Source organism: Hemitrygon akajei, unplaced genomic scaffold (assembly GCF_048418815.1).
Source record: "Hemitrygon akajei unplaced genomic scaffold, sHemAka1.3 Scf000188, whole genome shotgun sequence".
Classification (NCBI taxonomy): Eukaryota; Metazoa; Chordata; class Chondrichthyes; order Myliobatiformes; family Dasyatidae; genus Hemitrygon; species Hemitrygon akajei.
The window spans coordinates 122,545-190,079 of NW_027332074.1; the positions used below are offsets into that span (position 1 = coordinate 122,545).

At 44.2% G+C, this 67,535-nt stretch overlaps 1 protein-coding gene and 1 non-coding gene across 4 annotated transcripts; one reads left to right on the forward strand and one right to left on the reverse strand.

Moving 5' to 3' along the window:
- Positions 1-4,067: 4,067 nt before the first annotated feature.
- Positions 4,068-4,140, forward strand: trnav-uac (transfer RNA valine (anticodon UAC)). Its single transcript has one exon. It is a non-coding gene; the product is annotated as a tRNA-Val (tRNA).
- Positions 4,141-22,487: 18,347 nt separating this feature from the next.
- On the reverse strand, positions 22,488-59,404 carry LOC140724325 (NLR family member X1-like). 3 transcript variants are annotated; one of them, XM_073038773.1, is made up of 10 exons: positions 59,314-59,404; positions 44,036-44,204; positions 41,663-41,745; positions 36,785-36,951; positions 26,763-26,934; positions 26,599-26,664; positions 24,994-25,258; positions 23,688-23,774; positions 23,365-23,532; positions 22,488-23,200 (listed from the first exon to the last, which is right to left on the reverse strand). In XM_073038773.1, exons 3-10 carry the CDS (start codon positions 41,670-41,672, stop codon positions 23,113-23,115), a joined length of 1,023 nt encoding a protein of 340 aa, XP_072894874.1. In that variant the 5' UTR covers positions 41,673-41,745; positions 44,036-44,204; positions 59,314-59,404; the 3' UTR covers positions 22,488-23,112. The 3 variants fall into 3 exon arrangements, with proteins under 3 accessions (XP_072894874.1, XP_072894873.1, XP_072894875.1); XM_073038772.1 differs by having other exon boundaries at positions 41,663-41,748; XM_073038774.1 differs by having other exon boundaries at positions 41,663-41,748; positions 59,261-59,373.
- Between the last annotated feature and the right edge of the window lie 8,131 nt (positions 59,405-67,535).

The window sequence follows — 67,535 nt, forward strand, 5'->3', positions numbered from 1 at the left end:
TTGAGGTCCTGCTTTTCAACTTCCTTCCGAAATCCCTGTAGTCGTCTTTCAGGACCCTTTCCCTTTTCCTACCTATGTTATTGGTACCAATATGTTCCACGATCTCTTTGTGTTCTCCCTCCCACCGCAGGATATCTTGGACGCGATCAGAAACATCCCGGACCCTGGCACCTGGGAGGCAAACTACCTTCCGAGTTTCTTTCCTGTGTCCACAGAATCGCCTGTCTGAACTCCTGACTATAGAGTCTCCTATTACTACTGCCTTCCTGCCTTCCTCTTCCTTTCCCTATCCTTCTGAGCCACAGGGCCGGTCGGCATAACTGTCTGTGTGCTTTTATCTATCTATCTATCTATCTACCTATCTATCTATCTATCTATCTATCTATCTATCTATCTATCTATCTATCTATCTATCTATCTATCTATCTATCTATCTATCTATCTACTCGTCTGTCTTGCTGCCTGACGTCTGCTGTCTGTTTTTGTCTGGTTGTGCTGTATCAGATATTGCGAATTTGATGGAGCGGAATTGACAAGGCGATTATCAATGAGAAGCACTGTGGAGTTTGAGAAATGATTACTTTCTCAGTATTACTGGACAGATTTACAAAGGCTGACTGAATGTCGCGATCCAATAGCTAGCGGGTCGGTAACTAGCTGTCTCTCACTTGGTGCCCCAGATTTAGCGGCATTGGTGATATATTATTGGAGGGACCTCAAGTGCGAAAGGTAAGTGAACGTTCACATGATCTGGCTGAGAAAATGTAGCACTGCGAGCGGATAATCAACTAAAATGAAAGTTAAAATTTTCAGCCATAATGTGGCGTCTGGACACACAGAGTAACAACGTACGAAGAAAGATTCAGGAGAAGATGAAGATTAACATCAAGTAATCTGTTCCCAACCAGGGAAGAGTTCCAGCGTTATTATTCCAACATATCAAAGGATGCCTGTCATTGACCCCTCTGGCACCAGGCTCAGAAATTGTGCCTTAATCATCTCGTTTAGTTCTCAATCGTTCCCAGGTTCCACTAACTACAAACACCTGCTTTCCATCAGCAAAAGCAGTGTAAAAATCCTGTGACCACAACTAGGAGCTGGCAGTTTGTTAGTCGACGCGTGTATGAGTAACCTCGTTCCATGGTTCTTAGGACTATCAGTTCTAAGTTTAGCATCGTTCTTGAATTCTCTACTAAAACCAAGACTCCGGGTAAAGACTCCTTTGGCACCCATTCCACGGTCGCTACGACGGTAAAGCCTCCCGACTCAGCCTCCACGCCCGTGTTCAGCACCTGGGTTCGTTCCACCGCCACGTCCTTGCGACACTGCCATCCAAGTCTCGACACTGTTCTCCGCCGGAGAATGGTGAGATGCCGCTGTTTCTTTAAGAATCAGACTGCAAGTGTCGCCTGCTACCTTCGCTCATGGAAAGTCTGTACTTAAGGTTCACCGACTGAGTACTGAGTGCTCACTTGTTCTCCCCATCCATAGCTCTCTGCTTACATCCGCATGATCATATAGTTCCCCATCTCCCCATCCCCCCTTCTTCCCATCTCCCCTTCCGGTACAGTAGCAACACCTCCCCCACCCGCCCCCACCCCATACCAGACAGTGATGCGTCCTGTCAGAATGCTCTCCAGAAGTTGTTTGAGTTTATTCATTAATCTCCTAATGAAGTATTGGATAGCCGCTGTCTTGCCTTCCTCATAACTGCATCGATATGTCGGGACCAGGTTAAGTCCTCAGAGATCTTAACACCCAGGAACCTGAAACTGCTCACTCTCTCCACTTCTGGTCCCTCTATGAGGATTGGTACCTCTCTCCTTTCTGAAGTCCACAATAAGCTTTTTCGTCTTACTGACGTTCAGTGCAAGGTTGTTGTTGCGACACCACTCAACTAGTTGACATATCTCGCCCCTGTTCGCCCTCTCGTCTCCATCTGAGATTCGACCAACAATGCTTGCATTATCAGTAAACTTTATAGGTGGTATTTGATCTGCTGACTCGATATGCCCATGGATGTAAGGAAGATCGAGGGATATGGACATGGTAGGGAGGAGGGATTAGGGTTTGAGTGCCTTTGATTTGATTTTTAGCTGGTATGACAAAGCATTGTGGGCCGAACGGCCTTTTCACGCGCTGTATATTTTTAGGCTCTATGCTCTATGATATCTGTAAATTTCTTCTAAATTTTCTTTCCATATGTAAAAACACGCGTTTGCAGCTCTGGGCTCTAGTGGCGCAATCGGTTAGAGAGCGGTGCTTATATGGCAGTACGCGGCGGAGAAATGCCGAGGCTGTGAGTTCGAGCCTCACCTAGAGCACTCGTGATTTTTAATGCTTGCAGTGCCCGGGTGACTCAGCGTCTGTCAAGCTGAGCATTCCACTAAAATGTTACATTTGATTATGTGCTTCTGGGATAGCCTACGTTATTTGTATTTCACTGCGAATCGATGCACCTTTGAGTGTGATCTGAGCAGGAGAGTGTAAGTTTACAAACGTTGCAGGAGATCCTCCCTCATTCACTAAAAGGCATGTGCCCGCAGGGCTACAAACAATCTCCCTGCTTGGTTCTTTAGTTCAACACGCGTAGCCTCACTTCCCGTTGTTGAAAGTGTCTGAGCAGATGGTTTCTTTGCTGAATCAAGGCAGAATTGTCCCCCACATTCCTGTCTTCTTAGTTCAATTAACCAAATGGTGAAGCAAAGGTCTCTACCTTTCCTGAAGGCATGCTTCAGAAACCCTCTAATTACACCTCATCTTGGTTCGTTGTGTTGTCGATTAAACTCAATATTTACTTGCATCGGCGAATTGTTTCAGGCACCTGCGGAAAAAAAGAGATATTAATCGTAGCCTCAATAGGCACAAATGGTATGGAGATGCTGACATCTCTCTCCCCCTCTCACAACATGAATCTGCATTCGTCTGTACCGAATTATAAAATAATTCTCACATATTCGGAGTTCACCAAGCCTCTGTTAAAAAGACGACAGCTCCGTCATTTCTGCTACGTCCTTCCGGCTGGAGAGTGATCACTCCACTGCGACATCAGAGCTGATCGACGCCGCTCCGTTCCTGAAGGCTGTTGTTACCAATAGAATTTTCCTTCACAATAGGCCGTTGATGTTTTGGTCTGGTTGCGATCCGACGGAACAGATTGGACGGTGATCATTAATGAAATATCAGTGTGACGGTATGTCTGGTGTTCGTGCGGACTCGGTGGGATGATTAGCCGTGATTCTTTACTGTACAGCCGGCATCATCTCACAAGTAACCCTGGCTTGTAATGCGTCCTGTTGCATATTAACGTATCGGCACGTGGTTCACTCACTTCCTTCAATTAACTTGTAATCTGAGGTGAAGAGAACGGACGAGGCAGACAGGGTGAGAAAGCTTAAAGGCATTGTTCTAGAGTACAGAAGGTGTTTTAATTCCTTGCCTATTAATACAACACAGTTCAGTTGACTGTTAATGCATATTGTTAATGCATATCTCTGTAAATGGCGCATAACCATAGAACCATCGAACATTACAGCACATAATCAGGCCTTTTGACCCTTCTTGGCCGTGCCTAACCATTTTTCTGCCTTGTCCCACTGACCTTCACCTGGCCCATATCCCTCCATACACCTCGCATCCATGTACCTATCCAAGGTTTAACTAAATGTTCAAAGTGAGCCCGTATTTGTTACTTCATCTGGCAGCTCATTCCACACTCCCACCACTCTTTGTGTGAAGAACACCCCCCCCCCAATGTTCCCTTTAAACTGTCGCCCTTCACCCTTAACCGATGTCCTCTGATTTTTTTTCTCCCCTGGCCTCAGTGTAAAAAGCCTGCTTGCATTCACTCTATCTATACCCAGCATAATTTTATATACCTCTATCAAGTCTCCCTTCAGTCTTCTACGCTCAATAAAATAAAGTCCTAACCTATTTAATACGTGTTACTGAAAACGGAAAGGAACAGTGGGCAATGTTTTGTACTTATTGCTGTGCTTCAGAGCAGGGCGGGGAGGGGGAGCCTCGGGTCATTGCTCAAGAGCGCAAAGCATTGAGCGCTTTGCACGGTTTCTGTGGTGTAGTGGTTATCACATTCGCTTTACACGCGAAAGGTCGCCAGTTCAATCCCGGGCAGAAACATTCTTTGGGCTTCAGTGCTTCAAATGAGACTCAACTTTTCAGTTTGTGTTCAAGTTTACTGTCATGGGCATCCAGGTGTAAATATAATGAACATTCGCTTTTCTAGCAGTAGCGCATTGTATTTCAAACCTGGCAAAGGTAAATTAAAGAAAGAAGAATTAATAGAAATTATATATAATTTCCAGGAGAACATAAACGGATTTAAACCTAAGGAGGTTCGTAGATAACGTACATTGCAACGAACACGGGAGAATTAGCCTTCAAACCTATTGCCAAGTATTGTCGCATGAGGATGCATTGTGGTTTCAACGGCGCTCGCATCTCAAATGTTCCCATTCAGACAAACATCCGGAAGAATAACCGTGTGCTGCAAAATTTCAAAACTACTTTAAAATGTTAAATCGCTTTCTTTTTCCTCCTCCTGTATTCCACTCCTTCCTAGTCCCATCATACAGTCTCTCTGTTCAAATTCTCCACCACAGTCTTCTAGGTTCCACCTTTCCGTCTGCCTCTCCGCCCCCCCCCTCTCTCTCTCTCTCTCTCTCTCTCTCTCTCTCTCTCTCTCTCTCTCTCTCTCTCTCTCTCTCTCTCTCTCTCTCTCTCTCTCTCTCCCTCTCTCTCTCTCTCTCTCACACACACACACACACGCATTCAATCTCTCTGCTTCTCTTTGTTTTCTCTGTCGCGATCAGCACCACAGCCACCCCACGTCAGCCGCGCAAATATGTGTGCTTCGTACAGTTTAAACGCTGGTGGAAACAGTTGGTAACATCAACACCTAATATTTTCTGGTCTCGAACCAGCGATCTTCCGATGATATTGCTGCGCAGACAGAAACCAACTATCTTACCATTGGTGTCGCACATTCCATTCCAGTTAAAGGACCAGGGAGAAAGGACTGATCACAACGCTGACATCGTGGTTCTGCAGGAATGTGGAAAAGTATGGTTAAAACCTTCCTGTGTAATGACGGTAATGTAGAACAGGAAAACTGGGTACTGTTTAGTTTTGAAACGAGGTGACGGTGGGAGATCGCATATCGCTATAGAGTTGGGATCACGGTCCTTTTCAATATATCGAATTTGTTGTGACTCCATGTAAAATTAAAATTTGGGCGAAATATCCCGCGCCTGCATAAGGGTCAGTAACTGGCCGTGGAGCTTCTTCCGCAATGTGAACATCAGCAATTAATACTTATCTCGGAATACGCTCTGCCCCTGATTCAACGTTTAGAATTACACCGAAATAACTCCCGATCTTTCCCCGGTTACACTCTTAACTCTATCACCTTATTAAAACCTTACGGCCGGTCATTCTGATCAAACCGGCCACAATTATATTGTTTAACTTTTCGGCAATGTAATGACCAGTGATGCTTTACTCCAGGATCCCCACAGTGGATGTGAAATGTTTGAAATGTATGCCACTGAAAAGTGATCAATGAAAATGTATCCAGGGATATCAGTGGAGTACAGTTGAAAAATAACACCTCGCCATTGGACATTAAGGAACAGATGGATGGTATATTGACAGTGGTAATTTGCCCTGCTCAGCAGTCGCGAGTTTGCATGTAAACTTCCATGGCAACATTTGGCGTTTTGTGCTTCTTCGGTCCGGATCTTGTGCCGCTTTTCCACCGCCTCATGTACAGTGACACGCAAATGTTCGGGCAGCCCTGGACAAAGATTCTGTTACTGTGAATAGTTCAGTGAGTAGAAGCTGAACTCATCTCCAAAGTCATAAAGTGAAAGATGAAACATTCTTTTTCTGCATTTTAAGCAAGATTAGTGTATTATTTTTGTTTTGAACAATTTTAGAGTGAAAGAAAATAAAACGAGCACCAAGCAAAAGCTTGGGCACCCCAAGAGAATTGTCTCAGATAACCTTTACCAGTGTCTCAGACCTTTATGAGCTTGTGAGGGCTCTGGCGTGTTTACTGTCGTCGTTAGGAAAGGCCAGGGGATGCACATTTCAAAGCTTCATAAATACCCTGACTCCTCAAACCTTGTCCCAACAATCAGCAACCATGGGCTCCTCCTGGCAGCTGATAAGAAAATAAATAAATGATGCCCCAAAACAAGAGAAGGCTATAAGAAGATAGCAAAGAGTTTTCAGGTAGCCGTTTCCTCAGTTCGTAATGTAATTAATAAATGTCAGTTAACAGGAGCGGTCTGGAAGACCAAGAAAACTTTCCGAGAGAACTGCTCGTAGGATTGCTACAAAGGCAAAACAAAACCCCCGTTTGACTACAAGAGACCTTCAGGAAGATGGAGCAGCCTCTGGAGTGGTGGTGTACTGTTCTACTCTGCAGCGACACCTGCACAAATATAACCGTCATGGAAGAATCATCAGAAGAAAACTTTTCCTGCGTCCTCACCACAAAATTCAGCGTCAGACGTTTCAAAAGGAACATCTAAACAAGCCTGATGCATTTTGGAATCAAGTCCTACGGACTGATGAATTTAAAATAGAACATTTCTTAGGTGTTCTATATGCATAGAAAGGTAAAATATGTATTATATACTAAAACAAACGTTTGACTAACTGACGCTAAATAAACCGATATGCCTGTTCCGACTTCAAATCCGTTTTAAAAACGGTCTCAAGAACGGAACTCCCTCATAACCCAGGAACTGCCTGTACTTTGAAATCCTCTCTAGATTACTTTTCATACCTAATACAATGTAAATAGTTGGTATACTGCATTGCTTAGGGAATAATGACAAGAAAAATAGTCTGTACATGCTGAAACAACGAGTGCTGGAGAGAGAACTTCAGGGTTTTCTTGATCCACGGTTGGTTGAATCCGCGCATGCGGAATCCGCGGATAAGAAGGTCCGACTGTACACTTTGTTGAAGGCGTAGACAAGATTCTAAATGGGAAATAAATTCAAATATCGAAGATGCAAAGACAATTGGGAGACCCTGTGCAGGATTGCCGAAAGGGTAAATGCAGGCTGAGTTGGTAGTAAGGACGACAAATGCAATGCCAACATTCATTTGGAGAGAACCAGAGTACAAGAGTGAGGCTGTAATGTTGAGTCTCTATAATGCATTGGTCAGACCGCGCCGGGAACAAGATGAACAGTCTGTGTCCCTTATTTAAGAACTGATGCCCTGATCATTGGAAAGGGTCCAGAGGACGGTGACGAGAATGATCCCGGAACGAAAGCTTTAATGTATGAGGATCGTTTTATGACTCTGTCCCTGTACTCGTTGGAGATTAGAAGAAGGAGTTAGGGTTTTCTTTGAAAAATATCAAATACTGAAAGGCCCAGGTAGACTGGACATGGAAAGGACGATTCCAATTGTGGGTGAGTTTAGAGTCAACAGAGCTCAACCTCAGAATATTGAGACGCCCTTTAGGACAGGGATGAGGAGGAAGTTGTGTCACCAGAAGGCTATCGATATGTGGATTTCATTGCGGGGATATCTGTGGAGTCAACTCAGCTGGTAATATTTTAGAAACATAGAAATCCTACAGCATTATACAGGCCCATCGGCCCACACAATTGAGCCGAACATGTGTATAATTTAGAAATTACCTGTGGCTATATATTGCCCTCTATTTTTCTAAGCTTCAAGTACCTGTCCAGGAGGCTGTTAAAATATCCTTTTATATCCACCCCCACCATCGTCGCCGGCAACCCATTCCACGTACTCACCACTCTCTGCGAAAAAAAAAACCCTAAACCTGACATCTCCTCTGTCCCTACTCCCAAGCACCTGAAAACTGTGCCCTGTCGTGCTCGCCATTTCAGCCCTGGAAAAGAGGCTCTGACTATCCATATGATCAATGCCTCTCATCCTCTTATACACCTCTATCAGGTCACCTGTCATGCTCCATCGCTCCAAGGAGAAATTGCCGAGTTCACTCAACCTATTCTCATAAGGCATACACTCCCATTCAGGCAACGTCCTTCTAAATCTCCTCTGCACCCTTTCAATAGTTTCAGCATCCTTCGTGTAGTGAGGTGACCAGAACTGTGTACAGAACTCCAAGTGGGGTCAGACCAGGGTCTTATAAAGCTGTAACATTACCTCTCGAATCCTATTCTTAAGCGGAGATAGACAAGTATTTGATTATGAGGCGTGTCAGAGGTGACGGCGAGAAGGCAGGAGAATGGCATTGAGAGAAAATATATCAGCCATGATGGAACGGACGGAATGGCTGAATTCTGCATCTATATCGTCTGGTATTATGGCCAAATTATTAACAAACGTTAATAGAAAAACGTTGATTTTCATGATTCCCAGCCAAACACTCTATGTGACAAAAGGTGAAGGCTCGGAATTCTAATAAGTGATAACTTCAATATTTCATCCCCCAGATAAACCTGCCTCGACTAGGATTGGATTCGAACCCACGCGTGCAAAACACAACGGATTAGCAGTTCATCGCCTTAACTTTGCGGCCACCTCGTCAGCTCTTCAGCCATTTGTGTTTTATTGCTATGAGTTTCTTTCCGATCACTTGCAACCCCTGCTTATGATTCACACGTTTGTTTTCATATTCCAGTTCTAATTTCCTTGGCTGGCATGGTTACCAGAATTCCTGGGCATGGGTAAGGAAGGCCTCGGGCGATATGCCCCAACCACAGGAGAATGGAACTATCTTTTGTAGGGAACTCAGACACTCTGATCGTGCTGAGTTAAAAGTATTGATCCCGTGCAGTTTAAACCCGAGAACTTGTGAGTATTTTCAGTTGTGCAATGAGCGGTGGGCAGGTGTGCAAATCTCCTGGTCCAGTTGTAACTACTTTATATCCAAACACAACTACATTGTAAAATATGACAAATTTCCCATGAATCAAGCATTTTAAAACGGAGGTATGAAATTAAATATTCTTTATTAGACTGACTTAACTTTATTACACTCTTCACATACACAAGGAGCAAAAATCCTGACGTTATATCTCGGTCTAAATGTACAATGCGCAACCTTATAGTAAGTTATAATAAATATATGTACAACTCTATAGTTAATATAACATAGATATACTGTTGTGTTAGCGTAAACTAACAGTCAGATGTCCTGGTGGAAGAAGCTGTCCTGGAGCCCGTTCGTCCTGGCTTTTATGCTGCTGTACCGTTTCCCGGATGGTAGAAGCTGGATCAGTTTGTGATTGGGTTGACACGGGTCTGGAATGGTCTTTCGGACGCTTTATACACACTTGTCTCTGTAAGTGTCCTGAATAGTGAGAAGTACACATCTACAGCTGTGCTGGACTTTCCGCAGAGCTCTCTGCAGCGTCCTGCGATTGAGAGAAGTAGAGTTCCCAAAAGTGCCAGTGATGCAGCCAGTCAGGATGCTCCCAAATGTGCCTCTAATGAAAGTTCTTAGGATCTGGGGCCCACGCCAAATTTCTCCAACCGTCTGAGGTGAAAGAGGCGCACAGCCGGTATGTACAGACCACGTGAGTTCCCCGGTGATGTTTATGCCGAGCAACTTAAAGCCGTTCAACCCCTCAACCCAGGTACATTGATGTCAATAGGGAAGAGCCTGTCATTTGCTTAGTACAGCTGAAAATACATTTATTGACGTGTTTCGTTTTAGTTCAGTTGTGGCATGTTAGTAAATTAATTCAACCGAAACATTTAAAATTCCCCTGATTGCAAAAACGTGTCTTCGCACTTAATACAGCGTAATTGCAGCTAATAATAATAATAATAATAATAATAATAATAATAATAATAATAATAATAATAATAATAATAATAATAATAATAATTTAGTGATCCCGCGTGGCCTAGTGGACAAGGCATCGGACTAGCAACCTGAAGGTCACTGGTTCGAGCCTCAGCTGAGGCAGCATGTTTGTGTCCTTGAGCAAGGCACTTAACAACACATAGCTCTGTGACGACACCGGTGCCAAGCTGCTTGCGTCCTAGTGCCCTTCGTTTGGACAACATCTGTGGCGTGGAGAATGGAAGGCTTGCAGCCTGGGTAACTTGCAGCGCCGGGTGGAATGCAGCCAAAATATTGTGATCTAGGTCTAAGTTCAAAGTCAAGCAATGTTCTTGTTAAGTGTTTTTAGTTACATACTCTGTGTCTATATAATGAAGCGTGTCTACAAGCTAAGCAGAGCCCCTACACACCGCTCTCAGGTGCAGAGGCTCTCTGTGATATCATGTATAATAAAGTCCTTTAGTCTGAAACATTTCTCTGAGTCTGCCTGATTTGTTCTGTCTGCTGCTCCAGAGATTTATCTGCAACAGATTGGCGACGTTGGTGGGATCCTCAATTTAGTCTCCTGGCTGAAAGGGGGAGGCTGGAAGAGCGGGATCCAGAAAAGGAACCCTAAGCAGAAAAGGAAAAGCAAGACTAAAAGGGGCCGACCAAGTTGGGAAGGGAAATCAGTCTTCTAGCTGAAAGGGGGAGACTGGTGCCCTGAGTCATAGCCGAAAGGGGGACGGCAAGGGGTGCTCGTATTGGTACCAAGGTAGCTACCGACCCGTGGAAAGACAGAGGAAACACACTGGTGAGCGCTCTCGGTAAGATTCCGTGTGGCATAATACGAACGCTCGGTATAGCTACTCTCTTTTGCATAAAACTGGAAGTGCCAGCAGTCGAGCGACTTCTGCTGCTCCTGCGGCGAAACCTCGACGGCTGGGAATGCAAGGAAAGACCTTGAAAGCAAGAAAGAAGACCGAAAATGAAGACTGTGAAAAAGACCCGGCAGAAGGTAATAAACCTCTGGTGCCCCCATGGTCGCCAGCGGACACCGTAGTAAGAGGAACTGGGGATAACCGGTAGGCTGTAACCTTTAGCAGTGATCTCTACGGGTGGTCTCAAGGAGGCTGGCCCTATGGGGCAGATTTAAGATCCCCCTGATTCAGACTTGGTGGGACGTAGTAGCTAACGGGAATGGGGACCCTAAATGGGATTTTGAGCATGATAGGATGTTTTAAAAAATGGATGGAGGTGGCCAAGAAGCACCAACTCACCCAAACTCAAAGAGAAGGAGGAGCAGGGGCAGGAGCTGTAGGGGGACGGGACTTTTTGCTTGCTTCACTCTTAGTTATACTTCATGGGCTGACTCGAAACTACAAAAATGTTTGCAGTGTCAGAACTTCCGGTTCCTCCTTGAACTTACTTCCCTCTTCCGGATTCATGAGTTCATAATTTTTTTAACCTTATGTGTTAATTGTAATACATATTGGCAATATGGATAAGATTATTAATTTTGTTTCTGGGAATACTAATGGTTTAAATCATCCGATCAAACGGAAAAAATATTCAAAGTATTCTACAGAATGAATGCTAATATTGTCTTTGTACAAGAGACTCATGTGAGGAAGGTGGATCGTGAACTTTTTTTTAGGTTTTGGAAGGGTAAACAGTATCACTCGAATTCCCAAGCCAAAGTAAGAGGCGTTTCCATTTTTATAGATTCTTCAACCTCCATTATACACTATGAAACAATTTCGGACCCACAAGGTAGATTTTTGCTTATTACTGGTTTACTTTTTAATCAAAAAGTTGTTCTAGTTAATGTTAATGCTCCAAACACTGATTGTCCTGAATTTTTAAGTGTCTATTTACATCCTTTCCTAATTTGAATCAGTACATGCTGATGATGGGTGGGGATTTTAACTGCTGCTTAAACACTTCGATAGATAGATCTAAGCCCACCCAACCTCTTCCGAATAAATCGGCCTCTCTTATTAATTCCTTTATAATTGATTCTGCAATTTCCGAAATTTGGCGTTTTTTACACCCCAATGACAAAGGATTTTCATACTTTTCTCATGTTTATTATAATTATTCAAGAATTGACTACTTCTTTATTGATCATCGTTTACTTACAGATGTTATTGATTGTAAAAATGATTCGATTACCATTTCTGACCATGCCCCTTTGAAGCTATCTATTAAGACAATGGATTCATCTTCTAACGCTAGATCTTGGATGTTCAACTCCATTTTATCGCACGACTCAGACTTTCTTAATTTTATTAAACAACAAATTGATTTGTGTTTCTCAACAAATTCTACTGCAGAGATCTCTAGTGGAACTTTATGGGACACTTTTAATGCATTTATTCGTGGACAGATCATTTCATACTCTGCTGGAGTTAGAAAACGAACTAATCTTGAAATATCAACATTGGTTGATAAAATTAAAGCAATTGATAAGATTTATTCAGTGACCCCCAGCAAAGAACTTTATAAAGAAAGAGTGGAGCTTTAAATGGAGCATAGTTAGTTATTATCCTCTTCGATTGAAAATCTGTTAATTAAATCTAGAAACCAGTTTTATGTACACGGAGATAAGTCTGGCAAATTATTGGCTAATCAATTGAAAACTGCTTCGGTTAAACGACAGATTAATAGGATTCGTAAACAAGATGGCACTCTGACGATCGACCATAAAGAGATAAATAGAGCCTTTCAAGATTTTTATATTTATTTATATAAATCAGAATTTGTTGAGGATTCTTCCATAATAGATGAATTTTTAAGAAAATTGAATATCCCAAAATTAACAACAGAGGATAGTGTATTCCTAGATGCACCTATTACGGAAACTGAAATAAAAATGACTACTTTTTCAATGAATTCCGGTAAAGCTCCTGGTCCGGATGGTTATAATGTAGAATTTTTAAAATCCTTTTCCTCTATACTTTCTCCTTGGCTTTGTAAAACTTTTAAAGATGCGTTAACTATGGTAAGTTGCCACAATCTTTTTATGAAGCCACTATTTCTTTAATTCATAAAAAAGATAAAGACCCCACTGAATGTGCATCCTATCGGCCTATATCCTTGCTGAATACGGATTTTAAGATTTTTAGTAAAATTTTGGCCACTAGATTAGAAAATATATTACCTCGAATTATTTCAGAAGATCAGACTGGATTTATTAAAAACCGTTACTCATCTTTTAACTTTAGAAAATTAATTAATATTATTTATACTCCTTCACCCAAAATACCAGAATGTGTCATTTCTTTAGATGCTGAAAAAGCATTTGATAGAGTTGAATGGCCATATTTATTTAATACGTTGCAGCATTTTAATTTTAGTTCGAAATTTATATCATGGATTAAATTAATATACTACAAACCCTTGGCTTCGGTCTTTACCAATAATCAAAGATCTCCTTTTTTTCAGCTATTCCGTGGTACAAGGCAAGGCTGTCCTTTAAGTCCTTGACTATTTGACATTGTTTTGGAACCTTTAGCTATAGACATTCGTGAATCACCTAATATTTTGGGTATTACTTGTGGGGAAGGGACGTATAAGTTATCATTATATGCTGATGATTTGTTACTTACATATCCGACCCTGAGAGATCTATTCCTGCTATTTCGTTCTTGCTTGCTCAGTTTAGTAACTTTTCTGGTTACAAATTGAATTTTAATAAGAGCGAATTATTTCCATTAAATATGCAAGTTCCAATTTATAAACATTTACCATTTAAAGTTGTCACAGATTATTTTACTTATTTGGGTATTAAAATTACCAAAAAACATAAAGATTTATTTAATTTTAATTTCTTACCTTTAATTGACCAAATTAACCAACTTGTTACCAGGTGGTCTCCATTATCTTTGTCATTGGTTGGTCGAATTAATTCTATTAAGATGATGGTATTACCCAATTTCTTATATTTATTTCAAGCATTACCAATTTTTATTCCGAAATCTTTTTTTGATATTATTGTCTCCAAAATATCTTCTTATCTGTGGCAGAATAAAAATCCTAGACTAAGCAAAACATATTTACAAAAGCCTAAGAAGGAGGATGGTTTGGCTTTGCGAAACTTGAGATTTTGCTATTGGGCAGTTAATATACGGTATTTAATATTTTGGACACAAGAATCGACTATAGCAGCTTGTCCACAATGGGTAAATTTGGAATGTAAATCTGTACAAGACTTTTCATTGTTTTCAATTTTAGGATTTTCACTTCCTTTTTCTTTATATAAATTGAATAAACAAATAACTAATCCTATAGTTAAACATACATTGCGAATATGGTTTCAATTTCGAAAATGTTTTCGCTTGAATATGTTCATCTTATCAAGCCCTATAATATCTAACTTTCTTTTTCGGCCCTCTTTTATGGACCAAGCCTTTGTTTCATGGAAAACAAAAGGCATAACATGTTTTTGTGATCTATTTTTAGATATTAATTTTGTCCTTTGAACTGTTATCTAATAAAAATAATTTACCTAAAACTCATTTTTTTTAGATATTTGTAAGTTAGAAATTGTTTGAATAATGAGTTACAGTCTTTTCCGAAACTATGCCCATCGGATATTACGGAAAATATTTTAACTCTGAATCCTTGTCAGAAGGGTTTAGTAGCTATCACTTATAATATGATCATGAAAATACAGCCAGAAGTATCAGAAAAAATTAAGAAGGAATGGGAAAAAGAAATTCATTGTATTATACCCACTGAGCAGTGGGAGAAAATTTTACAATTACTCAATTCTTCTTCTATTTGTGCTAAACATGCCCTAATGCAATTTAAGGTTGTACATAGAGCTCATATGTCTAAGGATAATATTGCTCGATTTTATTCTTATGTTAATCCAACCTGTGACAGATGTCATTCTGAAGTTGCTTCATTGACCCACATGTTTTGGTCTTGCCCTTGTTTGCAAAGTTACTGGAAAGATATTTTCGCTATTATTTCAACAGTTCCGAATATCAATTTCCAACTGCATCCTATTACTGCAATTTTCGTTTTACCAATGGTGGATAATAGTCGTTTATCCCCCTTATCTCGACGGATGATTGCATTTGTTACATTAATGGCTAGAAGATCTATTTTATTGGATTGGAAAGAAATTAATCCTCCAACTATACGTCAGTGGTTTTCTTAAACTATCTCTTGTTTGAGCTTAGAAAAAATTAGAAGTGTTGTCTTTGATCCTTCAGTTAAATTTGAAGAAACTTGGAGACCATTTATTCAACATTTTCATATGAGTTAATTTGTCTTTTCCTAAAGCTCACTTTTATTATCCTTAATTATTTGGATGGAGGTACGGAGTTATTGGCACTACTGTACATATATGACGTAATTCTTTTCTCTCTTTTTTTGTTTTTTTTTTACTTCCTTTGTTCGCAATTACCATGAGTTTGGGAGTTTATTGTATATTGATTATCATCTATTTGAATGTTTATTTAAACAATTAACTATATACTCTCAAACTCTCTGTATTCATGTTTCATTTATGTTTGTTTAAAAATTAATAAAAAAAATTAAAAAGAAAGAAAGATTGTGTTTACAGTCACTGGGTGTCTGACTCTGAACATTAATGTGATCAGTAATTGTGTTATTGATATACTCTGGGGATTTGTACCGTCTCCTGTCTCTCTGTATCCTTCACCCTCACTCTCCCTCATCTCCAGGCTGAGGGGCGTCGGTCTCAAAGATTCTGGTGCCGCGGATTTCGTCTCCCCTCTCAGTACAAACCGATCACTGACGGAGCTGGACTTGAATGTTAATGAACTAGGAGATTCCGGAGTGAAACTGGTGTCCGCTGCTCTGAGGAATGCTAGGTGTAAAATACAGAAACTGGAGTAAGTACCAGACTGTGGGAGATTGTGTTTACAGTCACTGGGTGTCTGACACTGAACGTTAATGTGATCAGTAATTGTGTTACTGATAAACACTGGGGATTTGTACCGTCTCCTGTCTCTCTGTGTCCTTCACCCTCACTCTCTCTCATCTCCAGGCTGATGTAGGTTGGTCTCACAGATTCTGGTGTTGAGGATCTCGTCTCCGCTCTCAGTACAAACCCATCACTGACAGAGCTGGACCTGGGATACAACTCGCTGACAGACCGATCTGTCCCCGCTCTCCGCCGCCTCCCGCGTCTGGAGCTGATCGGGTGAGTGTTTGTGCTAATGTTTAATGTTATAAAATGTCAGCTTATCCGCGGATTTCCTGATGGTATATGTCTGTGAGTGTTGTTGAAGCATTAACCACAGTCCCCTGTTACTGACACTGTTGTGTAATCTGTTTATTTCATCTTTATTTTTCCATCTGTGTAGCCTGTGGAACAATCAGTTCAGTGAGACCGGGAGGAAGGAACTGAGATCTCTGCAGGAACCCAGACACGGATTGGCAGTGAAAGTGTGAACATCTGAATGTGTGAACATCCCCGCCCGGCATTTTGCCCGATTCCCCCGCCCTGCCCTTCAAGCTCCGGGCTTAACTCCCAACGGTATTACCGGACCCCGGCTTCCCTCGAACGTCCTGTGATGTCAAAAGCGGCACCGCAGAGACGTATATTTGACTCCTATCCAGCGGCGCTGCATATTCGGATTCCCCCAAATGGAACACCGGGGAATTATACGGAAAGGCCCGGGTAGCGGTGTGGAGTCGGGACTCGGCGGAGCTTACGAGAGTTAATGGCTCCTAACGACGACTCCTTTGCTTGCATCTTCGGAAACAGCTCGATTTCCACCTTTAATATCTTTATTATTCCCTTTCAGGGCTCTTTCGAAGACCCTGACCTGGAGTTACATACGGACTACGGTTTTCGGCGTTCCAGGACGGGCCGTTATTCGACATGCCATGGGTTTTTGGCCTGAGAGTCTCGTTCGTCTTTGGAAGCCTAAGATCGCGGGGCTCTGGAGCGGGCGGATCGAGGGTCGGTGTCATATGTATTGATATGTCTCCCGCTCGCTGTGAAAATCGGGGACACCTCCCTCTCCCTTATTAGGAAGAGAGAGAACCTGTGGTTTGTCGAAAGTCCGACGAAAATGCAAAGCCTTTTGGGAAACTTTGGTCTGTGGCTTTACTATTGCTTAGCACACGGTTGGGCTCGGTGACTCTACCGATGCGCTATTTTTGCTCGGGGGGGGGCGGGGTTGAGAGGGCGATCGTTGTTCGCTGCCACTTACGCGAGGCAGGAGACTTTGGGGTTCTCACATTTAACTGTCGTTCATTCATTGGGACACTTTTCTGTTTTCGTGGATGTTTGCGAAGAAAAAGCATTTCAGGATGTTTATTCTATACAGTTCTCTGACACTAAACTGTCAAAGGGGACGGGACTTAGTCTGGGACACAGGTGTTCTGGGTGGGATTATCCCGGGAGGGAATCCTTTTGCTCCCTTTGCTGAGGACAGTGCATTCTCCAGTCTGGCCGATATAATGATGTTAAATTGACAAATCCCTCGGCAGTGACCCTGGATCTGCAGCGATCTCGGACACGGCCCTGAAGTGTGTTTTTATAATCATCGGTTCCCCGATGCAGAGTGACGGTGAGAAACGGGACTGATTATTCAACCGGTCACTCGTTGTCGCCGGTCAGTTAATTGTGTGTGACTGTGAGTGAGTCGGGAGCAGCTTATTTATTCCCGCACGTCAGCAGCTCACACATTGTTTAATTTACATTTGTCATGATGAAATCAATAAACCGCTGTAACTTCCTGTCCTGGTGTCGGAATCGAGTCTCATTAGAGGAGAATAAGTGACCTGGGGTTACTGCTGCTCCCCCCCCTCCCCCCGCACCCGGTGAACTGCAATAACGGGTCGGAGCTCCTCACACTGGTACAGCAGTGTCTCAGCTCCAGGTTGAGGGATGTCAGCCTGATAGTGTCTGGTTCCCAGGACCTCTTCACTAACCATCCCCATGCAGGCTGACCACCGCTTCATCGCGCCCCAGATACGCGTATTAAACTGACCCCAACTTTCCTGTGCGCTCTCCTGCTTCCGAGACATTGGAAGCTCATATATTGTATAAAATCTGAACTGCATCCACAAAGGTCACGAACAACAGAATGGAAGCAAACAAAATGGGATGTCAGGTATAGAGTTAATCTCTCTCCACAACGTCACATCGCACATTAACATTGACTGAATCTCCCAGCACAAGACCTTACCTCACAGTCACCGGATCAGACACAGAGTGAAGCTCCCTCCACACAGTCCCATCACATACAACCCCGCTCAGACGCAGAGTGAAGCTCCCTCCACACAGTCCCATCACAACCTCCCAGGTGAGACACACAGTGGAAGCTCCATCGACGGAGACTTATCACACACTCCCAGATCAGCCACAGAGTGAAGCACCCTGAAAACCGTCCCGTCACACATATCCTGAATCAGACACAGAGTGAAGCACCCTGAAAACCGTTGCTTCGCTCAATCACAGGGCGAGAGACAGAGAATACCCTCCACACCATCCCCAATACAGTCCCAGCGTCAGACCGTGAGAAAATCCCACTCCGCGCCGTCCCGTTACAAATTACTTGTGTCAGACGCTGAGTTTGGATCTCTCCACAGCGTCACATCACACACTCACAGGGTCAATCATTGAGATAATTTCCCTCCGCACCATCCCATCCCGTGTGGTCTGCTCCTGTTCCTCTTTGTGTGTTTTAAGAGAAGGAATAATCAGACCCTTCTTGGGTCTGCAGGATGTCCCAGTGCGTGTTGTAGGGACCGGTGGTTGGAGCCCAGTTGTTCCTAAAACTATGTCAACCATTTAGCTGAGGGACCAAATTCAACATTTCCAAGTCTGTTATTGACACAAAATGTATATCGATATCTTGTTAATAACAGAAAATAAATATTTATATATTATGCATAAATGTTTATTTATATATTGACAATGATATAAAACTTATATTTCTATATTATTACTGACAGAGATTTGTATAATTTATGTTCCGTATGTTATCTGAATGTACTTGCCTGTGATGCTGCTGCAAGTCAGTGTTTCTCTGTACCTTTACCATGTAACCATATAACAATTACAGCACGGAAACAGGCCATCTCGGCCATTCTAGTCCGTGCCAAACGCTTACTCTCACTTAAACCCACCGACCTGCACTCAGCCCATAACCCCCCATTCATTTCCTGTCCATATACCTATCCAATTTTACTTTAAATGACAATATCAAACCTGCCTCTACCACTTCTACTGGAAGCTCGTTCCACACAGCTACCACTCTCTGAGAAAAGAAGCTCCCCCTCGTGTTACCCCTAAACTGAGGGGAACTGAGATCTCTGCAAGGATTCAGACCTGGACTGAATGTCAGTCTGTGAACATCTGAATGTGCGGAATGGCGATATTTTGGCCGATATCTCCCCCTCCCCTTTAATGGTCGCGCTCCAAGTTTAATTCCCAACGGCTTGAACGAAATTGGAACCAGTCTCGCGCTCTGTTACGTCCGAAGCGGTCCAGTAGTGATGTCATTCCACCTCATGTCCCCCCACTACTTTCAAATCTCTTACTATCTTTCCTTTCAGTTAGTCCTGACGAAGGGTCTCGGCCCGAAACGTCGACAGTGCTTCTCCTTATAGATGCTGCCTGGCCTGCTGTGTTCCACCAGCATTTTGTGTGTGTTCGCTGTAACTCCTGTTTATTTCTGCCTCTGCCTCATGAATGGTCCCGAGTTCATCCAGCTCCAGCTCCAGTTCCCTAACACGGTTTGTCAGGAGCTGCAGCTGGATGCACCTTTTGCAGGTGTAGTCATCAGTGACAGCTGTGCTCGCCCTGACTTCCCACATACTGCAAACGGAGCACTCAACTGCCCTAACTGCTGCCTGCATTACCTACTCCTAAGCTAATTAAATTAATTAAAGGAGCTTACCCGGCCTTACCTCACTTGGAGTGAAGCTCGAACTCAGCCTCTGCTCGCTTTTTAATTTTCCCCGTTGATCTCAGAGGCCGACATTCACGTGCTTGCGCAGTCGTGCCCTGTTCAAACCTCGCCTCTGCCTGATTGAGCCAAAGCCGTCCCACTCTGCCTTAGTCCGCTCCGACGATGCCCGCTGTATATGGCGGTCTTTCTTTTAAACCTTTGGCGCGCTACGTCACGCGCCTGCGCAGTCCAGCCTCTTTGCCCCGATCAGTTAAAGAAAACTTCTCTAAAAGCTGCTTTTCTTCTTCCCTCTCTGCCTCATGCTTCGATTTAAAAGACCGTTGAAAAATCCCTTTCCTGTTTTAAACCTTTGGCGCGCTACGTCACACGCCTGCTCAGTCCAGCCTCTTTGTCCCAATCAGTTAAAAAAAAACGGCTTCTCTCTGAGTTGTTTTTCTTCTTCCCTGTCCTCCTCCTGCTTTGATTTAAAAAAGCTGGTTGGGGATGGAAGTCTGGTCGCGACCGAGAACGATTCGTTGCATGGGAGCTGTGACTAGCTCCATCTGTAAAAGGATCTCTTCGACCGTGATCCCCCCACTGCGAGCCCGGTGCAATAACTCATCATTCCCCGGATAAAACACTGCCTTCCGGAACTCCTTCTTGGTGGTCAAAATACCGCCTTTCGCAACCAAATGCTCCATGCCCTCCACTCATTGTTCCATACTGATACCAGAATGCAAAATACATTGCACCCCGCGTTCATCTAAAGGCTGATTTATACTTGTGCGAACTGGCCACGCCGCAGCCTACGCCATGGCCCTGATTTTCACTGCTGCGTAGCTCTACGCCGTAGCCAGCATGCGTTGGTGTGCGCCAAAACGCTAGATGGCGGTGGGGTTTCTATGCCACTGTGCTGAGTTTCGTCATGAGAGACTTGGACGAGGAAATGCATTTCAGACATTTTCTCATGTCGGCAGGTAGATTTGACGATTTGGTTCATCTATTTCGTATCGGTGTACGCACAGCCTACAAACATGGCGGAAGAGTAGCAACCCGAAATGCGATGATACCAAGCTGACCAATCACAGTTCTTGCGCTCTGCGTATCCACGACGCGTGAGTAGCTTTTCTGGAGAGGTGTCGCCACCCTACTGCGTAGGGTACGTGACGCCTACGGCGTTGTTGCGACGCACAATTATAAAGAGCCTTTAAACCGATCAAAACAGGGCATCGGCCAAGGTTGGAAAGACAGCCGCCTTTGCATAACTCCACAGAGGCCTGCGACTCCCTGGAGCGGTCCGGCATGCTGGCACTATGTCCAGGAGCGAGTAGAGCAAGGACGGAAAAGGTTGTACTCGACACTACCCAGAAATTCCAAAGCCAGGTAAGGCTCCGTCCGTCCTGAAGATCTCAGGCCGTGAGAGTTTGAGACGTCTCAGAAATATGCTCTGACTCCTTACCGAACGAGAATCAAGACGGCAAAGGAAGAGGGAAGTTGTCCCTCTGTTAGTGGGGGAACAACGGTGTTCGTCTCCCTTTCTTTTTTGAGAAAAAAATGGCTCCCTGGCTTCCTTGCCAGTGGCCACAGCTGGGAGATACGCAATTTGCACCCAGCAACAAAACCAGACCAAACTGGCAGAAAAAATCCAAACGAAGCTTTCACATTAAAACAGCCATTCACTCAGATGTCCAAGGGATATTTTGAACTATCTGCAAAGTATATCACGAAATTAATACAGCAGTTTTTCCTCGGTTTCTCCCAGCTGCGCGCTGTGTCTGAACCGGAGAGTGCGTGATGGGATGGTGTGGGTCAGAGCTTCACTGCGGGTTGGAATCCGGGTGTGTGCGGAGTGAGCAGCTGCGTGTGTCTGTCCCCGGGATTTTGTGATGGGACGCCGTGGAGTGACCTTCACTCTGTGTCTGACCCTGTCAGCATGTGATTGATTGGTGCGGAGGGAGTTTCACTCAGAACCAGATTGTGGGTGTGTGTGATGGAACGTTGTGGAGTGACCTTCACTCTGTGTCTGACCCTGTCAGCATGTGATTGATTGGTGCGGAGGGAGTTTCACTCAGAACCAGATTGTGGGTGTGTGTGATGGAAAGTTATGGAGGGAGCTTCACTCTGTGCCTGACCCGGTAAGTGTTTGATGGGATGGTGCAGAGGGAGCTTCACTGTGTGTCTGACGCAGGAATTTTGAAATGGGACAGCCTGGGGGGATATTCTCACAGTGTGTGACACTAGGATTGTGTGATGGGATCGAGTGGAGGGAACATCACTCTGTGCCTGGCCCCAGGATTGTGGGTTGGGAAAATGCATACGGATCTTTAGTCTTTTCATGACCTCGGGATTGTCTGATGGGATGGTGCGGAGTGAGCTTCACTGTGTCTGACGCTGGCATTGCGTGAATGAACTCTGTGGCTGGAGTCCCCATCCCTCTCCTGTTCGCGGCCTTCGAGGACACAGCTTAGATATGTCACGGTGCATGGGCTTCCAATCTCTTTTGTCATTTATATCTGCGGAAGCAAGGAGAGCAAGCAGGAAGGTGGGAGTCCGGATAGTGCGTCTATCTGGGGTGCGAGGAAGCGGTGGTCAGCGTGGATGTGGGATGGGGTGTGAGGAGTTCCTGGGAACCAAACACTATCAGATTGACGTCCCTCAGCCTGGAGCTGAGACGCTGCTGTACCAGTGTGAGTACCTCAAACCCATTATTGCAGTTCACTAGGTGCAGGGAGCAGAAGTAACCCCAGGTCACTGATTCTCCTCTAATGAGACTCGAGACCGACACCAAGACAGGAAGTTACAGCGGTTTATTGATTTCGTCATGACAAATGCAAATGAAACAATGTGTGAGCTGCTGACGCGCGGGGATAAATAAGCTGCTCCTGACTCATTCACAGTCGCACACAATTAACTAACCGGCGAGAACCAGTGACAGTATGAATTCCGTTTCTCACCGTCACTCTGAATCGGGGAACCGATAATTACAAAATCACACTTCAGCGGCGTAAAGATCGCTGCAGATGCAGGTACAGGGACGAGGCGTTTGTTAACATCACTATATATCGGCCAGACTGCGGAATGACCCGTCCTCAGTAAAGCGAGGAGAAGGATTCTCTTCTCGGATAATCCCACCCCGGGACACTCTTGTCCCTGACTGAACCCCGGCTCCAGGGCTGTTTCTGTGTGTGTAATTTTCCGGGGTCTCACGTGGGTGAGCTCTCGAACTCGGACACCTCCGCAAGCAGCGGCGCTGGACATGAGGAGGAATGACGTCACTACGGGACCTCTTCGGACGTAACAGTGCGCGAGACTGGAGCCAATTTCGTTAAAGCCTTTGGAAATTAAACTTGGAGCGTGGCCATTAAAGGGGAGGGCGAGGAATCAGCCAAAGTATCGCCATTCCGCACATTCAGATGTTCACAGACTGATATTCAGTCCAGGCCTGAATCCTTCCAGAGATCTCAGTTCCATCTCGTTGAACTTACTGAAATCATTGTACCACAGGCTGAAACAGATAGAAGAATAACGATGAAATAAACAGATTACACAACAGTGTCAGTAACAGGGGACTTGGGTTAATATTTCAACAACACTCACAGACAAATATCACCAGAAAGCCCACGGATCCGCTGATAATTTATCACATTGAACATTAACACAAACACTCACTGGATCCACTCCAGACTCGGATGCGTCCGTATGAGGTGATGCAGAGCGGGGACAGATTGGTCTGTCAGCGAGTTTGCTTGCAGGTCCAGCTCCTTCAGTGATCGGTTTGGACCGAGAGAGGAGACGAGATTCTTGGCACCAGAATCCGTGAGACCGACATTGATCAGCCTGGAGATGAGAGAGAGTGAGTGTGAAGGACACAGAGAGACAGGAGACGGTACAAATCCCCAATGTTTATCAGTAACACAATTACTGATCACATTATTGTTCAGTTGCAGACACCCAGTGACTGTAAACACAATCTCCCACAGTCTGGTACTTACAAAAGTTGCTGTATTTTACACTCCGGGTTCCTCAGAGCCGCAGACACCAGTTTCACTCCTGAATCTCCCAGTTTATTCTCCCCAAGTCTAAACACAAACAGACAGATTGAGGAACAAAGTGATTCAAACCGTGTGTTTGAGCGCATTTCTGTCACTCGGATATTTCAGGAAACATTAAACTCTTCAGTAAATCACTGATCGGAGTTCCCATCACTGTCAATGTCCCTCACTGCCCAGCTCCAGGGTATTTGCCGAATATCAGTAATTTAGTCTGTGTGACCCTGAAACCGCCACATATTGTGTCTTATTACCCAACTGATAAGTGCTCCTGACGTCAGGGTCGGATGGGGCGGGGCCGAAGGGTGGCAGAAAGCGAAAGTGAGGAAGATTTGTGAATCAGAAAGTGTCGATGGGAGATGGTAGAAGTGAAGCCACCTGAGGAAAGGGGATGGGGAAGAGAGAAACTGCAGTAGGAAGAGAGATGTCACGGGTGGAAGGGGATCAGGAAGAGAGTTCCCACGGGAGGATGGGGGATGGGGAAGAGAGATCCCACGTGACGGAGGGGCATCAGCATGAGAGATCCCACAGGAGGAAGGCGATGGGAAAAAGGGATCCCACGGGCGGAAGGGGTTTGGGATGAGAGATCCCACGGGAGGAAGGTGGATGAGGATGACAGGTCCCACTGGAGGATACCGATGCGAAGGGATATCCCCCCAAGATGAGGTGATCCAGAAATAGATTGTACGGGAAGGGTGTGGCTGATCTGACGCCCACAATCGGAGGAGGAGATGCGCCCAAAGGGTCTGTGTATCTGGTAGTGAGCACAAGTCACACGGAAGAATTGATGGTGATAGTCACACATCGGGAAGGGCAGGCGAGGACAATCTCACAATGGTATTTCTTTGCGTCTCACTGGGACAGTCTGCTGACGGTCTCTTGTCCTTCACCGGGAAGGGGGTGTGAATCTCTGACCCACCTGCTGCAGTCAGTGTCGGTCTGGGTGTCAGTAGCAGTGAGAAGGAACATTGACAATGGACGTGTCACAGGCAGCGAGAAACACGGCCATTCCTGTGATTTACTACCTTTAAAGCAATGGCCGTTGTTCACTGATCTGATGAAGTCTCCAACATCCCTTCACAAGGAACTACAGAACCCTCCCTTCCATGGGGAGTTACTGACTGATCCCCTGGGCATATGTCACAGTTCTCCACAATCTGATTTACAACAGTTTTACCCAAATTCCTTTTCATTGAAACAACACAATTGAACAGTTTCACAGTTCAGAGTGAGAGATAAATCAAGTTACTGCAACTCCTGGCACTTGTGCAGCACGGGATCCAGCCACTGGATTCCTTTACACTGAATGTCGCAGGCAGTAACGTCGAGGTGTTTTATTGTATCACAGAGTCCGATGACACGAGATAGGACCGCGCAGTCAGTCGGGGTCAGTGTCATTCCACTGAATGAAAGTTTTTCCACAGATTCCAGTGCGGCCTGAGCCAGTCCACGATTCTGAGACTCAGACAGGTAGCGCAATGCTTTCAGGAGTCTCCTTTTCTCATCTTCAACATCTGTGGTAAAGAGGGCAAATGCAATGTTGGCATTTATTTCAAGGGGAATCGAATGTAAAATCAAGGAAGTAATACTGAGCCTTTACAAGACATTCGTCAGGTCGCAGTTGGAGAATTGTCAACAGTTTTGGGTCCCATATTTAAAAACATAGAACATAGAACAGTACAGCTCATTACAGGCCCTTCGGCCCACAATGTTGTGCCGACCTTCAAACCCTGCCTCCCATATAACCCCCCACCTTAAATTCATCCATATATCTGTCTAGTAGTCTCTTAAACGTCACTAGTGTATCTGCCTCCACCACTGACTCCGGCAGTGCATTCCACGCACCAACCACTCTCTGAGTGAAAAAACCTCCCTCTAATATCCCCCTTGAACTTCCCTCCTCTTACCTTAAAGTCATGTCCTCTTGTACTGAGCAGTGGTGCCCTGCGGAAGAGGCGCTGGCTGTCCACTCTGTCTATTCCTCTTAATATCTTGTACACCTCTATCATGTCTCCTATCATCCTCCTTCTCTTAGAAAGGAAGTGTTGCCATTGGAGAGTGTCCAGAGAAGGTTCACGTGGATGATTCCGGGTGTGAAGAGGTTAACATATGAGGAGCGTTCAGCAGCTTTGGGCCTGTACTCAGTGGAATTTAAAAGAATGCATGGGGATCTCCATGAAACCTACCGAATGTTGAAAGGACAAGATAGGGTAGATGTGGAGAGGACGTTTTCTATGCTGGGGGTATCCAGAATTAGAGGGCACAGCCGCAAAATTGTTGGGCGACCCTTTAGAACAGAGGAAGGAAGGAATTGTTTTAGCCAGCGAGTAGTAATTCCGTAAAGATGGCGGCGGAGGCCAAGTCCGTGAATGTATTTAAGGCGGAACGTGATCAGTCATGGCATCAAAGGGTAGGCGAGAAGGCTAGTGGATGGGGTTGAGTGGGATCCAATTCAGCCATGATGGAATGGCGGAAGAAACTCGGAGGGCTGAATGGCCTGATTCTGAATCCGAGCTGTGTGAGACTTCCTTTGCTGGGGCTCGATATTCGAAATGTAAAGGCTTGCTTTCAGTTTTGTCAACTCTCCAGATATTCGGCGCGAGGGAAATATTCGGCTTTCTCTCTGACCGACGGGAGTGTTTGTTTATAAATCTCATAGAGGCCTCTAGGTGCACACCCCGTGGCCCGGAAGGGGCCAGGTGTTGTGCAAAATGCAAATTGATTCCTGTCCTCCAGCTACAGCAACAAAACCCTGTCTCCCAGACTCTAACAGTCTCTAAACAGGCCTCTAATCACACGTATTCAGACTCTTAAAGTGAAATAAAGACTTTGAGGTTTCCGTTCCATCGCTTACCTTTCAGATGCGCGGGCACTTCAGATAAACCCCGCTCAGCGTCCATGTAGGCGAACTGGCCGTCACCTGTTCAAACAGATTAACCTGCATGAAGTCTGTTCTGTGTAATACTGTAAATTCATCTGTATTTACATCTGTAACACACAATGTATTGTTCACCGTACCACGTTCCCGTATTTCATTCAATATTCTGCTCAGCTCCGGTAAATGATGATGCAGTTTCACAAAGGATTGCCACATCATTCTCTGGGCCCCGGAGCCCTTCTCCATCACCAGATCCAGGAGGAGTCTGGAAGCACCCGCTCGGTTTCCCTTCTCCGCGAGCTCAGTCACCCTCTGTAATGAACAATGGGGAATATATTGAGGAGCGGAAGGATGGGTACAAATCTACCCTGGACATGGACTGACCCAACACGTTCTGCTCGCCACAGATCACTAACAGCCATTGAAGAGTTCATAGTGTGAGAAAATTTTTAAAAGAAGCAAGAGGGGGCAGTGGGGAGTTCCTATACGCCATAGATTGCGGGGTAATTATCTACGGCAAGTTTTAAGTGGAGCACACATAGCATGAATGAGCCAGAAATAGATTGGGGAGTTTAAACATTGTGCCAGAGATGGTTCAGTGAGGAGAGGTGGAGGTTTTAGGTAGATTTTGAGTAGTATTTTACCTCTCCATTTCACGGTTAGATCAGTGGGAAAGCCTGGCAGAACAGTGGAATGCTCTTCCTACATAATGTGGCAAGACACGGAGACCTCTAGTGTCCCTGACAACTGAACCTTCAGGAACTGCGCTGAGGAAATGGAGCTGCAGCTGGATGAACCCAGGATCACTCGGGAGGCTGAGAGGTTGACTGACAGTTTATACAGATAGTGAACGAAATACAAAGGGCAGGACACGGGTAACTGGGTGACAGTCAGAGAGGGGAAAGAGGATGGAGAGACACTGCAGGAAACTCCTCTATACAGGTGTACAGCGATCTGTTTCGGGGTGTGACCAGCAGGAGAAAGCCACAGCAATTATGCCTCCGGCACTGAGATTGGTATTGTGACTCATAAGGATTGAGAAGAGTGAGCTGCATTAATAGGGGAATTCAATGGTTAGAAGAAGAGGACGGATATTCTGTTGACGAGAACACGATTTCTGGATGGCGTGTTACCAAGGTCAGTATATCTAACATCAAGTCTGAAACTTTTTTAAGTGCAGGGTGAGCAGCCGCCGGTCGTGGTTCACATTGGTAACAATGACAAGAGCAGGAAGTGTGAAGAGGTCCTGCAAAGTCAGTTCATGGAGTTAAATGCTGTGCTAAAGGGCAGGACCCCCAGGGTTGAGTTCTCAGACCGCTACCCGTACCGCGTGCTAGTGAGGCCTGAAATAGGACGATGATAGAGTCTGAGTGTGACTGATGAGATGGTGCATGACCGAGGGCTTCTAAAGTTTGAATGATTGGGATCTCATCCAAGCAAGGCGGGACCTGGACAGAGAGGGTTGATTTGCACCCGAACTAAAGGGAGACTGATATTTTTGAAGGAAGGTTTGTTAGCGCTGAGGGTTGCGGGGTTGGGATGGTGCGGGGTGTTAAGCTTGATTTGCAGGATTTGAAGAAACAGAACGGATAGTGGAGTGGTTGTGTGGGAAATACGTTGTTAAGCCGATATACAAAGTCAGGAAATTAAATGTTGAACATAGTGAAACTAATGTTCGGAAATATATATTATTTGAATGCAGGGAGTATTGTAGGAAAGGCAAATCCGCTTGGAGCATTGATCAGCACATTGAATTACAGGACCGAAACCATCAAGGAGGTGGCGTGGGACTAGCAGCTCAGCATTCGTGGATCCATTTGAGTAAGACACGATTCAATAGAGTGAGAGGGATGAAAGAAGGCGGGGGGACATAACTAGTCATGAAAAATGAAACTCAGACAGGGCAAACTAGAGAGCTTGTCTACTGAGGCTACACGGCAGAAACTGAGCAGTAAGAGACGGACGGGATTATGTTAAAGAGCACCCAATAGCCAGTGGGATATCTGAGAAGATCAAATGTGCAGAGAAGTCGCGAGACAGTTCCAAGAAACACAATATAATTCAAACTTTCCATTTAGTAATTGGACACTCATAATTCAAAGATCTAGATAGTATGGTGTTGGTCAAATATGTCCAGGGAAGTTTATGTAATCAATATTTTGAGGTCATAACTATAGACGGTGCCTACTGGAATTCTATTCGGGAACAGGACAGGGCAGTTGACAGAGGTCACTTTGCATCTGGTGATCACAGTCCTATTAGTTTGAAGATCATTATGAAAAGGGTAGGTCTGGTCCTCAGGTTAAGATTCTATATTGGAGAAAAGCCAGTTTTAAGGGTATCAGAAAGGATCTGAGGAAAGTACATGGTGACCGGATGTTTCCTGGTACAGATATGTTTGATAAACGTGAGGCCTCTGAAACTGAAATTCTGAGAACAATGATTTCGAAAGTATAAATGACCATAAGTAGAGTCTGAATGCCCCTGACAAAATAAAAGGCAAGTGTAAGATGTTTAGGGAAACTTGTTTTTTGGCATATACTGAGGCCCTGGTGAAAAGGAAGGAGCCCATTGCAATTATAGGCAGGAAGAAACAAATGAGGTACTTGATGAGTATAATAAATGCAAGAGTTATGGAAGGAGGAAATCAGGAGGACTAAGGTACGGCATGAGTTTCCTCTAGCAGACAAGGAAAAAACAGAATCTCAAACTCTTCATCAAACAAATTCTGAAGAGAAGTAGACCAACGAACGAAATTGGACCTCTTGAAGTTCATAGTGCTGAAAAATGTGGGGGAGGCTTTAAATCGGTTTTTTGTTGCATTTATATTTTCTCAGGGAGCATGCAGAGTACAGTATTTGGAGTGAGGCGAAACAACAGTGAGATCATGGACTCTATAGTGATTACAGAGAAGGAGGTGTTTGCTGTCTTGAGACAGATTAGGAAGGTTAAATCCCCAGGGTTTTCCTTAATAACTTGTTTGAGGCTAGTGCAGAAATTACAGGAGCTATATACGGAAGATAACTATTCTTCTTCTTCTTCTGTTTGAAAAGGCTTCAAGAATAAGCCAGTGATTTACAGGTTGGTGAGCATAACAGGTTGGTAAAGCTATTGACAGGTATTCTAAGGAAATGGATATGAGTATTTGGATAGACAAGGATTGATGAGGGGTAGTCAACACTAATTTGTACCTGGTAAATCCTGTCTAACCAGTCTGATAGTTTCTCGAGGAAGTTAACAAGAAGGTACTGAAGGCCAGGCAGTGGATGTTTTTTACATGGACTTCAGCAAGTCCCACATGGGACCTTGGTCAAAAAGATTCATTCGCGTGGCATTCATGACACGGTAAGTAGATAGTTTTTACACTGAATTCATGACAGAACCTCGGAGAGGTAGTGGATGTTTTACTATCTGACTGGACGCCTATGACGGGTTGTGTGCTGCAGGTATGACGTTGCTTGGCATATATATAAACCCTCTGGATGATAATGCGGTAAACTCGTCCAGCAAATTTATGGATGACACCAAGTGCATAACGAGGAAAGTTATCAACGCTTGCAGTGAGACCTGTACCAGTAGGGGAAAAAATGGACTGAAAAAGTGACAGGTAGAAGTTAATGAAGATGAAGTGTTCTATTTTGGAGGACAAATCAGAAAAAGGCAGATGGTGAGTGGTAGGGCATCGAACAGTACGATAAAACTAAAATATTGGGGCGTACAGATACATTATTTATTGAAAGTGTTGAAGGTACTACTACTACATCGACTCAAGCCTAGGGGGTCGGCGTCGGGCAGATTGCCGGACTCTCCACTCCTCCCTCTCCCTCATCAGTGTGTTCAGTTCATCTACAAGAAGCGCTGCTGTCTTCTACGAGTGTATTTACCATAGTCTTGGGAGGGCGCCCAGGGCTCATCCTCCCATGCTTGGGCTCCCATGTGATGACTAGGCTGGCACGTAGCTCGGATGGCGAAAACAGTGCCCGGCTAGTTGCCGTCTTCTCGCCACGATTTTAGTAGTGAACATCGGTAGTTCGTCATAGAACTCGACGTTCGTCATTGGCTGTTGCCGACTCACGTCAAGAGCCATCCGGAGCATTCGTGTATAGCAACCATCCAGTGACTTTCGCATGGTCTTGGTGAGTGCCCACGTCTCGCATCAGTACGTGAGAATGGACTCTGTGACTGCTATGAAGATCCTCTTTTCAAGCCCTCTGGTCAGGTTCGACTTCCAGATTTCCTTCATGTTGTTCACAGCCCTCCACGCCAGCGCCTTCCATATCTTTCCGAGTTCTTCTCCGAACACATCATTCTTGACCCGAGCAACCTGAAGCCACAGACTTTCTTAATGGTATCATTCCTTACGGTCTTGAGAGTACCTTCAGCACAGTTAAACGCCATGTACTGTGCCTTTTTAGCTTTTAGGTGAAGTCCAACTTTACTGCACTCAATTTCCACTTCTGTCAGTAGCTGCTGTGTTTTCTCCATCTGGTCAGAGAACAGGACTATGTCATCTGAAAAATCGAGATCTGTGAGCGTAACTGGTCTGACCCTTTTGGTTCGTCCTGTTTTACGGTAAAACGAAGCTTGTCATGATCTTTGGTAGCTTGACGTAGAGCAACGAGCCGGGCACTGTTTTCGCCACCCAAGCTACCTGCCAGCCTAGTCAAAGGACAATTATAAAGATGTAGGGTGCCAGAGAGTCTCCTTGCAGCACACCAGCTAGTAGCTCGCACTCTGCTGTTTCTCCGTCTGCTGATACAACTTTCGCCATGTTTTTGGTATAGCTGGACTCTATTACTCTTAGTAGACGGTGTGGCACTCCGTAAGCTTTCAGGATCTTCATCATTTTACCTCGGTGAATGGAGTCAAAAGAGTTGTGAAAATCGATGAAAGTATGCACGTCTGGTAGGCTGTGCCTCTTGACTTCCTCGATGATTCGACGGAGAGCAAGTTGTGCACTTCTGCCGAAAACCATTCTTATTGAATCTTAGCTTAGGGCCAATGGCGGTGCGAATCCTGTTCAAGATCATCCGATTGTACAGCTTTGCAGGTCAAGCTGACACCGCGATATTTATCTGTCTTCTTGAGGGATCCAGACTTGGGGACTGGGATAATGTTTGACCGTGACCACTGTTGTTGTTTATCGCCTTTCAAAAGTGCCGTATTACATATGTCCAGCAAGATGTCACCCAGGTCGCAGTTCTTCAGGACATCTGGTGGTATCCCGTCTGGTCCAGCGCACCTGCCCTGTGTCAGTGTACAATATACTTTGCTTTCTTCAGTTGCTCAATGGTGAATGGGCCGTCATCGATGTCAACTTGCGTTAGTATCGTGGGTATGTCCTCTTCTTCTTCCGTGATCGTTTGAGGGCTTCCCAGCAGGTTCTTAAAGTGGGTGAACCATGTCTGGACACCTAGCACTGCTGTTTTACCATTTATTTGACATGATGGGGACTTCTTCCGTCTGCTGATCTCGTTGACTAATCGCCATGCTTCTCCATGCTGCTTGTCTTCATCAGCAGCCTTTACCTCTCTAACTCTCTCAGCTAGTTCCTCTTCCTTCAGTTGGTCGTAGGTGGCAAAGGTAGATTGGGCTGTATGGAGAGATGTTAGGACAAAGGACTTCATATATAAAAGTACTGAATGCAGAAATTGGGATATTATGTTGAAATTGAATAAAGTGTTGCTGTGGTCTATCTCGGAGTACTGTGTGCACAGACCTATACAGTAGATAAGATTGAAAGAGTGCAGAACCCTATGCTCTACACACTCTTCACACATGACTACACCCGCATCTACACCTCCAACTCCATAATTAAATTTGCGGACGATACCACAGTGGTTGGCCTGATCTCAAACGGGGATGAAACAGCGTACAGACTCGAGGTGGATCATCTGACGGAGTGGAGTAAGGACAACGACCTGGTCCTTAACAGTTCTAAAACAAAAGAGATGATCATTGACTTCAAGAGATCAAAGGACAGAGTACACACCCCGCTCCATATACATGTAGAGGTAGTAGAAAGTGTGGAAAACCTAAAGTTCCTTGAAGTTATTTTGTCAAAACAGCCGACATGGAGCACCAACACTTCGCTGCTTGTAAAAAAAAGTGGCACAACAAAGGCTCTTCTTCCTCAGAAAGCTGAGACAGGCCAAACACCCAGAAAATTTGTTGCTTAACTTCTACAGAAGCACAATTGAAACCACCCTGAACGACAGCGCCACAGTGTGGTATGCCAGCTGCACAGCTGCTGAGCAACAAGACCTGCATCACGTGGCGAAGGCGGCCCAGCGAATTGTCAGGATGAAGCACTCAGGACTGGACACCATCTGTTCCAACAGACTCAGGAGGAAAGCTTACCCCGGCCACTCCATGATTGACCCACTGCCGTCCAGCAAAAGGTTCAGGACACTAAAAGCCAGAACAAATAGATTGAGGAACAGCTTCTACCCCAGAGCAGTGGCCTCCATCACACCACTCCCACAGAACAATGACTGAAACTGTGAGCACGCACAAGGACTCAAATACTTGCACTAATGGCACTTTGTGCATTACTGTCATATTCTGGTGCTGCCGCAAATTATTTTCTGCTTCTTATCTATTTAATACTGTTTTTCAATTACAGTCTTGTTTTTATCTACCGCTTTGTCTGATTGCCTGAGAGGAAGCCAAACAGAGTTTCATTGTACCTATGTATAATGACAATAAAGATCATTCAATTCAATTCAATTCAATTCAAATCAATTCAAATTCAATTCAGAGTAAATTTACAAGGATCTGGCCAGGATCTGCGGACATGAGAGATATAGGAAGTCTGAATAGGTTAGGACATTATTACCTAGAGTGTCGGAGAATCAGGGGAGATGTGATAAGAGGTATACAAGTTTATAATAAAAAAGTATAGATAGGGTAAACGCAAAAAGGACTTACAAATGTCACAGTCCAGTGCGTGAACCAGTATTCCAGTTCACGGTCCGGGCCGTGAATTCCGTACTCCGATTATCCCTTGTTTCCGTTGGGTGCCATAATAGAGGCACCTGATTCTCGTTTTAAATACCTCTGGGGTCCAGTAATACCTTGCTGGACCGTTCCTGTTAATACTCTGGTCAGTAGCCTCGTCAGTAACCTAGTCCGTCACCATGCCAGTAACCTCGTCAGTAACCTCGTTAGTAACCTCGTCAAATTAACCCGACAGAATGAGACCAGAACCGCTGTATGTTGACCGCTTCGAGGGTTTGCCGCTCTCCTGAGTGGGGAGCGCTATCCGCGTTCCGTGTCCCGTGGCTAAGACGAATCCCGGCTCTGGGTCCTGTATCCAAGGATGAGCCCCGACTCAGTGTTCCGTGTTCTGTGTCTAAGAAGAGTCTTGGCTTTATGTCCTGTGTCCATGAAGGAGCCCCGCTTCAGTTTTCTGTGTCCCGTGTCTAAGGAGAGTCCGAGCCAAGCCAAGCCGACAGCCGAGCCAAGAGCCGGGCCAAGAGCCGAGCCAAGACAAGTCCAAAAGCCAAGCCAGGACAAGCCCAAGAGCCACGCCCAGTCAAGTACAAGAGGCAAGACAGAGTCAAGTCCAAGCCAAGTCCGAGTTAAGTCAAGTCCCTAGCCCAAGTCTAGGTTTTCCGGTTTGTCTCTCTTCATCTCTCTTAATGTTATCATTTTCTCCTCGCGCCTCGGTTTACCTAGCATCCTTAGTAAATATAGTCCAGTTCCCAGTAAATTCAGTGTCTGTCTCTTGCGTTTGGACCCGCTACCTCCTCCACCTCCCCCCCCCCCCCCCCTCCCCAGCAACAGAACGGTCCTGCCAGACATGGACCCAGCGACACAAGCACTGTCGTTAAACTCTCGCCGTTCAATGCCCATTTGGTTGAAACCATTTCAACCCCTCACCCCACCGGTCCGGGTCGCCGATGATCCGTGCAAGCCTATTGGATCGCCAGAAGGCTCCCATGGAGGGGAGGGGCGGGGGGTGGTACAGTCATAATACGGTGGGGTCCGTATTCCGATTCACGATCAGGGCTGTGGATGCCTTACTCCGGTTATTCCGTCTTTCCCTTGTTTCCGTTCGGTGCCGTAATTGAGGCACCTGATTCTCGTTTTGGGTTGGGAACATAAATAGTTCTGGGGTCCAGTGATTCCTTGCTGGATCGTTCTTGTTAGTACCCTGGTCAGTTACCTCGCCAACATCCTTGACAGTAACTTCGCCAGTATTCTCGTCAGTAAACTCGTCAAGTCAACCCTCCGGAGTGAGACTAGAGCTGTTGTCTTTCGTCCTATGTCGCCTCGAGGGATTGCCGCTTTCCTGAGTGGGGAACTGTCTCCGTGTTCCGTGTCCAGTGTCTGAGAAAAATTCCGGCTCTGGGTCCTGTATCCATGGAGGAGCCCCGGCTTACTGTTCTGTGTCCCGTGTCGAAGCAGAGTCCGAGCCAGGCCAAGTCCAAGAGACGAAAATACAAAATGCTGGCAGAACTCAGCAGACCAGACAGCATCCATTGGAGGAGGTAGCGGTGAAGGGTTTCGGCCCGAAACGTCGTCACTACCTCCTCCCATAGATGCTGTCTGGCCTGCTGGGTTCTGCCAGCATTTTGTATTTGTATTTATTTCCAGCATCTGCTGATTCAATCGTGTTGTCCAAGGGACGAGCCCGAGTCAAGTCGAAGCCAAGTCCGAGTCAAGTCCGAGCCATGCCCGTGTTCTAGTCAAGAGCCAGGTCTATACCCAGGTACCGAGTCCCGACCAAGACCCGAGTTCCGCGTCATGACCTGAGTTCCCTGTCCAGTTCAAGTTCCAAGCCCAGGTCTAGGTTTTCCGGTTTGTCTCTCTTCGACTATCTGCGTGTTATCATTTTGTCCTCGTTCCTTGGTTTACCTAGCGTCCTGATAAAACATAGTCCAGTTCCTAGTACTTTCTGTGTCCGTGTCTTGTGTTTGAGTCCACTACCAACGCCCCTTGTAACAACTACTGAGGTTGGGTGGAAGTAGAATTAGAACTAGAGGTCATGGGTTAAAGATGAAAGGTGAAAGGCAATATGAGGGCCTACATCTTCGCTCAGAGGTTGGTGAGAGTTTGCAACGTGCTGCCATCGGAAGTGGTTGGTGTGCATTCGATTTCAAAATTTAAAAGCAATTTGGATAATTTGGACCCACGGGAGGGGTGGGTGCAGATCAATGGGGCTAAGCAAGTTATTAGGTCAATGTGCACTACATTGGCCGAAGAACCCATTGTTATACTGTGGAGTTCAACTGCTATGACTGGGTCGGACTGTAACAGGGTCACTGCCGATTTTTTTCAGAGGTAAATCGCTGGTGAAAAGGTTAACAATTCACTGCCAGGATCCATGAAGGTCCAATGACAGCCTGCAGCTGGGTACTGGCAGTGAGGAGCAGGTGGCAATCACAGGGCTTTTGTGCATGTTAGTAACGCAGAGAAGGAATTTTGGAATGGAACTGTCAGCTGTCTTATAAGAAATGTAATGGTCAGGTACAGTTTATAGCTCTTCGTTAAAATTCAGTTTGGGTGGCAACAGATGAATGTGCCTGGGTAATTCTGTGTTATCTATGGATGTTTGGAATATTTTCAATGATTCTAATTTTTGCAATTCTCAGTGCTAACTTTACATGCTGTGGTAATTATAACCGCTACACGGAACTGTCACAAGGAGCAGAAGGTACCTGAGCCACAAGGCACGACTGGGTATTTGAACAAATGAAAGAGATTCATTCGGTCAAACTAGAGATAATAGTCAAGTGCTGTCTGTTCGAGTTATTCTGTGGGATCCAATGACAGGTAAAGGGTGGAGAAAGAAGACAATCTCTATGGATTGTGTGATCCCAGGAGTCTTCAAGGCAACACTGTTGCATGGTCGCTGAGGAGAAGCATTGGAAACATGTTGGGAAGTTGGACAGAGTAAAATAAAGCCTTTCTCTGTCCACTGCCAGTACCCATCACATGTCACATCACTAACAATCACCTTTCAATCGCTGACTATATCCTAACCCGACTAAAAATGAATGTGTTCAGATAATGGGAGAGACTCCTGTCACATCTTGTACCTGCCAAATGGCGGCAGGCCTGGTCTGTCTCGTTGACCCACACAGACCTGTTGCCTTACATCTGTTCAATCAGTCTGTCGAAGAATCTGCTTTCAATTACTGTCTTTTTCACTTACGTGATACATTCGCCCAGTGAAGTGATCCTTGCCGGTTAACATGAGGCCAAGTCCTTCCACACCCTCTTCAATCGCCTGCTCCAGTTGCTCCATGTAGAATCTCGTCAACCGGAGCAGTTGGTGGTCGTCACAAATTGACAGGAAGGCGGAGAAAGCGGAACTCAGATCTGTGAACAGACACAGAACATAGAACAGTACAGCACAGGAACAGCCCTTTTGTGTCACCATGTTTGTATCGACCGAGATGTCAACATGAAACATCTACATGCTCGTGGTTTATATACCACCAGTCCCTGCCTGTCCATGTGCCTATCATGTGCCTTTGTAATTCATACAGCATTGTCCTGAACCTTGTCAGGAGACTCCACATTGTTCATGTAACGGACAAACCAGAACTACACACAAACTGCAACTGGGCACTGATCAAACTTCCCTATCGCTGAGGCATGACTTTCTATATTAGTACTCCAATGCTGTAGATCGTCTTTACGGTCCGACTATATGCACGATATGCACTTGTACATCTCCCCATACATCAATTCTCCTCAGTCTTGCGCTTTACTGTCATGAAATTTCCTCTTACATTTCACTTCTCAATAGGCACCTCCTCACACTATCCCCCATTAAAGTCCAGTTGGCATCTCTCTGCCCATGCTTTTAGCGGATCAATATTCTAATGTATACTTTGACCAACAACCTTGATTTTCACAACTCCGCCTCGTTCTCTATCGCCTGTAAATTTGTGAATCAGCGAAATCAGAGTTTTCCCAAGTCATGGATAGATATCACTGAAAACAGAGAGTTCATTACGGAACCTTGCGGAGCACGACTGCTCACAGAACTCCAGGCAGAAGAATGCCTCGCCGCCAATACCTGTTTTGTATGGTCAAGACAACTTTGAATTAAATTTTCTATCAGACTATTGCAAGAAACCATTTTGCAAGTTTCTCTAACATCCATGCCTTCAAAATTCACTGTTTTCCCTTCATCATTCCAACACGAAAATATCAGTCAAGTTTTCAGAACATAGCCCAGTGCGCTGAGCCCATGCTGACCATCTCTAGTAAATCTATCCTATTACAGATACAAGTAGAATGTCCCGCTAGGACGTTTCAACACGAATCCCTCTGTTACTGATACAAGGTTAACCAGCCAAAGATATATTAGATTACCTTTATGGTTCTTCTTAATCTGACAATTAGCACTGACTATTCCAGTGACGGCGGAGGGATGTTTTCTTCAGTCTCCCGACCCTCCCCCTTGATAGAAACAACGAATCCTCAATGACAGAGAAGGTCTTCTTTTGGTATCGCTTTTTGAGGCTGACTCAATACTGGAGAAGTATCTCCATGATGGAAATGACTGAGTCTGCAAATTTCTGCAAATTTTCCCTGATTCTATGCAGTGGTCCCTCCATAACAGATGTTGATGCAGAAAATTTGCAGGCTGTCTATGGTACTCTGTAGAAATTTGCAAATAACGTTTCTTTGTTGTTATATATATATATATATATATATATATACACACATATAGATATAGATGTAGATAGAAACACACAATAACCATTGTACATAGAATATTTACACAACCTAAAAACTGGGTGGTACTTGAAATGTTTGGTAATATGCTTACTATGAATATGTAGAATGAGTATTTTAAAATCATATGTCTGATTTTATTTATTAACAGAAGATTAGAATAACAAACGCCGAATGTTTTAATAAGATGGCGTCGGCGTACAGCGGCAGGCACGGTCAGACACCCAGTTTTTTGAGCTCCAAGAGGTAGGTTGCGCGCCTGAAGAACAGGAGATTGTCTAACGATTAGTAATGCTCATTCAAGAATCACTTGATTCCGGCATAGTTCTGGAAGACTGGAAATCTGCACTCTTTCAAAAGGGAGGGAAGCAGAAGAAAGGAACATAAGAACGTAAGAACATAAGCGATAAAAGCAGGAGTAGGTCAATCGGCCCCTCAAGCCTGCTCCGCCATTCAACAAGATCATGGCTGATCCAATCTTAACTCTAGTTTTCACCGAATCCCACAAGGCAACAGTGCCAATCAACAGGGCACCATGCCGCCCATTTTATTTTATTTTATTATTCATCCCGCCCAAACCCATGTGATCACCTGGGGAAAAAAAAACGAGTTGCCAATTGAGGAGAAAAAATCTGGAAAATTCCTCTCCGACCCAGCCAGGCTATCGAAAACTGGTCCAGGAGATCACATGTCTGATCTAAACCTAGCCTCATGTCCACTTACCTGCTCGCTCACCGTATCCCCTAATGCCATTTTTATCCAGGAAAATGTCTATCTCCGTTTTGAATTCATTGAGTGTAGTAGCTTCCACAGCTCTCTGGGGCAGTAAATTCCACAGCCCCACTACCCTCCGAGTGAAGAAATTTCTCCGCATCTCAGTCCTGGAACGGCATCCCTTTATTTTAAGATTATGCCCCCTAGTCCTAGTTTCACCCATCGTTGGGAACATTCTCCCCGCATCCACCCGATAAAGCCCCTTCACAATCTTATATGTTTCAATAAGATCGCCTCTCATTCTTCGGAACTCCAATGAGTAGAGTCCCAATCTACTCAACCTCTCATCATACATCAACCCACCCATCCCCGGAATTAACCTAGTGAACCTTCTCTGCACTGCCTCTAGAGCCAGTATGTCCTTTCTTAAATATGGACACCAGAACTGCACGCAGTACTCCAGGTGTGGTCTCACCAATACCCGGTACAACTGCAGTAAGACCTCCCTGTTCTTATACTCTATCCCCCGAGCAATAAAAGCCAGCATTCCATTGGCCTTCTTGACCACCTGCTGCACTTGCATACTAACTTTTTGTGTTTCCTGCACCAGCACCCCCAGGTCCCTTTGCACAGAAGCACTTTCCAGTTTTTCTCCATTTAGATAATAACTTGCTCTATTATTTTTCCTGCCAAAGTGCAAGACCTCACACTTGTCAGTATTATATTTCATCTGCCAAATGGCTGCCCAATCACTCAGCCTATCTATGTCCCCCTGCAGGGTTTCAATGTCCTCCGCACTCATTACACTCCCTCCTATCTTTGTGACATCAGCAAACTTCGATACGTTGCACTTAGTCCCTTTCTCCAAATCATTAATATAGATTGTAAAGTGTTAGGGTCCCAACACCGACCCCTGCGGAACACCACTAGTCACCAAGGAAAATACAGGCCAGTTAGCCTGACCTGGGAAGATGTTAGAATCGATTGTTGAGGATGTGGTTTCCATGTGTCTGGAAACGCCTAAGAATATAGGCTGAAGTCAGCATGGTTTCCTGCAGGGGAAATCTTACGTTGCAAATTTGTTGGAATTCTTTGAATAAATAACAAGCAGGATAGACAAAGGAGAATCGGTGGATGTTGCGTACTTGGATTTTCAGAAGATCTTTGACAAAGTGTAGCACATGAGGCTGCTAAACAAGGTAAGTCCCATAGTGTTATAGGAAGGATATTAACAGGCCTAGAGGACAGGCTGACTGGCAGGAGGCACAGAGTAGGAACAAAGGAAGCCTTTTCCTGTTGGCTGCCGGTGTTGCACAGGGATCTGTGTTGGAACTTCTTTTGTTTACGTTATATGTCAATGATGGAATTGATGGATCTGTGGCCAAGTTCTCAGACGATATGAAGATAGGTAAGGGGACGGGTAGCGTTGAGGAAGCGGGGAGGCAGCAGATGGACGTACTGTGGAGAGATTCGGAGAACAGGCAAAGAAATGGCAGATGGAATACAGAGTTGGGGAAGTGCATGATCATCCACTTAGTCAGAAGGAACACAAGCATGGACTATTTTCTAAACGTGCCAGAATTTAACAACGTTTATATCCCCTGGTTAATCCACCGTTTTTGATTTTCGTATTTATGAAATGTTCTCGAAGGCAAGCATTCTTCCACACAGGTCTTAATGAAGTCGGTGGACCATTCATTCAGATTCAAAGATTCCTGAACATTATCCAGTCCGCCTACTCACCCCTCCACCTTCCTTGATCATACCGTCTTGGTCCTCTCACTTGCGCTGTGTTCTTTTGTCTGTGACTATGCACCAGGAGTCGATGTACAGCCAGTTAAACGGAGTTTCTAAAGTGGCCGAGACCGTTCATGAGAGCTGACCTTCCTCGGCTAGCCCAGAAGAAGGATCTTGTCCCCACAGGTACACTGTTTGACCTGCTGAATTCTTCCAGAATTTTGTGTGTGTGTGTTAGTCTGGAGTTGTAGCACCAGCAGAACTTATATTCATTACTGCATTAAAATGTTATAAGACGGTAAAACTGTAAGAGTGATTTATTTACAAAGAGATGTTCCCTAGACCTTTCCACCTATTGGAAACATTCTCCAACTCAGCCACAGGCAACAGACTCCAGTAAGCTCCGAACATCTCTATATGAAAATACAAAATACAGGCAATTGTCTTTCCAAAACCTGAACCGTAAACATATCGTTCAATCCCAGAACATCTTGGAAATGCTCCAGTCATCTGGCATCAAATTTTAAAAAACAGAAAATTAAAGTTGGAAGCATCAGCACCTGTCTGGAGGTGAAACAGACCCTGATTATTCCCTACACTGTTACGTCAACCACAAGACCACTGTTGCATTCCTGTCTGTGCTTCACTCACAACCACATTATTCAAGACTTCCTGCTCCTTTCATTCAGGTGAAACTTTTGATGGTGAGCAGAGTGATTCAACAATTACCGGTGCCTTGGAACTATTGGATTGGCCGCTTTACCAGTGGGATCAGTGATCCTGTTTGATGAAACGTCTGTGTTCCTTTAGCGCCTGTGTAACTATTTCATCTGAACTATTCTGCATCAACAGGACAGAAGTTTAATTATTAAGATCCAAGTGAACATACCTGTAGCCATTCTAATTTTGTCTGAAGATTGTTGATAGTCGTATTCTTGTTTACACTTCGGTCGCAGTGCAGGAGAGCGCCACCTGCTGGTGAATTACGAACAAGCAGACAATGAGTCAGAGAGAGTACGATTACTTTGCAAATATGACAGTATCTGCATCTCCTGGATCAGAACAGCAGTTGGCTTAGAGACCTAACATTTCACGTTAACATCATGTTCCACAGCATGTCTGTTGTCTATGCAGTGATATCTGTTGCACCTATAGATAAAGTCACAGAGCAATAGAGCACAAATACACACCCTTCAGCCCAACGAGACCCTGCCAGCCACAATGCCCACCTGGATGGTCCCAATTTCCTGAGATGAGCCCAAATTTTCCTCCTACCTTCTTCACTCCATCAAACTATATCAATTGATTCTGTAATCATACAATTGTGCCTGCCTCATCCACTTCCTCTGGCTGCCCCCTCCACAGAATCACCAACCTCTGCATGAAACCGTTGCTGCTTGTGTTTGTTTTGCAATCTATTTACCACCCCTGCCCATTTCGTTCTCGTACGATATTCTTCTCTATGAACACCAACTACTAATTTTGTGTCATCCATGAACTTACTGGTCAAGCCATCTGCATTCGCATCCAAATCATTGCAATAAAACAACGAATATCAAAGGTGCCAACTTGTAGCCTTGCGTTCTGAATACTGCGAGTCAGTTGCTTGCTACCTACAAGTTAATTTAGAATCCATCTAACTTTCCCTCTGGACTGCATGGGATCTAGTCCTCCAGACTAACCTGCCATGTGGCAGCTTGTCAAAAACTTTGCTGAAATACAATGTACTACCCTACCATCATGTACATTCACTTTAAAAAAATCTTACATAGTGATGTTAAACACTATATTCCATGCACGCCGCCATGCGGTCTCCTAATCAGACACTGTTGATCCAAATGTTGGTAGATACTGTGTGCGTGACTGCTACATATTCTGTGTGCGGCTGGTACATATTGTGGAAAATTATCTCTATCATTCTCTCCACTCACCATCAAAAATCCATGATGACAACCCCTAATAATATTATGCTTCTGTAAATGCTCAAAGTCCCTGTCTCTTATTAACCTTTCGAAGAGTTTTCCCAATGCAATACTCATTGGTCTGTAATCCCCCGACTTATTGCTTTAAGACGTATTGAATTATTGAACAATATATGCCACCCTCCTATCCTGTGTTACTACTCCTGTGGACACAGACAACACCAAGATCATTGTCTATGCCTTTGTAAGCTCCTACCTCACTTCCTGTAGTAACTTTGTGTATAATGGAAGCTCCAGCAACACCTCTTTCTTAATATTCTCATTCTGCAATCCTAACGTTACATTCAAAGTCCATCTGCTTGGTAACTCTGCAGCACAAATTTCTTTAAGTACCTCGCCTATCACCTCATCCTCCATGCATTTTTCCAGCTTTGCTCATGAGAAGTCCTACCCTCCTCCTTTTCTTCACCTATGTGCAGAACGCGTTGGGGCTTTCCTTCATCTTACTCCCCAGGACTTTAAATCTTTTCATAATCTCCTTCATGGCTACTTATTAATTCTCCAGATCATTGCTTCTTGCCTAAAAGTCCTCACCTCTTGTGAACCATGGTTCGTTTATATGAACATCTTTTCCATGTCTGTGGTGCAAATCTATCTAGAACCCATATAACTGTTCCTGAAACAACCGCCACAGTTGTGCATTTCCCTGTGATTTTTTTTTCACAATTTACGCTCCCAAGTTGCTCCGAATTCCATTGTAATTATTCATCCGCTAATTAAATACTGCCTCGTATCGTCTGCTACTATCCTTGTCCATGACCATGATAAAAGTTGGGGTGCTGTGGCCACTATCTGGAAAAGGTCACCCATTGAGACGTCTGTCATCTGCCGAGTTTCGTTTCCTAGTACCAGACATAATCTGGCATCTCCTCCAGTTGACCGATCCACAGACTATGTCAACAATTCTTCCTGGACACACAAAGCATTCTTCCCCATTGACACATTTTGGAATAAGGAAATGGGAACCAAGATTAGGCAAATTGAAGTCATCAATGATAACAAGCTTTCCCAAAGCTGCCAACGTATCTGCTCCTCGCGGTCCCGGTGGACACTGGGAGAGGCCTTTGGACTACTTGCAGAATGATGGCTCCCTTCCTGCTTCTGACTTTCACCCACACTGAGTCTGTACATGGTCCCACCATGATACCTCTATTTCAGTAGTGATTGCAACCTGCATAACTGGCACATCCAGGATTATTCAGTCTCACTTCGGATATTTCCTACCTTCTTTGGCACAGAAATGTAATGTCTAAAACACTGTTTGAGTAAATAAGACTCACAAAACTTCCTCCTGACCGTATCAATGAAATTTCCGACTCAGAGGGGATCTCTCGAATTGGTGCTCTCAGTCCCTGAACAGGTTCACTTGTTGCTGTTCCCTTGCCTTCAGTTGTGGTCCTCTTCCAGTCGTGGGCTTTCCTTCCAGTAAATCTCTCGGCGCAGGGCTAACTTTAATCAGAGGAATAATGAAGCATGTTAACAATATAAAGGAAAACAAAGCATTAAACTGATTGAAATTTTAATCCTGAACGCATATATAATGATCCGAGTGAAGAAATGTGTAACTGTCCCTCACAAAGCCTGACGTGGGATACAAAATAACACGCTTAAAATGCTGAAGGAACCCTCAGATCAGGCAGCATCTGTACGCCGACTTTACTCTCTTCCATAGATGATGCCTGACCTGCTGAGTTCCTCCAGCATTTTGTGTGTGTTCCTTGGATTTCCAGCATCTGAAGATTTTCTTCTGTTTGTGATGGGATACAAAAACTTCATCGCTCAATCATGGTATAAGATAAAGGTCATAATATATATGAGTGGAATTAGTTGATTCAATCATTCTAGTTTGCTCTATAATAAATACTGGAGGTTTTTTTTCACACCACCGTATTCTTCTTTCCCTGCTATAATACTCAACCTACTTAGCAATACAGAGCATGAATGTACTCAACGATAACCTCCACCACCCTTTGTGGTAACAGATTCCACATATCACCCAACCTTTGGCTAAAAATTTCTCTTATCTCAGTTTTAAAGTGAAGTTTCTTTATTCTGAGGCTGCATTCTCAGATCCCAGACTCTCTGTCTGATCGACGCACCCTCGGCATTCCCATTATATCCAGGCCTGTCGTTATTCAGTTGGTGAATCAACCGCCCCACCACCACCACCCCCCCAAACCACCATCCCTCTGACCTCCACTGAACACAGGCCCAAGGCCATCATCATGTTCCTCATGCATAAAGCTTATCATTCATCAGATTACTCTTGTGAACCTTGTTGGCAACAACTGCACTGAACATTTTTTCCAGGAATAACAGGCAAATTGGTCCCAGGGTAATTTACTGGTAAAAGCTGTGTTGTTTTTCACTCTTCTACTAACTATCCCAAAACGAGCGCTGGTGCGCCGTTCCATTTCCAGGAGATTCAAAATGTTCCAGTGTGAATGTAATAAAGAGAAACGGGAATTACAAAAACGCTCAGCAGGAACTGTCTTAGGGAGAGGAGCAAAGTTAGCGATTCTCTTTCCTAACCTTTCATCAAAATCGCAGTGGACTGTCATGGCTTGTTGTCTTTAGAGCGGTGGTTACTGTAGGAAGATCTGATAGAGGGTTCTAAGATTATGACAAACAGAGTAGACAGTGAGTATCTTTTCACTGGTTAGAAATGTCCAATACCAGAGGACATGCAATGAAGGTGTGAAGGAGTAGTTGCAAAGGAAATGTGAGGGTAAATTGTTTTACTCAGGGAGTAAGTGGTGAATGCCTGGAATGAGCTGTCTGTTATGGTGGTGGAAGACAATACATCGGAGTCTTTGAAGACACGTTTAGATAGGCACAAAGGTGTGAGGAATATTGAGAGGATATGGACACTGTGTAAGAAGGACGGATAATTTTTTTGCTGGGGGGGTGTTTGATTTACTTTTCAGCTGGTTTGGCACACCATTGTGGCCGCAGGGCCTGTTCCCGAGATGTACTGTTCCATGTTCTGTTCTATCTTCAGTATCTTGAGTTTCTGTTTGACTCTCACTGGCAGATAGACAGGTGACAGTGAGGGGGGATTTCCAAATGTGAATTGAATTCTGAAACCCCGGTCTATTTCTACTGGTGCAAATACAAAACAGCTTCTTTAATCACAGCCTCTTACTGCGAAGGATGGAATGGGAACTCGTTCTCTGCTTTGCTTCCAAAGGAACTTCAGAATCAAATATCTGAAGCATTTTAAATCGAAGCAAGAGGCGAAGAGGGAAAAGGTAAAAGAAGATCGGAGAGAAGCTGTTTTTTTTTAACTGATCGGGGCAAAGAGGCTAGACTTCGCAGGCGCTTGACGTAGCGCGCCAAAGGTTTAAAAAACTGACCACCATATACAGCAGCCATCGTCGGAGTGGACTGAGGCAGAGTGTGTCGGCTTTGGCTCAATCAGGCTTCAGTGAGAACAGGCAGAGGCGAGGTTTGAACGGAGCACGACTGCGTAAGCGCGTGAAAGTAGGCCTTTGAGATCAGCGGGGGAATTTAAAAAGCGAGCAGAGGCTGAGTACGAGCTTCACTCCAGGTGTGGTAAGGCCGGGTAAGCTCCCTTAAATTAATCTAATTAGCTTAGGAGTAGGTAATAGAGGAAGCAGTTAGGGCAGTTGAGTGCTCCGTTTTCAGTATGAGGGAAGTCAAGGCGAGCACTGTTTCCCCTGATGACTACATCTGCAAAAGGTGCATCCAGTTGCAGCTCCTGACAAAATGTGTTAGGGAACTGGAGCTGGAGCTGGATGAACTCCGGATCATTCAGGAGGCAGAGGCAGAAATAAACAGGAGTTTCAGGGAGATAGTCACCCCTAGAAATCAGGGTGGCTGGGTGACTGTCAGGAGAGCGAAGAGGAATAGGCAGGAAGAGCAGAGCACCCCTGTGGCCGTTCCCATCAACAATAATTATACCGTTTTGTATACTGTTGGGGCCGACCTACCAGGGACAGGTTGCAGTTGTCGCGTCTCTGGCACCGAGACTAAACCCTCAGCTCAGAAAGGAAGGAGGGAAAAGAGGAGAGCAGTAGTGATAGGGGATTCAATAGTTAGGGCGACAGGTAGGAGGTTCTGTGGAAGAGATCGAGAAACCCAAATGGTCTGTTGCCTCCCTGGTGCCAGGGTCCGAGATATCTCTAATCGAGTTCTCAGTATTCTCAAGAGGAAGGGTGAGCAGCTGGATGTCGTGGTCTATGTAGGGACGAATGACGTGGGTAGGAAGAGTGAGGAGGTCCTGAAAGGTGAGTTTAGGGAGCTAGGTGCCAGGTTAAAGGACAGGACCTCAAGGATGGCGATCTCAGGATTGCTACCAGTGCCACGTTCAGGTGGGTTTAGAAATAGTAAGATAGTGCAGATCAACACGTGGCTGAAGACATGGTGCAGGACGCAGGGCTTCAGATTTGTAGATAATTGGGCTGTTTTCCAGGGAAGGTGGAACCTGTTCCAGCGGGATGGTTTACATCTGAGCTGGAGAGGGACAAATATTCTTGCAGGTAGGTTTGCTAGAGAGGCTCCAGTGGATTTAAACTAGGTACAAGGGGGGAGGGAAAACAGGGTGTTTCAACAGATGTATGAGAGAAGGAAGAAAAAGAAGACAGCAAAGTTCTTTGTACTATTAGAGATAAACAGAGAGGAAGAAGTGGAGATTTTCTTAAATCCATTTATTCTAATGCCAGGAGCATTGTAAGAAAGGTGGATGAGCTTAGAGCATGGATTGATACGAGTAAAAATGCTGTTGTAGCTGTTAGTGAAACATGGTTGCAGGAGGGGTAAGTTTGGCAACTAAATATTCCTGGTTTTTGTTGCCTCAGGTATGATAGAATCGGAGAGACAAGAGGGGTCCGTGTTGCATTGCTTGTCAGAGAAAATATTACTGCGGAGCTCTGGCAGGAGTAGAATACAGGGCTCGTCTAGGGAGCCTATTTGGGTGGAATTGAGGAATAGGGAAGGTGTAGTAACACTTATGTATTATAGACCACCTAATAGGAGCGCGAATTGGAGGAGCAAATTTGCAAGGAGATAACAGATATTTGTAGTAAGCACAGGGTTGTGATTGTGGGAGATTTTAATTTTCCACACATAGACTGGGAAGCCCATACTGTAAAAAGGAAGGATGGTTTGGAGTTTGTAAAATGCGTGCAGGATAGTTTTTTGCAGCAATACATAGAGGTACCAACTACAGAAGAGGCACTGTTTGATCTTCCGTTTGGGGATGAAATAGGTCACGTGACGGAGATATGTGTTGAGGAGCACAATTGGGTCCAGTGATCACAATGCCATTAGTTTCAATATAATTTTGGAGAAGTATAGAACTGAACCCAGGGTTGAGAGTTTTGATTGGAGAAAGGCTAACTTTGAGGCGATGCGAAAGGATTTAGAAGGAGTGGATTGGGACAATTTGTTTTATGGGAAGGATGTAATAGAGACATGGAGGTCATTTACAGGTGAAATTTTGAGGGTACAGAAACTTTATGTTCCTGTTAGATTGAAAGGAAAGGTTAAAAGTTTGAGAAAGCCATGGTTTTCAAGGGATATTGGAAACTTGATTAGGAAAAAGAGAGAGATCTAAAATAAATATAGGCATAGAAAATATAGAAAATGAGCTGCTGGAGGGATATAAAGAATTTAAGAAGAATCTTAAAAAAGAAATTAGAAAAGCTAAAAGAAGATACGAGGTTGCTTTGGCAAGTAAGGTGAAAATAAATCCGAAGGATTTCTACTGTTATATTAATACCAAAAGGATAGTGAGGGATAAAATTGGTCCCTTAGAGAATCAAAGTGGACAGCTATGTGTGGAGCCGAATTAGATGGGGGATATTTTGAACAATTTATTTTCTTTGGTATTCACTAAGGAGAAGGATATTAAATTCTGCAAGGTAAGGGAAACAAGTAGGGAAGTTATGGAAACGATGACGATTAAAGAGGAGGAAGTACTGGCGCTTTTAAGATTATAAAACTGGATAAATCTCCGGGTCCTGACAGAATATTCCCTAGGACCTTGAGAGAAGTTAGTGTAGAAATAGCAGGAGCTCTGACAGAAATATTCCAAATGTCATTAGAAACGGGGATGGTGCCGGAGGATTGGCGTATTGCTCATGTGGTTCCATTGTTTAAAAAGGGTTCTAAGAGTAAACCTAGCAATTATAGGCCTGTCAGTTTGACATCAGTGGTGGGTAAATGAATGGAAAATATTCTTAGAGATGGTATATATAAAATTATCTGGATCGATAGGGTCTTATTAGGAACAGTCAGCTTGGATCTGTGCGTTGAAGGTCATGTTTGACAAATCTTATTGAACTATTTGAAGAGGTTACGAGGGAAGGTGACGAGGGTAAAGCAGTGGATGTTGTCTAAATGGATTTCAGTAAGTCCTTTGACAAGGTTCCGCACGGAAGGTTAGTTCGGAAGGTTCAATCGTTAGGTATTAATATTGAAATAGTAAAATGGATTCAACAGTGGCTGGATGGGAGATGCCAGAGAGTAGTGGTGGATAACTGTTTGTCAGGTTGGAGGCCAGTGACAAGTGGTGTGCCTCAGGGATCTGTACTGGGTCCAACGTTGTTTGTCATATACATTAATGATCTGGATGATGGGGTGGTAAATTGGATTAGTAAGTATACATATGATACTAAGTTAGGTGGCGTTGTGGATAATGAAGTAGGTTTTCAAAGCTTGCAGAAAGATTTAGGCCAGTTAGAAGAGTGGGCTGAGCGAAGGCAAATGGAGTTTAATGCTGATAAGTGTGAGGTGCTACATTTTGGTATGAATAATCCAAATAGGACATACATGGAAATGGTTGGGCATTGAAACATGGAGTAGAACAGAGTGATCTAGGAATAATGGTGCATAGTTCCCTGAAAGTGGAATCTCATGTGGATAGGGTGGTGAAGAAAGCTTTTGGTATGCTAGCCTTTATAAATCAGAGCATTGAGTATAGGGGTTGGGATGTAATATTAAAATTGTACAAGGCATTGGTAAGGCCGAATTTAGAGTATTGTGTACAGTTTTGGTCACCAAATTATAAAAATGATGTCAACAAAATAGAGAGACTACAGAGAAGATTCACTAGAATGTTACCTGAGTTTTAGCACCTAAGTTACAGGGAAAGGTTGAACAAGTTAGGCCTTCATTCTTTGGAGCATAGAAGGTGGAGGGGGGTTTGATAGAGGTATTTAAAATTATGAGAGGTATAGATAGAGTTGATGTGGATAGGCTTTTTCCTTTGAGAGTAGGGGAGATTCAAACAAGAGGACATGAGTTGAGAGATAGGCGGGAAATGTTTAGGGGTAACACGAGGGGGAATGTCTTTACTCAGGGAGTGGTAGCTCTGTGGAACGAGCTTCCAGTAGAAGTGGTAGAGGCAGGTTCGGTATTGTCATTTAAAGTAAAATTGGATAGGTATTTGGATTAGAAATGAATGGAGGGTTATGGGCTGAGTGCGGGTCAGTGGGAGTAGGTGAGAGTAAGCGTTCGGCACGGACTAGAAGGGCCCGGATGGCCTGTTTCCGTGCTGTAGTTGTTATATGGTTATATGGACAGAGAACTGAAATATTAACTCACCGCCTCTTAAACCTGGGCAAATTGACCCCCGGATTCATTTTATCTGGATCAAAACATGTGAGGTCTCCCAGGGTTCAACCTCACGCGGTCACAAACCTCACCGAGAGTTTTGCACATCTTTTCCACATCTCACACTGGGTGTTCCCACATCTCACACTGGTTGTTCCCACATCTCACACTGGGTGTTCCCACATCTCACACTGAGAGATTGCCGCTTCCAATATCCAACCACCGGAGACGTCTGCTTAATTACGGAAGGAGGAACATCCAGACGCATCTGTAAATGCACCAACGTAGACCGAAGCCCAAACACTGCCAGTTCCATATTCCTGGAGCCCCCATCCCAAGATTGTATCTCAAGCACCAACTCTCCCAGGGCTCTTTGCTGCCGGTAATATGCGGCAGTGTCTCAGCTAATCCCAGTTCAAAAACTTACACTCCCACACCAACCCATGACAGAACTGGAGCCCGATGATCCTTTGTCTGGACGGGGATCCGACGGGAAACATGGGCATTGGGTCACGAAGAGGGTGCTGATACATTTCCACTTGCCTCCACAGTTGCATTGAGCACACTTGCTCATTATTTTGTTGTTGAGTGCAAAGTAGCCCAGGCCAATGAGCCGGCACTTTCCCCGTCGTGTAACACGAAAAAAATGTTCAGAATACAAAATTGAAAATATAGCACTGGAAATGAAGTACAGGAGATTTTATTTGTTCTTTCGATGCACAAAACACTGATTGACTACAAGATGTTTGACACACTGAACAGAATCGCATAAATGCAATCCCTACAATCATTAGTTGTTTCTTCATTCCAACACAGACAACATACATCCCGGACAGGAAATGCTCAGAGCATCCTCGTATCTGAGGCCACTCTCTCTCCACTGAGTCAGCAACCAGAGAGCGATAAACATGCTCAACACTCTCTGCAACTCTGGTGAGCTGTTTCCCTGCTGACGGAGGAAGTGACTCGCAAATATAACGAGCGGGGAAATAACAAACTCAGTGTGACACGTTCTCGGTTTCATTGTGACAAAAATGAACTGAACATTCAGCCATTTTGTAATGGGGATACTAAAATTCCAGCGGTTGTTTTTCTTTTTCAATATGTTTATTAAGGTATACAAGAATATATAACAAATACAGAGTATATATACTAAAAAAATTACTAACAGAATACAGACAATAGAAAAATTGAACTGTATAGGACTGAGTGACATATGTGTATATAGTACTCCGGTAATGATTACTAATACTAATATTACTAATACTAATATATATAAAATCCAGCCCCTATCAAGAAAGCCAATGAGTAAGAACAAGGAAAAAATATTTTAAAATTTAAAGTGTCGCTAAGTTAACAAAGAATAACATAATTAATAACATCTATGTAGAAAAAAAACTTTCACAAGTTAGAGTAGTGATTCATAAAAGGACCCCATGTCGTATAAAAGTCCTGTACTGAATTAGAAATAGAACACCGAATCTTCTCCAAACTAAGATGAGTTATAATGTCTTCTAACTACTGCATATGAGTAGGAGAGACTGCTTCTTTCCATTTAAGCAAAATCCGTCTTCTCGCTATAAGTCAGATAAAAGCTAGAACATACAAGTCTGAGGGAGTTAAAGTTATGTCTTGAGTTCCGAGGATAACAAAGAGAGCAGTAAGAGGATTAGGTTCAAAGTTAGTGTTTAAAAGTTGAGAAAAAAAATAGAATATACATCTTTCCAAAATCTTTCTAAACTGGGACGTAACCGAAACATATGAATTAATGAAGCATTGGCTGAATTACATTTATCACAAGTTGGAGAAATATCAGAATAAAAACGGGATAATTTCCCTTTAGATTAATAGGCTCTATGTACCACTTTAAATTGTACCAAAGAATGGCGAGCGCAAAAAGATGACTTATTCACTAATTTCAAAATGGCTTTCCAATCTTCATCAGAGATTTGTATATGCAGATCATGCTCCCAAGCTTGTCTAATATTATGTAAAGAAAGCTGCTTAAAGATAAGCAGTTTATTATATATAATAGAGATTGATCCATCAAAAAAAGGTTTCAAATTTAAAACATCATCTAAGAGATCCTTATCTGAACTTGAAGGGAAGGTAGCCAATTGAGAACGCAGAAAATTTCTAATTAGAAGGTAACCATAAAAATGAGTTTGGGGTAAACCAAATTTGATGGACAACTGTTCAAATGACGCTAAGTTCCCATCAACAAATATATCCAAAAATTGTCAAATACCCAATCTATTCCATTCTATAAAAACGTTATCAGCAGTAGAGGGTAGAAAAAAATAATTACAAAGAATGGGACTAGAAAGGGACAAGTGAGACAAACCAAAAAACTTCTTAAATTGCGAACAGATTCTCAAAGTACGTTTAAGAACTGTATTATCAGTAATTTTACCGAAGGGTAAAGGAAGAGAAGATCCAAGAAGAGAAATAAATGAGGCATTTTTAACCGATTGAGCTTCTAGTAAAGTCCATCGTGGGCAGACATCCCTATTGATATAATATGACCAGAATGTGATATTCCTTATATTAGTTGCCCAGTAATAGAATCTGAAATTAGGTAAAGCTAGACTACCATCTTTATTTTTCGTTTGAAGAAAGATTTTGTTCATCCGGGGTTGTTTATTATTCCATATGTAAGAAGAGAGAATTGAGTCCAAAGAGTCGAAAAAAATCTTCGGAATAAAAATAGGCAATTCTTGGAAAAGATATAAGAATTTAGGTAACACATTCACTTTAATAGAATTAAAACGGCCTAACAAGGATAAAAAAAAAGAGGAGAACATTTACTAAATAGCCTTTTAAGGTAACTCAGTAGTGGAATAAAATTAGCTTTATACAAATGTTTAAAATTTTTAGTAATAGCTATTCCAAGATAAGTAAACTGATCAGTCAGAATTTTAAACGGAAGATTAATGTTTATTGGTATCCGGATATTTAAAGGAAATAATTCGCTTTGATATAAATTCAATTGAGAATTGAGAACCTGAGAATCGACTAAATTGAGAGAATAAAGAATGAGTGGAAGCTAAGGAGACATTCACATTAAAAATAAAAAGTAAAATATCGTCTGCATATAAAGAAATTTTATGAATTCTCTTATCCTCGGGTGATACCTGTAATATCCTTGGAATTACGGAGTGTTATGGCTAGAGGTTCTAGAGCCAAAGCAAACAACAGAGGACTAAGGGGGCAACTTTGTCTATTACCTCGATATAGGTTAAATGTTTAGAGAGCTGAGAATTAGTAAGAACCTGAGCTGTAGGTGAGAGATATAATAGTTTAACCCAACGAATAAAATTAGGTCCAAATTTAAATTTTTCTAAGGTCTTGAATAGATAATTCTATTCCACTCTATCGAAGGCTTTCTCTGAGTCTAAAGATGATATACATTCTGAGACCTTGTTAGAGGGGGAATACATCACATTTAATAAACGCCGAAAGTTAAAATAGAAATAGCGGTTTTTAATAAATTCAGTCTGATCCTCTCGTATAATGAACGGTAAAATATTTTCAAGCCTGCAGGCTAAAATTTTAGACAGAATTTTAGCATCTACATTAAGTAAGGAGATTGGTCTATAGGAGGAACATTCAGCAGGATTTTTACCTTTCGTCAAAGTAAGCGAAATAGTTGCTTGATAAAAGGATTGCGGAAGTTTACCTAATATAAAAGATTCAGAAAAAACAGCGGATAATTGAGGTATAAGTATGAGAAAAGGTTTTATAAAATTCACAAGGAAAGCCGTCTGTTCCTGGAGTTTTATGCCAGAGTGAAGAGCCGCAATAGCTTCGGCAATTTCGGCACATGAAATGGGTTGATCAAGTTGGGACAAGGTTGGATCAGAAAGTACTGGAATATCAATTTTACTAAAGAATCTATGCATTTCTGTGTCATCCGAAAAGGAATCAGAACTATAAAGCCTTGAATAAAATTCTCTAAAAGTATTATTAATTTCAGAGAGATCCGAAGTCTTGAAGCCGTCAATCTTAACAATCTCTCTAATTATTAGCCAATCAATTAAAGTCTTCAATAGTTAGCAGACAAATTCTAGTGGTTGTTTTTAACCTTTCGATGTGCATTTAGTAAATCTCATGGTAGTTCCGGCTCTACAGAACTCTCAGCAGTGCAGACGCTGGTCCAAAATAAAAACACATTGTTGGATACAACCCGTCTGCAATAAATGTCGATTATGTGTAGAAGTGTCAATGTAGATTCACAGAGCCCTTAGAGCACAGACACAGGACTGTTAGCCCATCCAGTCCGTGCCATGTTCGGTGTGGTCCCATCCCCCTGCACCCAGACCATAACCCTCTATACCTCCCTCATCCATGTACCTCCCCACACATCTCTGAAATACCACAATCAAACCTTCATCTCTTACTTCTGCTGGGAACTGGTTCCGCATTTGCACCACCCTCCGAGTGAATTAGTTCCCCCTCAGATTCCCCATAAATATGTCACTTCTTGCCCTAAATCATTTATCTTAACCAACCTGAGGGGAAAATGCCCACTTGCGTTCACCCTATTTATACCATCATTGATTTCTACATCTCTAGCAGGGCTTCACAACCTGGGTTCATGGACCCTTCATTTAACACTGTTAAATGGCATTGAAAAGTTGGAAACCTGCTGGGATATACCCTCATTCCCCTCTATTCCAGGTAATCAAGTTCTAACCTGTTTATCCTATCGCTATAATTATTTCCTGAAACACCAGCAATGTCCGTGTAATTTTCCCGGCACGCTTTCACGCTTATCGATATCTTTCCTCCCAGTAGCTGAACAGGACTGCACACAATTCTGCACATTTGGAATCACGGTGTCTTTTACAACTCTGGAATTAATATCCCAGACCCTGGTCTTAATAGCCTGCGTTATAAAGGTCAATATGCCCAAAACTCTCTTTACGACTCTGGTGCTACCTTAAATGAATTGTGGATCTGTAACATCCATGGCAGGACAATTAGGTTCAATCAATGTCACGTGTCCAGACACTCCTGTGCCTAACGTCACTTTATGGACATACATTCAATATCAGTCTCCGTATGTCCAGACTCTCCTGTGCCTGACGTCACTTTATGGACATACAATCAATATCAGTCTCCGTATGTCCAGACACTCCTGTACCTGACGTCACTTTATGGACATACAATCAATATCAGTCTCCGTATGTCCAGACTCTCCTGTGCCTGACGTCACTTTATGGACATACGATCAATGTTTTTAAACGACCATACTTTAAGTATTGTGTTTTGATTATTACAAAAGCGCCTCTTTCACCTCATACGGTTGAGGAAGTTCGGTATCGGCCCCCAAATCCTAAGAACCTTCTACAGGGGCACAAATGAAGCATCCTGACTGGCTGCATCACTGCCTGGTAGGGGAACTGCACTTCCCTTAATCGAAGAACTCTGCAGAGAGTGATGCGAACAGCCCAGTACATCTGCAGTTGTGAACTTCCCATTATTCAGGACATTTACAAGGATATGTATGTAAAAAGGGCTCGGAGGATCATTGTGGACCACAGTCACCCGAGCAACACTCTATTCCAGCTGCTACCATTCGAGAAACTGTACCGTAGCATAAAAGCCAGGACCAACAGGCTCCGGGACAGTTTCTTCCACCAGGCCATCAGACTATTTAACACGCTGATTTAAGTGTACTTTATAACATATGGACTGTTCAGTTTATTATAAATTATTTCAAATTACTTTGTTTGCATATTGCACATTTAGACTGAGACGTAACGTAAATATTTTTACTCCTCATATTTGTGAAGGATGTAAGAAATCAATTCAATTTAATTCAATTCAATTCAAACTTGCTCATCGTGCCTTATACATCCCTATACAAATCAATGGCATGAATAGTGAACTACAGAGGTCTCGACACTGACACACACATCCCACTCGTCACAGGCTTCCATTCGCTAAAACCATCTTCAATCATCTCCCCCTGCTTCTTATTGTCGAGCCCGGTGTGAATCCACCTCGCCAGCTCCCCGTGAATCCCACGTGACCGAAACTTCCCGATCAGCTACCATGTGGGATCTTGTTACAGAATTTACCAAAGTTCAGTTGAACAACATCACTGCCCAACTTCACCGAAATCCCTAGCTAACTCTTATATAATCTCCAAAATACCTGACAGATATGATGTCCTATTGGACAGTGTAGACGGTGATTTCCCCATAACCAACGCCCAACCGCCCGAAACTTCAGCTTCACTGCAGACTGAGAAAATTCTGATCCCAGCTGTAGAATTACCAACCTGGACTGAATCCCGTAAACTGCCAGTTCCATATCCTCAGAGCCACCAGCCCAATATTATTACCCATAGAAAGACGCTTTGGTGCCGGCAATTTGCCGTGGTGTTCTTTCCGTTTCAGATTCACAAGCTAAAGTGGAACTGGAACCTAATGACCCTCTGCCGGGGCCAGTGCTCAGGCTGGTTCCCCGGTCTGTATAGAGGATACGGATACACTTCAGCCTGACCCCAGCAGCTAAACCGAGCACATTTGATCTCTATGTCATCGCTGTGTGGGATCTTCCCCAGCAGAGCTACTGCCATGTTTCCTGCAGCGTAGCAGGAACAAAATGTAAAATTATAAAGTAGTAAATGTTGTGAACTCAGTACATCAGACTACATCTCTGAAAGGACAAATGGTGGAAGACCCAGTTCCAGAACTGAGACTGTCCAAGATGCTGCCGATCTGCTGAGCGTTTCCAGTATTTTCTCCGACTTACTTTAAATTTCCTGCAACTGTGGTATGTTCTCCCTCTTAATTTTAATGCACAGATAGTAACTGATTGCCACCCTGAACTGTAAATTCTACCCCACCTCTACCAATTTGTTAGTTCTGAGTTCATTCTGACCCTGGTGTAGTACATCCCACACAGTCAATGCTCACAGCATCCTTTCCTCCCACTATCACTCTGTTACATTTGCTCCGAGGCCACTGTCTCTACGCTGAGAGGCGGTGACCACAGAGCGATAAAAATGTGCGACACCTCTTGCAGCTCTGGCGAGCAGTTACCCTGGAAACGGAGGAAATGTCTCTCCGAATTTAACCGAAAAAGGAAATAACAAACTCAACATCAAATATTATGACAAAGATTAACACTGCAGCCATTATGTAACGGGGAAACTAAAATTGTAATGGCTGCTTGTCCAATTAAATCGCTGGTATTTCTAGTTAAAAGAAAAAAAAAATCCTGGAAAAGTTGCAAAACAGAACTTCTCAATGAAGACAAAATTTGAAAGAGAGATTACTGAAATATATCATTACGGCAATGGGATATAGGCTGGGTAGAGGTTTGAACAAGAAGGTTGATAGATATCATTGAGGTGGTGGGATACAGACTGGACAGAGGTTGAACAAGATGGTTGATAGATATCATTGAGGTGGTGGGATACAGGCCGGACAGAGAAGGAACAAGATAGTTGATATATATCATTGAGGTGGTGAGATACAGACTGGACCGAAGTTGAAAAAAAGATGTGCAAGGGATGAGCAGATTGACCAAATGGGAGAAAGAATCAAGTGCCTTCTCTGATGGTACTCTAGCAATAAACATATTGAAATAATAGTACACACTACTAGATAACAGATTCAAATATAACAAAGCTAGAACAAACAATAAGAACTTTGGTATATGTCCTTTTCTACTCTACACACTTTATCAATGCTCCGCAGAAAGTACCCCATCCCATTACTTCACATCTTCATACGGCTACTGCTCTTCCTTTAACTGAATGAAATAGCGGAGAACTGTGGACACAGCTGAGCACATCATAGAAACCAACCTCCCCTCCATGGACTCTGTCTACACTTCCCACTGACTCAGTAACGCAAACAACATAATGAAAGATCCCCACAACCCTGAACATTCTCACTTCTTACCCTCCCATCGGGTTGAAGATAAAATAAAACAGAAACATGCCACCGGGCTCAAGACGGTGTCCATTCTGCTGTTATAAGCGAAAAGTGTGATGAGTGGACTCCTGACCTCACAGTCTAAATCGATGTGACCTTGCACCACATATCTACCTGCACTGCACTTTCTCTGTAAGCAGAATGATTTGTTTTTCCTCAATGTACTGCTGTAATGTACTGATCTGTGTGGAGAATACCGGAGACACGATTTTCACTCAACCTCTGTACATGGAAAACAAAATAAAGATTCCCCATTTCAATCGTGTGGGAATATTAGACAGCCTGGGTTGCGCCTTTGGAAATTCCGGAGGGAGTGTACACATTTCCGAGAAACCCAGATAAATGAATTAATAGATTAAATTAAATGATTAATGAGATAAATTAATTCTCGCATTAATAGGGCCAGATATCGGGAAACGCTGTCAGCATTTCGGCAAGTCGTAGCAATGGAAAGAAGATGGAATTTAACTTCCTAGTCCCCCGAGAGGACGTGAGAGATCTGGAGCTCACTGTCCTGTCTGAACGGGGAAAGATGGAACTACTCATACACGTGGAAGAGTCTCCCGAGGGCGCGATTACTCTGTTTAACCCTCGAGTCTGCAAGAACACAACGGACCGAACGGCCGCTCACATTGTGCTGCAAATAAGTAAAACTATTATCGACCCCAGGCGTCGATCCAGGTGAAGTTTGGATCCTATAAAGGGCCGGGTGATGGAGGTAAAGTTCACTAGGAACATCTTAATGGATGGGTTCAGTCTCGGCATCACCACCTCATCCCGCTCCTGGGACCAGAACACCAGGGGCTAAGCGGATGCTCTTTTCAGGCGATTCGGTGAGAAGGTCCCATAACCTGGAACGACCACGACTGGCTGTGTCCAGGAAGCGGGACGAGGCCGCCAGTTTGAGAAAGTTAACGGGACTCTCTGCCCAACATCAGGCTCCCCTCTCACGGGATCGGCTTCAGTACTCACCGATGGAAAAATGTCGGTCGCGTTTACCCCTAGTGACCGGCCTCAACACTGACCTATGAGAACTTGATCAATTTGTCCCGCAGACAGTGATCGGTCCACCTGCTCCCCGCCGACGACCCGCTTCAGCAGTGAACGGAAAGAAAGCCACCGCCCATCCGGAGACTGTGAGAGCGGGGGCGGGGCCTCGGAAGCGAAAACCTGAGATGCTGCAGATCTGCGTTTGAAATGGGAGAGAGAAAAGAGATCACGTGACTGGTGGAGGGTTTCCCACCTGAACCGGTGTCTCTGCTCCTCGCCCCTCACACTCTGCCCGACCTACCTGCCGCAGTTTACACGTTATTTCATATTTACACCAGCTACATTTTTAATTTTTTCCTCTGTATCTTCCCCGTCGTCATCGCTCCACCTCCCGATTCTCAGAGTATGGGTTCAATTCCCATCGCGGTCCGATACACAATTCCCATCTGAAAAGGAATTGTGCAGATTTCATTAGAAATCACTTCTATGTTTATAAACGCTTTTATTCTATTCACATTCCTCTGCTCTCACTGGACAGGAACACTGAAACATCAAGTGAGAAACAGCAGGAGGTGTACGGGTAGGTGTAGCACTCACGCAGTATGGAGGGATAAGTATCTGGAGGAAGATTAGTGAGGAGGGATGTATGAACAAGGGGATTGTGGATTGAGTGATCTCTGTTGACCCCTGTTTGTGACATCCTAAACAGATTTGCATGAATGCAATCCCTACATTCATTAGTTATCTCATTATTTGAACATAAACATCATATATTCCATATAGTGAATGCTCACGGCATCCGGGCCTCCACACCGGCTCCTGAGGCCACTGAGGGGCAGTGACCAGAGAGCGATAAAAATGTTCAACACTCCGCAGCTCTGGTGGGCTGTTACCCTGGTGATGGAGGAAATGCTCAACAGAACTAATTGAAAATAGGAATTAAGGAATTCAACCTTTCTTTACTGCCCTGTTAACGGTCACAAAATATCTTCCGATGTTCAGTGTGCCGAGCTATGCATGGAGCCGAAAAAGATGGAAGAGATTTTCAACAAATTCTCTATGCCTGTGTTGCCTTGGGAGACAGGAAGAGGCAGTAGAAATGACGAAAGCCAGTCAAGTCGTGGATTGTGTACGGATTACACAACAGGTGCTTGCTGTCCTGAGGTGAATTAGGATGGATAAATCCCCAGGAACAGGGTAGAGACTGCTGGAGACCTATCGGACACGGATGTTGCTGGTATTTAAGAAGTGGAGTCACAGGGGTAGGTTGAACAGGTGAGAAAGTTCAACCAGTTTCCCTTAAGCACAGGAAAATGAGGGGAGATGCTAGCAGGGGTTCTCGAACTTTTTTGTCATGGACCCCAACCATTAACGGAAGGGTTTTTGTGGACCGCAGGTTGGGAATCCCTGCTGGAGTTATCATGTTAGAAATAGGAGCATTTTGGATGGGTACATGGATGAGGGAGGCAATGAGGAATATGGTCTGCGTGCATGTGGATGGGTCCAGGCAGAAAACAGAACAGACTAGATGGGCCGAAAGCTCTGTTTCTGTGTTGTAAGAAACGAACTTAAATTGAATGTCCCTGGGGAACAATCCTTGGTATATTTGACGGCATCAACAGCGTTGCAGACTACGTTTGGAAAAATACCTTTGACTGTACCAGTGATGCCCCCCCCCGTGCTCTGAACAATGTTTCGAGACACCCAACACAAACCAGCCACGAAAGCTACCCCTCCTACGTTTGAATAGATTGCAACAGACACATTTAATATCCGAGAGATGGATACGATATACATCCTGAAATTATTTTTCTTCGCAAACGTCCATGAAAACAGAGGAGTGCACTAAGGAATGAATGACGGTTAAATGTTAGAACCCCAAATCCCCCCAAGCTCCTCCTCCCATACATAACCAGCAGGAGAGCAACAACACCCCGCCCCCACCAGCAAAGTAGCATCGGGAACTCCAACAGAACACTCAAGCGTGCAGCAAAGCATCAATAAAAATACAGACTTGCAGAACCACAAAGACTACTCGGTCACCCTGTAATTCGACATAACACAGGCTCTCTCTCTCTCTCTCTCTCTCTCTCTCTCTCTCTCTCTCTCTCTCTCTCTCCTCTCTCTCTCTCTCTCTCTCTCTCTCTCCTCTCTCTCTCTCTCTCTTCTCTCTCTCTCTCTTTCTCCCCCCCCCCCAAGAAGGGGAAACGGTGTCAGAATTTCACAGGTGAGAGCCACTCTCTGTAACAACAGTGAAAGGACTCTGCAGATGTTCAACTCCTGAGCGGCTGCCGGGCCAGAAATCATCCCAGGCCGAGTTATCCGGCAGTGTGCACATCAACTCACTGATCACTTCACGGCCATTGTCAACACTTCACTAATGCAGGCTTCACATCGGCCAGCATCATCACTGCACCAGGAACTCTACACCTTCAGAACCAAACGACTACCACCCAGTGGAAATGCCAACAATCATCACGAAGAGCATGAAACGGCCGGTAATGGCACATATCAAAACTCCAATCCTTCCACACTGGTTACGCACCAATATTCATACTGACAGAACCGCTCTGCAACAAACTCCAACTCTGCCATCTAGATACAGCTCTGTGCAACAGGGTGTTGGACTACTGAACCATCCGGCTTCAGAAATTCAGGATGTACAACCGCTCCTCACTTCCAATCATCCTCAACACAGGCTGTGTGCTGAGCCCATTGCTCTACACTTTGTTCACACATGACCGCACGGGCAAACACCCGGGGAATCACATTGTCAAGTTCGCCAACGACACGACAGTTGTGGGGTCCATCACATATCAATGAGATGACATATAGAGAGAAGGGCTAAAGGCCTGGCACACCTCTACCCACAAACTCACCCCACCACACCCTCATTACCACGAGTTTAACATTTCCTGGCACTCACCATATGAACAGACACACCTGTGCCTAACGTCACTCTATGGGCATATTACCAATGTTTTAAGCTATGATGTGTGTGTTTTATATAATTCTGATATTTATCTCTCTGTGATTTTTGTTCCTGCATGAGATCTAGAGCAACAATTACTTCGTTCCCCTTTACAACATTTTACTGGATTGACATTAACCAATACTGAATCTTCAACTTTGGGGAAAATACCACGACCAACCACATTGTCTATACACCCTCCTGATTTTGTAAACTCCGACAAAGTTACCCCCATTCTCCTGTGGAATGAAGATCCAGCTCGGCCAACCACTCCCTATAACTCGGCCCTCTAGTCCAGGCAGCATCTTAACCAATCTCTTCTGCGCCATCTCCAGCTTGATGATGGCTTTCCTACAACAGCATGGAAAAGAAAACTGTACATAATTCTCGGTGTAGTCTTACCAACAATTTATACAACTACAATATAATGCCCATAATCGAGAACTCAATGCCCTACCTGCTGAAGGCCAGAATGATTACAGCCTTCTTTTCCACCCTCTATACTTGCCCGTCCACTTTCAGTGAACTGTACACTTGTACTCCCAGATCGCTCTGTTCCACAACACTCCATGCCCTCCCATTCATTATACCAGTCCAACCATGGTCTGACTGCCCAAAATCACTATCTCTCACTTGTCCAAGTTGTAATAATTTGCCATTTCTCAGCCCATCTCTATAATTGACCCAAGGTCCCCTTGAGATTCATTACAACCTGTTGCAATATGAAAGAGACTTGAAAATTTAGTATCAAACTTGATAACGGTGCCAGGTAAATTTATGTCTAATCAATGGCATGAATAATGAATTATAGAGATCTCAACACTGACACGCACATCCCACTCGTCACAGGACTCCATCTGCAAAATCCAATTTCAGTCATCTCCCTCTGCTTCCTGTCATCGAGCCCGGTGTGAATCCGCCTCGCAAGCTCCCCTTGAATCTCACTTGACCTAACCTTCCAGATGAGCTGCCATGCGGGATCTTGTTCGATGTTTTACCAAAGTCCATTTAGACAAAATCACTGTCCTACTTCATCTATAATATTTGAGAGATATGATGTCCCTCTGGTGATGTTGTTCGGGATTTCCCCGAAAAAGTAGGAGGCATGGGATCCAAGGAGACCTAGCTTTGTGGATCCAGAACTGGCTTGCCCAGAAAAGGAAAAGAGTGGTTGTAGACGGGTTATATTCTGCATGGAGGTCGCTGGCCAGAGCTGTGAATGAGGGATCTGTTCTGGCACAACTTCTCTTCGTAATTTTTATAAACGAATGAGGCAGTGGAGGGATAGGTTAGTACATTTGCTGATGACACAAAGTTTGGGAGTATTGTGGATAGTGTGGAGGGCTGTCAAGGCTGTCGAGGTTACAGCGGGACCTTGATTGGATGCAAAGCTGGGCTGAGAAGTGGCAGATGGAGTTCAACCCATATAAGAGTGAGGTAGTTCACTTTGGTAGGTCAAATATGATGGCAGAATATAGTATTAATGGCAAGACTCTTGGCAGTGTGGTGAATCAGAGGGATCTTAGAGTCTGAGTCGATAGGACACTCAAAGCCGCTGCGCAGGATGACTGTGTGGTTCAGAAAGCATATGGTGTACTGGCCTTCATCAACCGTGGATTGTGTCCAAGAGCCAAGCGGTAATGTTACAGCTATAGAGAATCCTGGTCAGACCCAACTTGGAGTACTGTGCTACGTTCTGGTCATCTCACTATAGGAAGGATGTGGAAACTATACAAAGTTTGCAGAGGAGATTGAGAAGATTTTTCGGGATTGGGGAGCACGCCTTATGAGAATAGGTTGAGTGAACTTGGCCTTTTCTCCTTGGACAGATGGAGGATGAGATGTGACCTGATAGAGTTGTACAAGATGATGAGAGGCATTGATCGTGTGGATAGTCAGAGGCTTTTTCTTAGGGGTGAAATGGCTAACACGAGAGGGCACAGTTTTAAGCTGCATGGAAGTGGGTAGAAAGGCGATGTCTGGGGTAAGGTTTTTGTACGCAGACAGTGGTGAATGCGTGGAATGGGCTGCCGGCGACGATGGTAGAGATGGGTAGAGTAGGGTGTTTTAGGACACTTTTGGATGCGTATATAGAGCGTAGAAGAATAGAAGGCTGATAACCCTAGGAAATTTCTAAAGTAAGTTCGTGTTTGGGGTAGCACTGTTGGCCGAAGGGCCTGTGCACTCTGCTGTAGGATCTCTATGTTTCTATGTTCTCAGTTCATTCCATACAGTAAATGCTCACAGCATCCTTTCCTCCCACTATCACACTGTTTCATTTGCTCCTGAGGCCACTGTCTCTACCCTGAGAGGCGGTTAACACAGAGCGATAAAAATGTGCAACTTTTCTTGCAGCTCTGCTGGGCTGTTACCCTGGAAACGGAGGAAGTGGCTCACCAAAAATAACCGAAAAGGGAAATCACAAGCTCAACATCGTATGCTGAGTTTCATTATGACAAACGTTAACACTGTAGCTATTTTGAAATGAAGAATCTAAAATTGTAAAATCTGCTTTTAACGTTCAATTAATCCTCGAGTAGTTCTAGCTAACAAAAAATGATCAATGCTTAGCCAACAATAATATATTAACCGCTGCCGGAAATACACCCAGTGACAGCCTCAATCACCATCTGTGGCAAGAAAATCCACAGATCGACCACTCTTTGACTGAAGAAGCTTGTTTCATCTCAGTTTTAAAGGGAAGCTTGTTTATTCCGAGGCTGTCCTCTCAGACCTGTGACGAGATCATAAGGTTTATTCAATATGGACTGTGCAATTAAAAAGAGAGCGGATGTGTGTCCACTGATAGATAGATAGATAGATAGAGAGGGAGAGAGAGAGAGAGAGAGAGAGAGAGAGAGAGAGAGAGAGAGAGAGAGAGAGAGAGAGAGAGAGAGAGGGAGAGAGAGAGAGAGGAGAGAGAGAGAGAGAGTGAGAGAGCGAGAGAGAGAGAGAGAGAGAGAGAGAGAGAGAGAGAGAGAGAGAGAGAGAGAGAGAGAGAGAGAGAGAGAGAAGAGAGAGAGAGAGAGAACCGAGCAGCTCGTGAGTTTCCATGGTTACGGAAGGGCGGAGCTATATAACAGACAGCAGGCGTTCGGAATGTGCGGGATATGTACAAGGTCAGCTGGGTTTTCAGACAGACACACGGAAGACACAGATGGATATACAGAGAATATAGAAGAAATAGATACTGCATGAACTTTGAATGCCCACGAAAGGGTGGGTTTTGCTCGCAGTGTGATAAAGGGGTGACCAGTGGAAAGCTATCGGTGTGTTTAATCCTCGCCTGGATTGACAGCTTTACTACGTGAAGACGGTACCCTTTTGTGCGGTCACAGTCGGTGACTTTAACAGAACTTCAGAGGACAACTCGACGGTATCGGCTTACTGGGAAAACAATTCACCTCTCTTTCTCTCCCCTCAATTCTACTCAACTCAATATCACGAACTGAACTGAATTCATTCCTATGCCATCCAGCATTTTGTGTGTTGCTTGAATTTCCAGCATTTACAGATTTCCTCGTATTTGTGAATGTGGACATAGGAAGCTACTTTACATAACAAGTAGCTACTTGTTGTGTAAAATGCCAGACATATCAAAGAAGCAATCTGTAGTCTCGTTAGACTCTGTCTGGGTTGCCTCATTTAACTGGTTTGGACCAGTCAGGGTGTAAAGACACGAATACTCAAGGCTGGGGTGGGCAGAGCCATGAAACAATGTTATTCCTATACCACAGTGAGACTGTATCATTTACCACCTAAGCTTGAAGAAGTTTGGGGTTTTATATTTACACACTTATATATGCATAAACTCTGCTAACCTGTTTGATTTATTTGGCTTTATTACTATATTACGTAGATACTAATAAATAGTGTTTTGTTTGTAGCAAAACAAGACTCCAGGAGTGTTCCATTTCTGATGGTTCTTTTAACCCGTTACGTGACAGATCACAGACTCTCCGTCTGATGGAAACATCCTCCCTATATTCTCTGTATCCTGGCTGTTCAGCATTCTGTTGGTTTAAATATGATCCCGTCCACCTCTATACTTCTGAAATCCATAGTGTACAGGCCCAGAGTCATCAAATGCTTGTCATACATAAACCCTCTCATTCCTGAGATTACTCTTGTGAACCACGTGAGCAACAGTTGTACTGAACACGTTTCCAGGAACAACAGGAAATGTGTAACCAGGATAACTTACAGGGGAAAAGTTGCGGTTTCTTTACTGTTCCACTAAATATCACCAAACATGCGCATGTGCACAGGCCCATTTCCAGAGGAACAAAGTTAGCAATTTGGGTTCACAACCTTTCGCCAGAATGGCTTCAACTATTTTCCATTTTTGGTGCAGATTTCCAGCATCTTGAGATTCTGCCTGATTTTCACCGATTGACAGACAGGTGACAGTGGAGGGCGGGGTGGATTTCCAATCATAGATTGAACACCAAACTCACGGGTCTATTTCTACTGTTACAAACACGGAACAGCCCGTACTCACAGCATCTTACTGTAAGGGATGGGATGGAAACTTATCCTCGCCTCAGTATTGTAGTCATTACTTCCAAAGGAACATCTGGGCCCAGACCAGAAATACTCGCTCAACACCTCAGAAACATATTTGATCCCCAAGTCTATTGTACTTGGATCTAAAACTGTGATATCTCAGGACCGAACCTCACAGCGTCACGCTGCTGAATCTGCCACTCACCGACCCCCGAATCCTCACACATCGTCCCCACATCTCACAGTGAGTGGTGTAATCAGAAATTTCCCCATAGCCGATGCCCAGCGCCCCGAGCCTTTTGATTCATTGTGGAAGGAGGAACATCCAGCCCCCATCTGTGGAAGTACTGACCTGGGTGAAATCCCCGATACTGACAGCTACATAGGCCCAGTGTTTCCCAGGGTTAGAGCTCAAGCAGCAACTCGCCCAGGACTCCTTGTTGCCAGTAATATGTCTCGGCCATTCAGAGTTCAAACACTAACACTCCGACATCAACTTGTGTCAGAATGGGAACCTCATGAACCTCTGACTGGGCCAGAGAGCGGGCTGGAAAACCTGGGCGCGGGGCACCAGCAGGCGGGTATAATGTTTCACATTGTCTCCACCAGCTAAACTGAACACATTTTATCATTATCCTATTGTTAAATGAGATCTTGCCCAGCACAGTTGCCCGTCACATTTCCTGTGGGCTAATAGGAATAAAACGTTTTAAATATAAAATTGAAACTAAAGTGCTGGAAACTCTGCACATCAGATTGGATGTGTGGAAAGAGAAACTG

Bases quoted from the DNA above. Each gene is read 5' to 3' on its own strand.
- LOC140724325 (XM_073038773.1), bottom strand. The intron at 25,259-26,598 runs GTAAGCGATGGA...TCTTTACCACAG, and splicing joins AGTGCCCGCGCATCTGAAAG to ATGTTGAAGATGAGAAAAGG. The intron at 23,201-23,364 runs GTGAGTGTTTGT...TATCTGTTTCAG, and splicing joins CCGAGTCTGGAGTGGATCCA to CCTGTGGTACAATGATTTCA.